Source organism: Urocampus carinirostris, chromosome 12, assembly GCF_059441175.1.
Source record: "Urocampus carinirostris isolate Australia breed hairy pipefish chromosome 12, RoL_Ucar_1.0, whole genome shotgun sequence".
NCBI lineage: Eukaryota > Metazoa > Chordata > Actinopteri > Syngnathiformes > Syngnathidae > Urocampus > Urocampus carinirostris.
Genome location: NC_142360.1, coordinates 17,901,566 through 17,963,616, shown reverse-complemented (window position 1 = coordinate 17,963,616; position 62,051 = coordinate 17,901,566). Strand labels below are relative to the sequence as shown.

General features: G+C 37.9%; 1 protein-coding gene and 1 non-coding gene across 5 annotated transcripts; one reads left to right on the top strand and one right to left on the bottom strand.

The window, feature by feature from the left end:
• Positions 1 to 4,337: 4,337 nt before the first annotated feature.
• trnad-auc (transfer RNA aspartic acid (anticodon AUC)) lies at positions 4,338 to 4,410 on the bottom strand. Its single transcript has one exon. It is a non-coding gene; the product is annotated as a tRNA-Asp (tRNA).
• An 18,951-nt stretch (positions 4,411 to 23,361) lies between these two features.
• lepr (leptin receptor) lies at positions 23,362 to 61,850 on the top strand. Of its 4 annotated transcripts, none has more exons than XM_088348770.1 (21): positions 23,362 to 23,389; positions 29,931 to 29,985; positions 31,028 to 31,080; positions 33,827 to 34,048; positions 36,950 to 37,079; positions 42,039 to 42,217; positions 42,428 to 42,573; positions 43,279 to 43,420; positions 45,272 to 45,432; positions 45,511 to 45,616; positions 46,832 to 46,931; positions 47,490 to 47,704; positions 49,440 to 49,594; positions 51,352 to 51,505; positions 51,596 to 51,678; positions 51,752 to 51,965; positions 54,608 to 54,805; positions 56,700 to 56,783; positions 56,859 to 56,952; positions 57,076 to 57,151; positions 59,716 to 61,850. In XM_088348770.1, coding segments are annotated over exons 2-21 (3,270 nt in total). In that variant the 5' UTR covers positions 23,362 to 23,389; positions 29,931 to 29,983; the 3' UTR covers positions 60,472 to 61,850. The 4 variants fall into 4 exon arrangements, with proteins under 4 accessions (XP_088204896.1, XP_088204895.1, XP_088204894.1 ...); XM_088348769.1 differs by having other exon boundaries at positions 23,368 to 23,504; XM_088348768.1 differs by lacking the exons at positions 23,362 to 23,389; positions 29,931 to 29,985 and having other exon boundaries at positions 30,984 to 31,080.
• Positions 61,851 to 62,051: the final 201 nt, after the last annotated feature.

Genomic DNA, 62,051 nt, shown 5'->3' with positions numbered 1-62,051 from the left:
CTCGTGTATCTGGTATCGATACAGTCTGTCTCGTCCTGTCTAATATCTGACTCTATTCTCGTGTATCTGGTATCGGTCCCGTCTATCTCGTCCTGTCTGATATCTTGCTCCGGTATCGATCCCGCCTGTCTCATCCTGTCGGATATCTTGCCCCATTCTTCAGTATCTGGTATTGTTCCCGCCTGCCCCGTCCTGTCCGGTATCGACCCCGTCCTGTCCGGTATCTGCTCTTGGATCTGGTATCGATTTCGTTGGCCTCTGACTTCCTGTTTTTCCACGCCGGACTTCTGTCTTACTTCTTCCGCCCAGCGATCGCCGAATCACGTTTGTGTGCACGCGCATGACTGCCCCATTCCCGTAAAATAAAGCTTGTGTGAAAACGTTACGCATCTGGGTCCTCCTCCTATTCTGGCTCTGACAGTAACAAATAAGAAGAACATTTTCAGGTAGAAAGTTGTTCTTTGACAATGTTACCACAAAAAATGTTGTGATGAGGGGCCTATGAATTAAAATTTCAAATATTTGTAACAATCAATATATTTGTAACATTCAACATGTTCAATACAAAATGGTACATGGCTTGATTTTATTTCCACGTTTTCGTAGTTTTCATAGAATATGCTTAAATCGTTGTAAACTGACATAGTACCTGCTAGCTTTGACTATTATTCAAAGTTTCAAAAATGTATGCCACATCATACAATTTTCATTTCGATATTTTTATGATTTTAATAAAAAAATGTGTTTCTTTTTACAATTAAAGTAACTCTTAAAATGAGTGAAATTGTCTTCCACCTGAAATATCACATACATTTGCAAACGTATGCTTATGCTGATCAAAAAAGAAAAATAATACTTGAAATGACCAAAATAATCTCCCGCATCATGCTTCTCTGCTAAATGTAAGAATCCTTTTTAACATTAATGATTTTGGTTTGTTGTTTGTTGTTAGAAATAAGCTAAATTGCCACTTGCCAACAGACGATCGTTTAAAAAATATTCAAATCAAAGAAATGAATGTAGCAAGCACATCTTGTGACTTGTTTTATTTTCTTTTGCTTTTGTTGTTACTAAATGAAACTGTGAAGAACTATATACTATTGTTTTAGGACCATAACGGAAACAGGGCCCAATTGCGTAGCATTTAACTACAAGTTTTATTTAAGGAAAGAGGAAGGGCTGCGCTCACGATCCGGTGTTTGTTGAACGCGGGAAGTAAGTCGCTCTCGTACTCGGATTGTAACCCGTACCGAGCGTTGGCGGTGTCAGGGACGGAAAAACTGGTCGGTAGCCGGTACTGGCAGAGCAAGGCGTGGTCGGAAACGAGTCATCAGCCAGAACGGGAGAGTAGACGTAGTCAGGGACAAAATAGGTCGTAAGCCGGGACGGGAGAGTGGACGTGGTCAGGATCAAAACAGGTCATAGCCGGAGAAAGACGGGGGTAAAAACGGGACAGGTGGGAGTCTGGGTCGAAAAAGGCTTGCCTCGTATACACGGAGATTGGCAGACGCACTGACAACAGGCCATTGAAAGGACTCGGTTCAAATAGTGACCGGGAGCCAATCAGAACCCGCGTCGGTTGGCGCCAAATGAGCGAACACAGGTGAATCACATCAGTAATTCTGACAATATTGCACGAAAGTATGAATGTATGCCTTGTGAATTTCTATTTTTTAATTATTTTTAATGTGGTTCCACTTGTTTTCAATAAACAATTTTTACAGAACACTATTCTCTTTCATTGCATTAATATTATAATTTGAGCCAGTTTCTATGCACATCAGATAGATCCCTTAACCAATACGTCATGAGGGCACTATTTTTTGGTGTGTGTCTTGGGCAAGTACATTGTAATAATGATAATAATGATAATAATGCTAATAGTTATTATATATTATTATTTTTATTATTATTAATGTTTCTATCATTATTACTATTGATAGTATTTTGCCCTTTTATCTTTTTTCTCTTCCAAGCATTTATTACATGTTTTACCCTGGAGTGCCAGGTTTAATCTCTTCGCATACAATGTTGCACAACCTTCATATAAATGACAATAAGGATGATTCTATTCTATTCTTGTCTAGTCTATTAATTTATATTCTATTCTACTAATTTGCTATTTTTTCCCATGTTAACAAGTTTTTTCAAGGAACATCTTTAACAAATTAAAGAAAATAAAAAACACTAGTCAAGTCATGTTTATGGGAAAAAAACTAACCGCCAGTGTGGATTTTTTTTTTTTTTTTTTCAAAAGCAGAAAATGCTGTGACTGCCCAAGAATACAGCAATGGTTTATTATAAGTGAATAAAATAAATAATTCATACTGAAATTGTTACTAAAATGTGATGCATTGGGAAAAAAGACCAAACAATGTGATGGTGTAAAGATGCGGATAAAAGTCCAGAGCCCTGTCTTATGGCTATATTAATAAAACCGATTCAAAGAAATGCAATCAAATTGACATCCCTGTAATGTTATTCCTAGAGGGTCATGAAATGTGTAATTTGTTTTCCAAAGAGGAGTGTTGTGGTGACGGCAGGTCTGCACATAAACACTAGGTCAATGAGCTAGTGTATGTCAGTCCAATCACAAGTCAGGTTAAGTCTCAATCCAAACATTTGCAAGGAGCCTGAGGCAACAACTGTGCAAGTTCTCTCAAAGTAGGCTCCTGATTTTTTAATCTATGTCACAGCGAATGGCAAATTCACCCAATTGACCATTTTGGGTTATTTCAGCGGCTGTTGTGCAACGCGTCACAAACATATCCATGGTAACCAAGGGCTCCTGCACTTTGCCGTTGGCTCCGGCAAGACCTTTAAGGTTGAAGACAAACATGAGCTTAAGGCGAAGCATCAATTTATTCTAACACGATGAACTCCCTGCCATTGTTACTTATTAGCTGTTAAGTCAACTACAAAATCACGGTACAGATGGACAAAAAACATGCATAAAGTGAAGGACACACTCTCAGACACAGGTAGGTTGGGCCTGTGTCGGAAAATTCAAATGTCAAGAGGACATTTGAAACTGGATGGAAGCAAGATGAATAAAAAAAAAACTGTGAAAGGGATGTTCTGTACAACCATTTTCGTCATCATCCGTATTTGTTTTTGAATTTTGTGTTAAGTTCAGTTTAAGATTTTGTATCCCATTAACTTGATAACATGAAAATAAAAAGAAAACTACTTCAGTAAGAGTAGCTTTACTTCTAGAAAGGACAAGATAAGTTAAAAGTAGGGGATACATTTATAGTAGCCACATTACTTCTAATACTCTTTAACTTGCAGGGAGAGCAAGAGAGAACAGTCTGAAATCCCTGAATAAGCAAAAATTCCAATCTAAACGTCCACCCTTCAGCCATTAATTTGTATAAAATCTCCTATGTTAAAAAAATCTAAATATAAAATAAAGGGACAATGATAAACAGTGCATAATAGTCAAAATAATAAACATCTTCAAAAATATGTTAACCTTTTGTATACACAACACATTTAAATTCAACAACAGAGAGTCCATAGCGTATAGAAAACGGCTTTAAATTATACTTTATTGATACAGAATCTAACCAGTTCAGCTGAAATGGGCTCCCGCAGCCCAGCGACCCTACTGAGGATAAGCAGTGCAGATAACGGATGGATGGTTAAGAACCTAATTCTGTGGTTACAGATTCAGCCACCACTCGAATTAGTTCCCAAAGTGCCCCTTTTCTGTCCCTGTAGTATTCATCGTGAACGAAACAATACTATAAACATATTGGACTTTCAGCTTTAATTTATCTAATTTTCAGTTCATTTGTGTGGATAAGGGTTGATCAATCCAAAAGAATAATATAAGGACACACAAGTAAATAATGCACATAGTTTAATTCTAACAAAACATGATTTATTTACATGGCAAGGAAAATTGAAACAAATGAAATAATATAGTTGACACATAATTTACGGTGTTGGCGAGAAGGAGGGGGAAAAAATTCTCCGGCAGGATTGAAAGTACTGATCGATAAACTCAGGTTTAAGATAATCCTCAGGAATTATTTAATAGCGTGTCAGAGTGATATTTTTATCCAGCACCGAGGAGAAAGCTGGATCTTTCTAACCTCTTTTAGGAGACTGATCTTGCGGACTTCAGGACAGCTCTACAGGATAAGACCAATCCACAGCCTTGTAAATTGTAGTGTGGAAGGCTTCCTAACCAAGGGGCATCCTCTGAAACTGGGCCTTCTTTGTCCCCATGGTCCCAGAGGGCAAAGACTGTTTCATAGGGGTACCATTTCCCGTAGTGTGTCTTGATCAAGTACAGCCTGGTGGCACCCATCCCTCTTCAGACCAACAAATGTTTCCACCCAGTCTCGAAACAGGGACCTTTTGCATGATAGGCAAATGTGCTAACCACTGCACTACGAAAACAAGTATTCGTGCTTATTATTTATATTAATATTGTTTTTTTTAATCATACAATCTGTCATTTTACAAGTCAGACTTTTTAATGTAAAAATTCTAAAAAAAAATAAAAAATAAAAAAGGAATGAGACTTTCAAACAGGGATAGACAGATTAGGGGTCGTATTGGTTCTCATTTAAACTTCCTTTTTGACACATGATGTCATCACCATCAACCCCAATCCATTTCTGTTGTTGTGCCTTTGATACCATCGTCTAGAAGTTTCTAAAACTATTTGTAGATGGATGTATTTCACTGAAATTGCTAATCGATTTGTGGTTTTGGTTTATAGTTTGTGGTGTTGTGTCACACTCTGTGTATTTGCATTATATACTGTACATCAGTTTTACTCTGTTTTGGGATAAAGCGTTTGGACGCCAGTCTTGACTCAACACTTTTTTTCTAAAAGGAGTTTAATTGTTTTAAAAATTGTGTCTCACACACACAAGAAGAGAAAAACACAATGCGTACTGCATTTTTTGTACAGTAGTAGTATTACGATTGTTCTTAATAGTAAGGTTTTGCAGGCCAAGACACCTTGTTTTTTACCTTCAACTCAAGTAAACCTGAATAGGGTTGCTGTGGGTCGGAAAAGGGGGTGGTCATCTTTCTACCTAAGTGTTTTCGCCTCAGTTTCTGCAACCCTTTGTTAGGTCCAAGTATCCCGGGCAACATACTGAGTGCCCTGTCACTTCAAGCCCTCTATTCAGTTTAAGGATGAGCTCCTACTTGCCTTCCATTAATCATTGTGTGTTTAAGTGAAAAAGGGGATTGCGTAAAAGCACTTTGGTTGAAACGGATCTCTAAGCAGTTGTCACTTTGAAACTTTTGCATGGGGATTCCTCAAAATAAGTAAAATGATTACTCAAGCAAGTTTACTTCTTGTATGTTTCTGTACACATTTGCCCAACACGCGAAAGGACCCCAGCTCGAAACCGGGCGGAATATGTTGGCCTGGAGAGGGATGGGCACAACCAGGTCGTACTTTCCCAAGACACACCACAGGGAATGGTGCCCTTACAACCCTAGTGGTTAAGGGATCCAACCAACCAACCATGTATGTTATGTAAGAAATTTTGAAAATACAAGCATAACAGCCTGGCATTAACCATCTTGGGGTTCCGGGCTTGGCGTTGCCGGGCAATCTACTTTGGCAAGGTTGTTGGGGCCATGGTTTGTTGAAAAAAGCGCCAGGGAGCCACTAGGGAGTGCCAAAGAGTTGTATGACCATATGCCGCACCAGAGCCGCCTAAACACGAAAGAAGATGCTTATCAAATTTATTTTTAGCTTCAGACAATCCCAGATACCTAAAGTACTACTCTGTAAATGTTCACAAAAATCACTTCAGCCCATGCCGTATTGATTGACGTATTATGCTAAGTACTTATATTTTAATTCATTTATATACCATATATCTCTGGTTATTTTTTGTATGTATTTACCGCTATTACATATCAATAATGTATTGTTTTTTGGCAATGTTTTTATGCTTTTTGCAAATCTTTATCTTTTAAAAAAAAATTAAAAGTAGTATACTTACACTGAAAAAAGAATCCCTCAAATTTCATTGTACTTTTATAATAACATGAAAAGGCATTCATCCATTTATTTCTAAATAGAGCAGGATCAGCCCTCTGTCACACTTCTTTACTGTTACTTGACTGTCCCTTCGATTGGGAAGGGGGGCTTTAGACAATAAAATTGGATGACACACAAGTTTGGCATGGAATACCTCAGCACTTTCCCTCCATTAAGCCTTTGCTTTTTCCCATGTTTGTTTCCTCCGGGGAACTAATTATATGCAGAGGTTGGTGTGGATGTGGAGACATTACTTAAGACTGAGACAGACTGTCTGGAAGGCAGTCTGTTTTATTTTGATAAGCTAATAGTCACACTTTGTTGTACTCATCTGGTTCAGGGATCGCAAATACATTTTCGTGAGAGTGTTACTGATCAAGTAAATGGACAAAAAAAAAGACACGGAATGATCAGTGATGTTCTTTACTTTGCCAGGTGATTCTCAGAAGAAACGCGATCTTAGCCCCAGCTTTGCTGATTACGGGATGTTTCCGAGTCACATCTGGCGCTAATGTGTGATGCAAACAGACAAAAAGCGCACTATTTGGGACCTTGTTTTTGTGCTGCAGCATTATCGCTAATAAGACTCATTACAGCTATTATCTTTTCATGTATCTGTGCTATTAGGATTTTACGTTTGTGCCATGTGGCATTATTTGACCACGCTCTCATGGTGCTCTTAGGAATTATTATTTGCTCTACAGCATAATGGTTACAACTGCAAAAACAAAACAAGAAGTCATAACTTTGGTTGGGCTAGTGCAGGGGTCGGCAACCCAAAATGTTGAAAGAGCTATTTTGAACCAAAAAACTAATCTGACTGAAGCCGCTAAAAATTTAAAAAACTTTATCAATGCAACATATGCGGTGTGCATCTAAATTAGTTATAGATAGAATAAAATAGAATAGAATATACCTTTATTGTCACTGTTACAAAATGGGTTAACATATTGTGACAACGAAATTGGGCATGACACTCCAGTTTTACACATTCACAGTGAGGTATGAGCCAAGAAGATAAAGGAACAGAGAAAATAAGGTTATAAAACAAGGAGGATAAGGCTATAGCTATAATTTACATGGTATTTACACAAGAAATTTCGGCATGCGGGATGTTACATACGGTTGTTATCGTGATACCGTTGGTATCGTAAGGGTTGTGCAATATTGCATTTAGTGCAAAGTCATCATAGTGCAAAAAAATAGTCAGCATATGCATTGGTGCAAACATAGACATCATAGTGCAGAAAAAAGAAATGGTCAGACATTGTGCAAGGTGAGCAGTAAACGTAGTGCAGTCGACATGTGCAAGATTATTCAGTCATTGTGACGCTGCCACTTTCAAAGCGGTGGAGTTTGGGCTCCCTGGTCCCTAACAGGAAAGACCGAAGAGAGTAAATCAAGCGAAGGAGCTGATTTCCCTCTCGTCTCATTGTTACGTAGTACCACCTGGAGTTGAAATGTAATATTCATTCCACGCATTTTTACAGCATTGGAAAATGTTAGTTTGTGTCTTGTATGTCTTCCTACGGAAACCATATTTAAAGAAAATGAGTGTCAGGGAGCCACTCCGCAACGCTAAAGAGCGCCATGCGACTCCTGAGCCGCAGCTGCCGACCCCAGAACTAGTGCATCTCATAAAAGTGTGTGGAAAGAGGGAATGTTGTTTCGTCCCGTCTGGTCAGTGTACTGGGAAAAATCGAATTTGTTTGACCACGCTTCAGAGCTGCCTCACAGGCTACATTGACTCACTCGTTTTTTCCTTCATTTTTTTAGGCAACTTCTCTCTTGAGAATTAATGTCTGTCAGGTGCTGCTTTTATAAGAAGGACTGCAGTGGAGCAGTGTGTCTGTTAATTCTCTAGAATGTAGAAAATCGTGCTTTGGATTTAATTTTTGAGCTGTATATTATATACAGCAGGGCACTTTCCAACAGTAAATCACGACGATTACAGGAGGGAAAGTTTTGGGTATAGTCGGGGATTTAGTTTTTGTAGACATCCAAGCATGTCCGTCACATAAAACATGCACATTTTTTTGATGCCGGGGTAGAGATGGTTTTACCATGTTTGGAAATTTAAAAGATGGGGTTGAATTTTGCAGGCATTTCCTATTGTATGCCCTTAGATAAACATGTGACAGACATTAAGATATACTGGACATAAAAATGAATGAAATGCAGGTCTGATCTGAGTTGTGGTACAGATTTTCAGTGTGTGTGATAAATAGTTCAGACAGACAGATTCCGCTTCTATTTATACACGATTACGCCACAGAAAGTACAGTTAGAAATTAGAAATACTATTGTACCATTGATAACGGAGTAAACATCCTTAACCATGGCCCTCCAGAATAAACATGTTACAAATACTGCTATGCCAAGCAAAATGTGGTGTAAGCCCTATATTTCTGGATGACAGCATCAGGGCAGTTTCATATTGTGGAGGATAGAGCCAGATTGCAACACAGATGTGAGAAGTCGTCTTTTTATGTAGTTATCAGTGGTGGGTGCCATGATAACGAATCAAATTGCATACGTTTGTCATTGTTCCCTGAGGATTAATGAGAACTCCAATGACTGGCGAATGTCTGTGATGATACCAAATGGGAACTGCTAACTTTTCCTGCTGTTCGATTAGGATGTATACTGCTAGGTATTAAATATTAAAATGTATCGTTTACCAAATTGTTCGAATTAGTTATCTGACTCTATTAACCAAACACAACCTACACTTACCCAACAATGTGTGCTCGTTTCTTGACGGAAAAGATGAAGAAGAAAAGCCGACATTTTCACACGGGGACAGATTTAATTTCTTTAACAATTTAACTAAGCAAACTCCATCAAATATGGCCGAATTAGTCGAATTAGTGTCGTTGGAGTCTCTGGGAAACCCTCTCTTCAAGTTCTCCAGCGTTCTCCTCTCGGCCCGCGTCTTTTTGCAAGATGGTGTCCCGGCTCCTTCCATGGGCGTGCCAGGGAAGCCCCACGTGGGCTCCACCACCTCGCCTCGGTGTCTGTAAAACTCAAAACAGCAGAGCGTTTCTCATAACAATGCCTGCCGTCCTCCGTCATCAGGGCCCCTCTGCGTCTGGATGCGCTGATTATCTTATCAGCCTCACGTCCCGTTCCCGCCATTCCTGTAAACATTATTCTCCACTAGGTTGCCCTGAACTTTCACTGCTCATTGAAGTTAAGCTTACTCGGTGAAAATCTTAATTGCACTCAATGAATGTAACTTGTATTCAATCTTAAAAAATCCTTTATAGTCAAATGTATAAAATCCTTCAATACATTGATGACTCCTATTTATTTGCTATTATAAAGTTAGATGAATGTTGGCAAAATCATCAACAAATTTAACCTTAATGAGCGTCTAAAATGTTTTCAGACTTCACCGCAGTGTTTTGTATATTGAGCGCATGTGTTGTGGAAAAGAGAAAGATGCCGTTTTTCCCTGTGCCCTACACACATGAATTTTGTCACCGAGTGCCAAAATGATCAAACCTGTTTAATACTCAATGTCTTTGGCACCGCACCATTTACCTCCAAAATGTGTCTCTGCACACCTGCCATCAAAAGCAAAATGCCAATGGCCGATAGCAATGCTCAGGCAGTGAAACAGTTGTGCTCGGGGGCTTATGTGAAAAGTTGACACAGCAACATACACAGTAGACCTTTAGTTGCACTATACCAGTGCTTCTCCATTATTTTCTTTCATGCCCCAACTCAGAAAAAGTAGTTTTTAAAGTTGCTTAGTATAAAAAGTTAAACGTTTAAATTAGTTACACAACACTGTAATGTCTTGTGCTGGAGTGACAAGAGAAATGCTACTATAATTAAGTAGAATCATAGTTTTGTTGTTTATAATTGATTCATTTTGTGCATAATGTTACATTATTATTGTTAATATACCGTCCAAAGGAGTTCTGCCCTGTGCAGAACTACTGAGGCAACTGTACGCCGGGTTTGACTGACGCGCTTGAGTGGTGTTATTTTATCTGAAGTGACTGGGGAGATAATTATTCTTGTCATTGAGTGATCTCAAGTAAGGACGCTTGGAGCGATCTTCTGATTAACTGTCTTTATTCTTCTTAATGCCCTTCACATGGAAAATACAACAGAAATAGAAGTACGAGAAATAATAGCTTAATAGTGCAGCATAGCGGTCACAGAGGTCAGATACCTAACTGACAACAGATACGTTCCTACCTTTATACCCATACGAATTAATGTGCGCCAACCCAGGGACAAAACAAAATAACAAAGAATAATGCAAATATATGCATTATGGCTCCTGCAATAATAGTTAAGGGTGTGAATGAATGAGTGAGTTGTCTGTCTCTGTGTGCCCTGTGACTGGCTGGCAACCAGTTCAGGGTGTCCCCTGTCCACTGCCCGAAGACAGCTGGGATGGGCTCCAGCACCCCCGCGACCCTACTGAGGATAAGCGGTTCAGATAATGGATGGATGAAGCAAATCAGAGATTATTTCATTGGATGTGGATCAAGTTGGATCTATTAGTACTTTTTAGGCTGAAAATGTACTCCAATTGTCATAACCAGAGCGGAGACAGGACCCACTTGCGTGCGTTTCTCTTAGTTTTATTGGGAAGAAGGGAAAGGATAGTACACACTATCCGCAGATCGCTTGTCGCGGGGAGCAGGTTGCTCAGACGCTAAAGTGTTATTCCCGTGGCGAGCGATGGCTGTGCCGAGAGCGGAAAAAACAGGTCAGGGACGGGGGAGCAAAAATCGTGGTCAAGATCAGAAAAAAGGGACGGAGCCGGGAAATAGACAGGAGAGAGACAGAGTCACACCACAGTGCATGTCTAGCGTAAACTGAGATTAGCAGACGGACTGACAACCGGTGACAAGAAGACGGGGGTATAAAAAGTGACAGGTAGCCAATCAGCATCTGAGGCAGTTGGCGCCAAAGGAAGCAGGCTCAGGTGCCTCACATCAGTAATCATAACACCAATGCTGTAATACTCAAGTGAATATTTTTTCTTATTTTTCTAAACCAAAACAAAAATACAAGTAAAGAAGTCTCTATGAAATAAAAATGATGTCACTTTAGTGATTTAACTTTCACTTAAGACAGACAGTGGTCTGCTATGAGTTTATAACTTTGACAGTAAATCAACTTTTGTATGTACATATATTTGAAACTTGCGTTTTATTGTGCTGTTTTTGTATTTTGCACACACTACAAACAAAAGACAACAAAGGCTACAAATAATTGCAGTGTTGCGGAATATCAATCATGCTAAAGTCCTTTTCAAAATGCAGTCGTCATTGTTCGGATCTGCTGTGCTTTGTTTTTCCATAGTCCATCTATTTTTCCCATGTGTCTTTGAATTCTGCTGTATTCTTATTTAAAATGTAAATTTTCTCTGTTAGAAATAATTCCTCCACCGTGCACAGCGTGGGCCTAACCAGCCCGTGCCCAAGGACCCCCAATAACTGTAGCCTTTTTATTACACTACCCACTTTAAACTGGACCATACTTGGACTATTCTTGCACTACAGCCCCTTCAACTGTGTTTTATCTCATTTTTATCTTATTAACAGTTGGTGCAAAAAAGGAGTGAAGTAAACTGTGGAAATGTGTCTGAAGACAACTCCCTTTTCCACTTCCCGGTGACTGTCTGACCAATTTTCCTTTCAACCCCACTCTTATTTAATGCCTGAATGTTTTTCATTTAGAATCCCTATAAATGTGTTTTTTCCTTAGACCAGCTAGGAAGCTTCTTTTGGAAGGCCTGTTGCATTTTCTGTCTTAGGTAAAAATCTAGACAGAAAAGAACCAAAGACAACCTTGAAACATTGCACATATTATTTTAAAAGAAAGGGACTTACTCTTTAGTTTTTTGAGACTCTTTGTGATTAAGGGTGTCACAAATAAGCATGACTTGACTTGACTATTGCCTTAACTCATCCTGAGTTAATCCTGTATTTTTATCTTTTTAATATTTGTAATATTCTTAGATGTATATAGTTTCTTAGTTTCTACTTTTACGCTGGCAAGTGTGTGGACAGAAAAGTAAGAATTTGATTGTGCAAGAAACGTGGTCCTTTCCTGTGCATATGACAATAAACACTTTGAATTTGAATTTAAAAACTCTTTATCTCTCAGTAGAGGACAGGATAGGCTGAAATACAATAAAAAAACCTAAGCTAAAATATTTAAAAAAACAAAAACAAAATTTTTAACCATGCAACTACCTTGAAATGGTCTCGTTTATTTGATTCCTAGCACCGATCTCTTCCCTAACTTTGGGGAGGATAAAAAAAATCTGACCATGTTAAACCAGTTAAATAGTCTCCAATTCCTCGACCGAGTGGATGTCCATTTTTATATTTATACTGAATTATTCTAGTAATAATATACGAATTTGTGAAGTGATACAAAATAACTGCTGTGATGTGATTCTCATTTGTTTTGCATTTTTTAGCCTGTGTAATTTGACACAACGGCTGATGTCAGCAGTGATGCTCTTCTGTTTGTAACGTCTGCTTTCTCAATTAGAAACACTCCTGTTGTGTTAAGAGGATCTGGTGACGAGTGCAACATCATCCTATGTTTCAGCAAAAGGTGCTTTTGAGTGGCCATGATTCAGCTGCGCCCTGGAAAAGACATCATGCTACATCGCTGTCAGCATTACATCATGATGACTGTTTGGCAAAAACAAGTGCATGGCTTGCATTGAATTTACTGACCTTTACAGTTTGCCAAGTAACATTGCTTAGCAAGAGCCGGATTAAAATGGTCGAAATAGCAGTTCATTTACCATCCCCAAACGCACAACTCAATCTTATAGGGGTGGGCAATAGTGGGATTGTATGTATCAATCCGATCCAAGTAAATACAGAGTAGTATCAATCTGCACCAATCCGATACCTATACTTTTTGATGGAAATTTCATAATCATTGAATGATTAAATTCTCTACCCTTTAGTTAGTTGATAATCATGATGAAAACTGTCAAAAATTGTCTAACTTTTTAATAAATGACTCTATTGTAAACCAACAGTATAAAAAAACATTTCCCAGTTTCAGAGCAAAAGTGAAGAGAGACAGACCGAACAAAGCAGCAATGTAACAAAAACAGTAATATAACAATATGACAAATATACCTTCCATTGCACAATATTTTGAAAAGGAAGTCAAAGTGCTAGTAGTGTAGACAATACCATTTAAAAATATTAACAATATAAAATTAAAATACTTCAACAACAGCAATCGTTTCAGGACAAAAGTCGAGAAAGTCAAACCAAGAAAGCAGCATAAACGTAAAAGTATTACTTTTAAATCCTCCTACAATAAAATTGTATACTCGAACTTTTTGAATGGGATTTTTACTAAAAAAAAACGTGTTATTTTTCTTGTGTGCCCCCAAAGGTATTTCTTGTGTAACAAAAATATTAATAATCAATCAATGAATCAATCAAAACACCCACCCACAGGCATACAATACCCCAATTTCGACCGTAAAGTGATGAAGTGCTGAAGTCCATCCAAGAACTAAGACTAAATAAAATGTTTAAAAGTGAATAAAATGTATGAAAAAATACCAATATAAATGAGTTAGTGCACTGTCGTGAATGATGCAGGGGCAGAACACTACTGAACACTAGGGGGCGGGGGGCTGAGAGTTCAGGTGCTGAACAACCCTGGGGATGAAGCCTGTCATCCTCCTTTGAGTCCTCCTGCCGGGGCAGCGAAGTCTGCGTCTTGACGGTAGCCAAACAAACTCCGGGAACAGGATTCTGCGGGTCTAATTTGGTGGCTTATTGCTCACACAGGGTTGTAAGAGCTCTTAGAGGCTGGCCTATTATTTTGGAGCAGACTTTTACAGCGTTCAACTGGCGGTTTCTATTTCATATACTGATGGAGTGGAACCAGGAAATGAAGGAGAAGATGATAACACTCTCAATGAAGGAGTAGTCGAAAGTGGTGAGGATGTTACTACTGACCCCGAAAGATTTTAGTTTCCTGAGCAGATATAGTCTTTTTTTTAAAATTTCTTTAGGATCTCTTCAACATTCAAAGAGTACTGTAGCACGCTGTCAATGGCCAGGTATTTGTACGTATCCACAATTTCTACTACTTTCCCTTTTATAATTATGTCAACAAAACGACTAAAATACGGAATTTTCCAGACTATAGGGCGCACCGTAAAACCTCGAAGTAGACAGAGATTCGAAAGTGCGCCTTATAATCCAGTGCGCCTGTATAGAGCTGGAAATACGTCGAGTAAACGTGGCAATGCAGAACAATAGCAAAATTGATTTATTTGTGAAAGCATATTCTCTAATATTTATGTTCTATGAAAAACAAATGCGCCTTATAGTTTGATGCACGTTATATGTATGAAAAATTGTTCACAAGGGGGTATTTTTGAAGTGGCTTATAATCATGTGGGCCTTATGGTCCGTTAAATATGTCTCCTTTTATTGCACAATAAAAAAAGTACAACAATTGGATCAAATTTGAAAGTTATAATGTATGTAAAATCTTACAACCCACTAAAAACCTTATTATATTGATAGTTAAAATGGGAAGACAATGATATCGATCTGATACAAATACTCGCTCATTATGGATAATATCAATATTTGCATCGATTCTCACGCCCTTACAATCTTAGGTTATATTTCCGTTATCCTCAGTTTTGGAAAACGCAAGTTGTGCAGAAGGAACCTGAAATGGGAAAAAAATCCCCGAAACTTTTGAATATCTCAAATAATTTAACAGCTGCATGATATGTTTTTTGAGAGTTGTCAAAAAAGAAGTTTTCTTGCATAGATGTAAGAGAAAGCATTTTTTTCGCGATTCCAGGTGCCAGATGAACCGTTGAAGTCAGAGGTTGGCAAACTATGGCCCATGGGCCACAGGTGGCCCATCAGGCTCTTTAATCTGGCCCGCCACCAAAAATTGTGTCATTTGTTTATGGCATAATAATAATGTTTATAAAATGCATAGATAGGCAGAAGTAAATGGAAGGAGATCGATAGGAGGGCCGCTATTGACGTGGATGGATGGTCTTATGAGTACACTGGAGGAAAGAGGTCTAAATGTAGTGGAAGCTAGAGCTCTTGTTGGTGATAGGAATGAGTGGAAAGGTGTTGTAAAAGGATAGTGGGATATTTAGACGTGTTCTAAGGGATGGGCAGGGCACCCGTATGATGCGGCAGGGGTAAACCAGTGAAAGCTGTCGGGCCCTGCTGTTGAACAAAAGAGTGTGTTGTGTCACCCTGACCCGAGTGACATGGCCGCTTTCTTGTGTCCCGTTTCATCTGGAGGGACGAAAGCATGACCAACTTGGGTGCCGAGGTGCTTAACTTGTTTGGGTGTTTGGGCATTTGGGTTGGCCATGGTCAATTTTTTGTGTCTTCTGGTACTTTTTCCTTTTTTCTTTTATTTGTTTTTGTGTATGTGTTTGTCTTGCTGACGGTCACCCCTCTTGAAAGATATGACCAAGGTAGATAGTTTATTAAATGGCAAATAAATTACTTTGAAGAAGAAAAAAAAAATTGTTTGGGTGCTGTTTTTTACCCTATCCCTTTAGGAATTGGCATTTATTATAAACAATATGACATAATCGTCCGCCACGTTGCTGCTACTGGTACTGAAAAAAAAAACAAATTTATTTTGCGAAAGGCTGGGCAAAAATAATTCTAAAAAACTGACTTTGGTCACTTCCTTACGCTTTTTAGCATTCTTTTCACTTGCACTCCACAGTATACCAACATCTAGTGGTCAAATAATACACACTGTCCCTTTTAAAATAAGCAAAACATTCTGCTCAAAGGATAAGCTTACGACTTTTTGCAACATATGATCCTAGCTAAACTCTGAAAAAAAACAAAAAACAAAAACAAACTTACCCCAGTGGAAGAACATTTTGTCATTTTAAAAGTATTGTAATTGTCACGACCAGAACAGAACTAGGACCCAGATGCGTAACGTTAACCACAAGTTTATTGAGATGAAGAGGAAGGGCAGCGCCCGTGACCCGGTGCTCGCTGGACGCGGGAAGCAAGCCGCTCACAGAATCGGAACGTGTTCCGAATGCGGAAGTGGATCTTCCAGAGAGGGAGAGCATGGCGTTGAAGACGGAAAAAACAGGTCAATAGCCGGGACAGGAGAGCAAAACGCGGTCGGGATAAAAAAACAGGTCATAGCCGGAGACAAACGGGGAAATCAGGAACGAACGGGTGGAAAACGGGTGCAAAAAGTGGGACAGACAGGATTCAGAGTCAAAGTGCTTGCCTTGTAGAAAGAGAGGTTCGCTGACGGACTGACAACAGGCGAGTGAAAGGACTGTGCTTCAGTAGGGCGGGGAACCAATCAGGAAGACCGCAGCGGCCGGTGCCAAACGAGCGGGTACAGGTGATACTAATCAGTCAACAAAAGAAAACCCCCTTTATCGATGGAGTATGTTCACCCTAATTTAGAATAAATATTTAAAATGAGCAAAACAACCTACTGTCTGCCAAAATAAAGCTTGCTTATTTGTAGTATCAATGTTATTTCCCTTGAAAACAAGTTGAAGTATCTTACATTTGAAAAACTGCACTTCAATGTTTACACACAGTCCCTTTAACTAAATGTACAGTGCTGTTGCCTACATATTTTGAAGTATTTTATTTCCAATATTTTCACATAATCTATACATTTTAATGCAAATTTTGTGTGTAAAACAAATTCTGTCCTTTTACTTTTGGTTTATGGCCACTTTATGTGGATTTCTTAACTAAACATTAATATGACACATTTTAAAAGTCCCCATTTTGATTTAAGATTGAATTTGTCATAAATAGTTACGCCTTCATAGTCCCAAGAAATACTTGGATGCTACAGTGTATTGTAACAGACCCTCCGATGACATCATCCCCACCAATTTGAAAGTATGACATCATCTCCTTGGTATGTTCTTCACCTGGTGTAATACCATGCACCGCCACCAACAGCGTATTTCTCTCATGTTTTATTCACGTTGACTTTTCAGCTACTTGAATTGTACATTTTCTGTAATGAATTTACTTTAAGGCATTGTTTTGTGATGTCGCATTGCACGTGCTTGACTCAGCAAAGCATGATCCCAAGTTCTGACATCACCTTGCTATAAAGCGTCACATGGGAACATGAATCAGCTGAAGTAGATTTTTAGACACACAAACGTTTTTTAACTATAATCAGATTGAGATCAGTGTTTGAGTTTTGTGTCATCAACTCAAAGAAAAGTGGCTCAAAGTAAATCTAATTGGCAAAAAAATATATAATTTTTTTTGGTTTACTATTTTAACCTTAAATTAATCTCCAAAGTCCGGCCCGTGGGCAAGTTGCAGCCTGTGATCACATTTTCCTGGCCCTCAGACTCTCATGAAATTAATAGTATGTGGCCCATCAGTAATGTTGACCGTAGCATAAAATACATTTGAAAAAATGAAAAAAAAATAAAATCCCTATTTCACCAAATAGTTGCAGAAACCCTTTGGCCACGTTGCCTTAAGCTTTCTGTAAGACTTTTAGCCCACCCAATTTGGGATATAGCGTTTGTGAATTGAATAAAAAAAGAGGAAAGTTGACTGTGAGGCTTTCAGGGCAAGGGGAAATTTGAGTATTTTTTCACCAAAATCCAAAACAACCGCGTCTACCTAATTTTGCTAAGTGACCGTGGCTGTTTTTAAAGAATATAATATCAAAAGGCACTGCCAGACAATCATAATAAGCTGTAAAAAGTTTTAGACACCCCCTGCCTTAAAGGGACATAGTGTAAAATATGAGTACTTGATGTTTCTGTATTAAGTAGCGCAACTGAAAATGGGTGCTTCAAAGCATAAGGAAGAATACAAACGGCGGAGACTCGAAGTGACCGAACCGCACCATTTTTCTTTTTTTTTCGGTCCAGCTTTTCAGAAGGTTGTGGGTCTTTGGGGGTACCTCTACCAGCAAGATGACAGCCAATAATGTCAGCACCCTCTAGGTGATGATGTATAAAATAAATACAAATTTATGAGTATTTTAAAAGATGCACTTTTATATAATGTAGTTTTAAAATCAAAAAGATTTCCTTCAATGAACGACATGTTTTTTACCACTAGCAGCAATATATGATACACAATGTGCCTTTAAAATAGATGTATATGTTCATAACCTACGTAATGAGTAGCCGTATCTGTAGATCCTTTCAAGCAAAATAGGAGAACTTTAAATCACCTGTGTCTAGTAAGTCTACTGTACACATAGAGAAAACCCAGATTAAGATCCAAATATTGCCATTTTTCAGGTTTTGTCAGGCCTTGTAAACAATAACAGAAACCCCAAAATGCTCTATATGCACTATTTTTCCTTTCATTTATTGGCCAGGCCTTTCAAAAGTGTTTTAGTCTTTGGGGGCACCCATAGCAGCAAGATGGTGGACAATCAAATCAGCTCCTTCTAAGTGAGCCTCATGTATGTAAAATAAATACAAATTTCTTGACCTAGGAATATTTTTTTAAAAATAAATGTTTGTATGATCGTTCATAGATTTTTTCCTCTTATTCAAATAAATCTTGTTTTAAATCTTGTTTTTTTTTTGTTCATGAATGAAGTTTTTTTTTTACCACTAGGAGGTGCTAAATATTACACAATGCCCCTTTAAATCATACACACTGGAAACTAAATTCAGCATACACATTGCTTATGCCACCAACGACGTCATACCAAGATTGTTGTGGATGATATCACTCCACTAGATGATGTCATGCCCTTGACAGAGTTGCTACTCAAGGGTGTTTCTGTTCCTGTTTTTGCCTTTCACTTTTCCTACTGTCAATGAACACCACATGTTCAAGTACCGGTACTTTAAAGGGACAGTGTGTATTAGGTTGTGCTTCCTAGTATTAAAGAAACCTTAGTCATAATAAAATGCAATATTGATTTAAATAATGAGCAAAAAAAACATGAACTAACATATATTCATCCATTTTTTAATACTCATGGGTCGAGGAATTTGTTTTTATTTTACATATAATGAGGATTACCCGGAGGAAGCTGACATAATTGTCTGCCATCTTGCCGCTACCCCTCAAAAAATCAAAAACCTTGCGAAAGGCTGGGCCAAAATATTATAAGAAAATGTTTACAGTTTGGTTACTTTGAGTCTCCATAGTTTGTATTCTTTCTTGTGCTCTTTAGCATTCATTTTCAGTTGCAATACAGCGATATCTAGTGGTCAAATAGTGCTTACTGTCCCTTGAAAGTAAAATTATTGTCTAGCTTTTTTAAACAATAAGAAGTGTTGTCTAGTGCAATTGCTTCAAACTAGATTATTATGTTACAATAAAATCATTTTTGTTACATTTTGATCTTATCTCATCTCATCAGCTGTACCGCTTATCCTCATTAGGGTCGCGGGGGGGCTGGAGCCCATCCCAGCCATCTCCGGGCAGTGGGCAGGGGACACCCTGAACTGGTTGCCAGCCTTAATCTTAACTTTCACTTAAAGGTGTGAGCAATGACATTTGCTGAGAGACGAATTAGTTCAGGGTTGCTAAAGTCAATTACAAGGAGGGTCAAAACTCAAACCACACCTTTTGTCGCGGGCCAAACAGGATAAACATTTATTCAATACACCAAAACTTTTTTTTTGACAAATATGAATTTAAAACAAACAGAAATATTATTTCTGAATAAACAAACTTAAACATAAATAATTTAAAAAAAAACACCACTCCCCATGAAAATACTATATCTCCTGTCAAAAACTATACCAATTCAAGATATATTAAAAACGGAAATATAAATAAAATGTTTACTTTTCATTTTGGGATTTTACTTTGGTGAAAGACATATGCTGGATCCTTAAATTCGTCTTTAACTCTTCATCTTTCTGTGTCTTCTGCTCTGCCTTCACATTTTTCAGCCTACTCTGATGACTATTATAGTAGATGTATATAGAATGATATCATTGTGCACCGGGACGGATGTGGCCCGTAGGCCGTGAGTTTGACACCTGTGAATTCGCTTGTTAAATCATCCAGCTTTGAGACCGTATGCTTTTGGCTAACTCAGATGCAGACAATAATCTATAAAAATAATCTTTTTAGCACTCATTGGAGTGTGAAATGAATGGGAGTTAGGGGGCATAATGATGTAGATTAATGAAATAGATTTGTGTGATTCATATTCTTATTTACATAGATGTCAGGGACGGAAAAACTGGTCGGTAACCGGGACTGGGAGAGCAGAGCGTGGTCGGGGTCAGAAACAAGTCGTATGACAGGACAGGAGAGTAGACATAGTCAGGATCAAAAATGCGCCGTAAGCCGGGACGGGAGAGGAGACGTGGTCGGGATCAAAACAGGTTGTAACCGGAGACAAACGGGAGCAAAAACGGGACAAGCGGGAGTCAGGGTCGAAAAAGGCTTGCCTTTTTTAAACAGATGTTCACAGACGGACTGACAACAGGGGATTGACAGAACTGGGTTAAATAGGGACAGAGAGCCAATCAGAGCCCACAGCGATTGGCGCCAACTGAGTCGGCACAGGTGATTCACATCAGTAATCATGACAGATACAAAGTATCAGTATAGGTGCAGATATCAGCCTTATTTTAGGTATCAATACCATTGATGGTAGCTGATATCAATATCGGTTTCTTTCTTGTGGGACTAGCAATCAGGAACCTGGAATAAAAAAGAATGTCACATTTTCATTAAATAAATGCCATGTTTAGGAACATATTTCCTAAAAATGTAAGTCAATTTAAGATTGAAGGAATTAAAAATTACCAATGATATACTGTATGTAATAGGTATTAGTGTAAATTATTACTCAAGTATCAATATCGATCCGAAAATTACATCGTCAAATTCATTGGGGTCCTGAATCAGATAATAAACTTGATCTAACAAGCATTTATGACCCCTGATAAAACTTTTATTGACTTGAATTTTTATGTAGTGCACCATGTTCCAACCCTTGGCAAAATCATTCAAATTCTTATTTTTATTCCTCACCGGTGGATTCTACGTACTATTATTAGTAACATGGGCATTCCTTCCTTCCAGACAGCGTATTATTGAGCAGACATTATTTTGGAAAGCAAAACTAACTTCTGTGTGGCTTTCACATCTGGATGGACTTTTTCAGTCATGCGGATGATCGCTCTGAAGAATTTGAGTATAGGGAAAACCTTCATGGCATTTAAATCACAATTGACTGTGTCAGTGGCTTAGCTTGTACCTTTTAAGATATTGAGGTTTTGGGAAACATTTAATATTTTACCAGTGTCTGAAACCCGTGACAAAAAGTTACCGGACACCAGGGCAGACAACTCTGAAAAGTTGCCTGCCCAGCAATAAAGTTGCCTTTCCCATTTTTCACAACTTGAAACACAATAAGACGACTAATCGCAAAAAAAACATTGTTACAAAGAATTAAGGATTGATCATCAGAATATAAAACAGAACAACGCTTTAAAATTAAGTATATTTTAAATCTACTTATAACATTCATTGCATGTATATGACATCGCTGTTTTCCATCTGCCATCAGTATGTACTTGTATTAACTCATCTTTATTCATGCAATGTTTGCGTTGTGTCGTCTGCCACAAGCCACGTGAACTCCTCTTTCCACGATGCTTTTAATGAACGTTTACGTTTTGTAGCGTCATAAATTTTGTTAGCTTCTTTTGAATCTTTCTTCTGGGGCTGAGGTTTTGGCTTGGTCCTAACCACTTCTCCATTTTTTTGTGTTCTCTGTGCATCTACGTTTGAAAATTATATGCAAATGCACGACCTTATAATGCTCGGGAGAGTCCGGAAGTTATTCGATATCTTAAACCAGTTTTTTTAATCAAACTGTTTATTTTGTTTTACTACAAAAAAAAAGATTTGATCTTTAAATTTCATTCATTTTTTCATCTTTTATTTTCTTTTTCCCAATATTTTTTCTAGCATTTTCCCTATTTTTCTTAGTTTTTCCTGCCTTTATCCTTTCTTTTTTTACTTCCCTTGTATTTTTTGATTCTTTCAGCCTTTTCCTCTTTTTCTGTCATTTATCATTGTTTCTTCTTTTTTTTTCTCTTTTTGCCATTATTTTTTTATTCTTATGTTTTTTTCATTTTTGTCCTTTTCAGCTTTAATTCTCCCCCAAAAGTCATTTCGTGCATCATGCAACAAAATAATTGGTCATTTATAGACTAAGTAACAAAAACAATCTGAAGAGCTGGGTCTTTTTAGTAAGTCGAGCTGAGGGAGCTGCTTCTCGAAAAAGACACAGAATTCGAATGACTATGAGCTTATTTGATTGTGAGGAGCTCTACCTAGTGAAAGCAGTTAACTGCTAAATTCTGCAAACACGTTGAACAACACACACAGATGACAGGCAAAAAATGCAAGATGAGTGAAATGAGTGATAAAAGTCCTTCTTTAAACTGATTTATTTTTCTTGTCCTGGCTTTTACTGGTCCAATGAACACATCTCTTTGTCCATTGTACCTGAATCAAATCATTTGCGCTTTTTTGTGTTTTTTTTTCCCGCTACAGAAAAGAAGAATGGTGGTGGGCCAAACCAACTTGAAGAATTCCCCCAGATGGTAAATCTCACCTCATCTGTTACGCTGAATGTTTCCAAATAGCTGACGAGAGAATAAATACACGGGTAAGGTTGGATAGTGCAAGGGACGGATACATGTTAAGATAATTTTTCTCACCTCGCCAACCCAACATCGACCTTGACATGAGCGGGTACTTCAGAAAATCTCCTGTTTTTCCCAATTAGCCATTTCGGCATCATATGTCGTTACTATGGTATTACCAGGACAATTATTCGTTAGATGCACTCAGTCAACCACTAAAAAATTGGCTCTGCTAGAAAATCATTGACCCCAGCACCAGTGAGCTAATTTCAGAACAAGTCCACGAGCACCTCAGGTGTCCTTAGGGGCCACCCTGGTGCCCGCGGGCACTACGGTGGGGACCCCTGATCTAATGACTCAATTCACTTTCTTTAGAATACTTCCACTAAATTTTAGTGACTAAAACAAGGGGCAAGGTGGAATGCCGTAAGGGTGTGACCCGCAATTCAGACATCAAAGGCATATTTAGAGCAAATGTCCACTTATCGAGCTATAAACTGTTCAAACGTCATGCTTATATAGTAAACATTTTCGAATAATCAAGTTCTAACACAAAAAAAGTGAATCGTGAATCATAAAAAGGGCTGAAAAAAAATCCGAGGTTAGCTGAATGCATCTCCGTAAACTCCACCCATATTCTCTACGTCATCGGTGCCCTTCTTTTCAGCTGAGCGCCTTCACTCTCAGGTTTTTGAGTGCCAGTCGAACGGTGGACAAGGGATGAGGAGGTAATGGCGAATTAGCAACTGCGACACTGGACTTCAAATGTTTTCACGCTTTTAATTGGGATATAAAACTTGAGGTGAACTCAAATAACAAGACCACAAAGAGCCACAGGGGCATGTAAGAACATTTTTGTTGTTGTCATGACAGCGTTTTTACTTTGGTTATTACTCACTGTTGTTTTTTTTGCTTTCTGTAACATTGGCATATAAATTGGTTTACACTTCTGAGAGATTTATATAAGTTTTGTAACTTGTCTGACTTAATAATTGGCTTGAGTAAGCATTTAAGTAAATTCAATTAAAAAATACTTCTGCTTGAAAGGTATTTTTGAATGGGTTTGACATTTTTTCTTGCGACCCAACATTTGCTTGCTTAATGTAACAATAATCTTGCCGGGCATATGTGGACATAGCACAGGTTGATGATCATCATTATGCAGGGTTGGTTGGTTGGGCAAGTACAGCCTGGTGGCGCCCATCCCTCCCCAGGCCAACATATGTTTACACCCGCTCTCGAACTGGGGACCTTTTACGTGTTAGGCAAATGTGCTACTGATGATAATAATACGAGGCAATTACTTCAGGAGGTGAGTCACGCCAAGAAAGATAGATGGAGAAAGACTCTAAGCTTTCTTTGCATGTGTAAAATAGTAGGCAAAAGTGGTAAATGCTAAAATGTATTTCTTTCAAAGAATAATCATTTTAAAGGAGATGTCCTCGTTTTATATGAGAACTCAGCAGAAGCAAGTTAAGCAGTTCAGTCATGCAGCTCGCTGCATGTGACAGTCACAGTGAATGGTTGCCTGTTTCTATGTTATCTACTCTTTTAATAACTGGCCCAACTGCTACTGTTCGTTTGGGGTTGAAAAAACAAAACACCCAAAAATTCAAATTTTGCCCAAGACGGTCTCCTTCACTTCTTTAATAAATGGAAGCTTACTTTCAGTTTTGGATTTCTTTGGACGTGGGTGGAAGTGCCATGTAAAAAATATTTCCTTTATCACCATCTGGGTCTCTGGGAGGTTGGAGCCATCACTGCCTACTTTGGGCATCAGGCAGGGTTGGTTGCCAGCCAGTCACAGGGGACGTGGAAACAACCATTCACACATACCAAGGAACAATTTTAACCTGCAAATGAACCCATCATGCATGTTTTGGGGATGTGGGGAGAAATGAGCCACCTTGGTGTGTTTAGTTGCATAAAACCTTATATTTTTTTGGATTAATTATCAAAATAAAAGGGTCAAATAGGTATCTTTTTTTTAAACTGTTCTTTTAGTGTAGCATTCTGATATTAAACATATTTTAGGTGCAATTTTACTTAAATTATGGCATCAATTATTAATTACATTTACTGATTTTACTATGAAGTCACTTAGGATGCTTCTTGTCGGTGATGTGCGGTAAAGTTCGTGTCTAGTGAGGCACAGGCAGATTTACAAATAAATAATCTTACAGTACATCTTATTCATCTTTTGGTTGTCAGGGCAAGAAAGTACTATATCAACTGTAGCATGGAACAAAACAATTTACAGTAATCCCTCGGTTATCGCGGTTAACGGGGACCAAAACCACCTGCGAAAAGTGAAAATCCGCAAAGTAGCGACGCCCCTTCAAAAATGCTTAAAAAAAAAAAAAAATATATATATTTTTTTTTAAATTATTTTATTTTATTGTTAGTATTTTTTAGACCTGCGAAGCTCTGAACCCGCGAACGTGGAACCGCGAAGTAGCGAGGTCCCACTGTATTGTCTTTAGGGCTGCATGAACTAATCGATAAAATCAATTAAAATCAATTATTAAAAGTGTTGGCTACTAATTAGATCATCAAATTCTTTGTATCACTTGATTTGTGAATCACTAAATACGTTAAAATTCAGATGAGAGTCCACACAATTCCCAGGTGACGCTGAGAGTTGTAGTACCACTTTTGTGCCGCAGAGGGCACCGAGACCCTTTCATTTTTTCAAATCCCTTTTTTTTTAATTAAACTTTGCAACGTTATGAACAAAATTGGCTGAACATTTCAACTTTTTTGTGTTTGACTGTTTCATCATGAAACAAAGTCAACAATTTTCAAAGTAACAGAAATTGCTGCAGAAATACAGAGAAGAAATTCTAAAAAAAAGTAAATAAAATAAAGTAAAAAGAATAGTAAATGGTAAATGGTCTGTATTTATATAGCGCTTTTCAAGTCAATGAAGACCTCCCAGAGCGCTTTACAATGAGCTTCACACTTACCCATTCACACACACACACACACACACTCACACACCAATAAGGAGTCTGCCATGCAAGGCGCCTACCTGCTTATTGGGTTCATTAGGCATTCAGTGTCTTGCATGTGTAACACAATGGCCAGATTCTTTAAGCATATGATATATAATTTTCATATTGGGGATGTTTATCATATTTAAAGATTTAACCAAAAAACTAATTTTTTGACAACATTTGGAAAAGTTGTTTTGTGAATGTTTTTTCCGGCCACACATAAAATGAAATGTATTGCTATTCCTCTTTTGTTTTGTATGATAAGTCCAAAAATGATATGATCTTTGAATAAGGTGGTAGCAAAAGAATATCTTACATATTAGCATGTGTATAGTATGTATTTTTGTTTGTTGTCAAGTTAAATGACAAACACTTGGATTTTCAAAATTGTTTGTTATTATAGAATTTTTTTTTTGTTGTGCACCATTTTGATATTTGACTAAAAAGGAGAACATTAAAAATGTCTTTAAGAAATTCGATTAATGGAAAAAATGACCAATTCATTGATTATGAAAATAATCGTTAGTTGCAGCCCTAGATCTACAGGTATTCTCTGCTCATTTTGAATAAAAGCATCCGTACATAGGTAATCTTCCATGCAACGAGAAATAAATTATTGGATGGCTTGACATAATTTAGCTTTCTCATACTATCACTAATTCTATTGTTTGGGGCTGGATTGTGTGCCAAATCATAATCATTGGTCTCACATTTTCCCTATTCCTTGTGTCTCACTCTGCATCTGCAGACACTGAGCTCAGTAATACATTATTTACTGTTTTTTTAAAGAGAAACATTAATAGATAAGTATTTTACTGTTATGAAAAAAGTCTTTATGTTATCCTACACATCATTTGATTTGCAGAGAAAGAAGGCAATATATAAAAGTAGCATTAAAAAAAGTTTTGTTTTCTAAACTTATAGATAAGTCTATGTGCTGGTCCTTTTGAATAAATGCAATAATAGATAGGTATTCCTCTGTTTTTACAGAAGCCCATGCATGGAGGGGAAAAAATACTGAATGGCTTCACTTGCTAATAGTATTACTAATTCTATTGTGTGCGCCAAATCAGTCTTTGGTATCACTTTCACCCTCTGCCATGGAAAAAGAGAATTACGTGCCTCATTCTGCATGTGCAGATGTTTAGCACAGTAATGCGTTACATACTAATTGGATTTATAATTTTCATAATTGAATGTGAAAATTCAGCTATTTTGAAAAAGAGAGTCCAAAATTTTGAATTTAACCCCTTAACGTTCTTGTACAAATAGCCTAAAATCCATGATGTACCCAAAGTAAATTGAATGCTTTTCTTGAACTATTTGGAGAATATGGAGGGCTTTAGTCTCTTTTGAAAAGTAAGACTCTGAAGTTTTGTCCCAAACTGAAATAATCACTACAAGTTCGACTAACATTGAGTAATCTGACTTGGAACACACAGAAAAAGATGTTTTTTATTCTCACCTGAATTTTTTGGGGCAATTCAATTTCTGCAGATGAGTGTAGCATTGGCAACTTAGCTGAAAATTAATCTGAAAAACTAAACATTGTATTTCACACATTTTTCCAAGAGTAGGTTTAGGCAGTTGCAAAAGTGGCCTTTTGGAAACAACTACTTCTCTACGTAAAAAATGTGCAAATTTGTATTTTACTTTGGCCAATTTTCTAGTCACTGTGAAAGATTGGTGAAAGTTTGACTTCTCTGTCCAGAAGTCAAATCAATGATTTCGGCTCTGTTTTGAATACACTGCCAGAAAATGGCATAAAATTATGTTTGAAATTTCATTGGCTAACCAATGTGTCAATCATCACTCAAATTGGTTACTACTGGCTGAAGATATGCCGACCTTTTGGAGCCAATATCTGTTTTATCAAACAGGCCCGTAAAGGCTAACGTGGGCTGTGGAACGTGAAAAAAAGCCTTCTATTGGCCGAGAAATGTGTCAATCTAAAGGGGATGCTAACTACCATATTCAGAATAATTTTACAAGTCTGTTTATTTTAAACGAGAGTTTTGAAACCCAACTAACTGATTTCAAAAAGCAACGACCAACAAAGCACACATTTTTCAGGCTGATTTCTTTTTATTTGTTGGTATCATTGTGTGTTTTGGAGTAAATATATTATACGGTTGGATTCTATGGATTGTCCTAAATGTAATCAAGCTGTTTTTGCGGACGTTCAAATAAATCGTAGACTGCCAGAGAAGGTAATAGTGAGTTACCTTGGCTTTACAGTTTTAAAGTATCCTGTTTCAGATTGATTGTGATGTTGCTGTGATGAGTATATTTTGTAATAGTCATCATATCTTCAACCCCACGACTTTAAGCCTTTCAATGATATGTGGCATGACATATTTCAGTGACTAGTAACCTCATACAGACACGTATTTGTTTATCAAAAGTCGACGGCCCGGCGGCAGAAGGTTAAAGGGTTAAATGAGAAAAACGTTAACGCTAAAAACATTTAACCATTCTTCTGTAATGACAGGTGATGGCAGGGCATTCCCAACTTCCCCTGATTGCGCGTCACTGTCTCTTGTAATGTTTATTTTAACTCACCAAAGTGCCTTCACGTTCCCTGTTTGAGAACCACTCATATATAATGAATAAATAAATTAATTAATGAATGACTAAAACATGTCCCAAAATATAGATATTTCAGTGTGTAACATTGGCATATAAATTGGCTTACACTTCTGAGAGATTTATACATGTTTTCTAACTTGTCTGACTTAATAAATGCAGTGCCCTACTACTCCTGTAGTAGGGCACTGCATTTTTAACATTGCATTACCAACATATGAATCAAATGCTGCAGTATTTAATTATTAAATGTCAGCAGCCCTCCTATGCCCTTTTACCACATAGAGTCCCTTCTAATTGCACACAATTGGCACTGCTTGGCTGTTATTATGCCTTACAGTCAGGCAACATTGTTTTTCAGAGAACTGAAAAAAATTGGAAACTGATGCTTTTGTCTTCTGGTCATTTGTGGTTGATTTGGCTGCCACTTTCAAATCGGCCTCTGCTCTGTGTGAGCACACTGCTAAAACAGTCCTCAACACAATCATAAACTCTCACATGAACTGATCAGAGGCCATATGTCTGGCTGGAGATGTTTTCCATTTTTGTTCAAGGATTGTGTTTCATTAATTAATACGGTGCATGTGTTTGCCAGCTGGTCGGTCTCAAGTTGTATGATATCACTTGCCCGTAACCAACTCATTTTCTAGGTCAAAACAATCAAATAATTTTCAATATACCAGTGACGTACAGTGACGTTCTTGTCTGGTAAGGCACAGTCAGATTTAAAAATAAATGAACCTACATCTTTTTCATCATTCGACTGGCAGAGCAAAAAATGCGATATACAAACTGTAGCACAGAAACTGCTTTTCGTCTAACCTCAACATAAAAATGAAGTCTATGTGCTGCTCCTTTCGAATAAAAGTATCAATGGATAGGTGATCCTCCATTATGAAAAACGTTCATGCAACAGGAAAATAATTTTGTTGTCTGGATCTCAGGTGTGTACCAATTCAGGATCCCTGGTCTAAATATCGCTCTCTGGCATTAGGCAAGATAATTGTGTGCCTCACTCTGCATCTGCAGACACTCAGGAGAGTGATATGTTCCATATTCATTGTCTTACTAACATTCATAATATTATGTGAAAAATCAGTAATTTTGAAAATCTAAAAAAATGTAAGTTAGTAAGAATTATAACACGGAATACGTATGACTAATTTTTAATATATTTCAATTTTATATATTCCATGATGACAGATAAGCGCAGCCACGCCTGCTTTTCCTGACTGCACATCACTGCAATGTTTCCCTCTAAAAACGTTGAATTATTCATATGGTCTGATTGTTACTCATCATTAAAATATTATTAGGTTGACATTTGAATGACATTAATGCAGGGGTCTCGAAAGTGGTGCCTGCTGGGACCAGGGTGCCCCCTAAGGTCAGCTGAGGTGCCCCCAGACCTGTTCTAAAGATAGTTCACCTGTGCTGGGTGATGGTGATTTTCTATTAAAATGATTTTTTAGTGGTTGCCTGTGTCCAACATCCAATAATTAAACGTGTAATAACATAGTAACAACACAGTTATAGTATTAGTTGTTATTTAAGAAATACCAATCAAATTGTGTGCCCCTGCGCTAATTATGAACAAAAAGTAGCTCTTAGCATGAAAAAGATTGGACACCCCTGCATTAATGTATGCAATGGAATTCGAAATCACAAATCATTGTGTTTTTTACAGAAAAAAAATCAGGGAAAACTCCAGCAAACCATGTCCTTGCTCTGAATGCAACAATGTAAGTAGCCACATGTAGTCCTCAACAACAGTGATATTTCTACCCATCAAGTGTAACTGTGTTTTGTCTGAAAAGGTTGGCTTTAAAACATACTTAGTGTCCCTATGGATAGGATGAAGTGAAAATTAGCACTGATTACATTCTGATATCAGCCCATCGAACGATGACGAAACCAAATGACAAATGAATTATAAGTTGAGCAATCATTCTATGCTCTGCCCTGCATAAATGACTACACCCGAACACGTTTGAAGGAAATCTTACTTTAGTTTTAGGAGAAGGATTTTCCTTTGGGATACTCCTACAAACGTGGGCCAATGATTGAGAGTTATTAATTTGAATACATCTATATAATTGGTTTTCATTTAATACAGTACATTTGTCACAAATATGTCGTCTTCATTACTGGCCAAGCAGCGATGCTGTTTCTAAAAATCATAGAAAATACTAAATGTATTTTTTGAGTAGTGGGATGCATTATTTGCTATTTATTAGTTATTTTGACTTAACTGATTACCGGTATTTAGTAATCTATTCATTCTATTATCAACCTTTTATCTTGAAAACATCATAGTTCATAAATATGGCTGGAGCTTGGGATGTCTGAGCTTCCCTGCTGGGTGAGGGTGCTGCTCCACCACACAACCTTGGACAAGCAGAAGAAAATTGATAGATGGATGGCTGACATAATGCAGCTTTTACTGTTATTTTTGGAAATTATTTTTACTTTTATTGAGATTACATAAAAACTTTAGATATTTAAAGGGCATATCCTAATTTATGCTGAACACTGTACATAACAGGAGCATTGGCAGGTATATTAATTCTGTAACAGCGTTTTCAAAAATGGAGTAGAAGGATGTAAACTGTAAACATGTTGAGATGAAATACGTTATTTTTGTAATTTCAAGTGTGGTGTCTCATTTAAACTGGCTTGCGTTATCCATGTGTTTATCATATGCTAAATTTCTGTTAAGCTGATGAGATTTATTTTCAATATGAGTGCTTCTTTTCTCACATATTCATTCTTTTCTCTCCACAGGGGTCAATTTGCAATGTTGTCCATCCTCGTCCATGTTTTGCTGATACTCATTGGTAAGCTTGGCCTCCAACCGTGCAACTGTGCAGTACATGATGATGATGAATCTTCTTGAATGTAGCTTCACTGACCCGAACTCCCCAGAATCTTCGAACAAAGCAAAAACCCTACATTTTTTAATGTTCACCGTGTGAATATGATTAAATAACATACATGCAAAGAAATAATGAAATTGTATTTGATTTTTCGATGTCACTTGATTTGAGCTGTTCAAATAGCATTTAGTGCAGAGTTGGAAGGAGATGGCGGATTAAAAATGAAACTTATTTTTAAACTTCCACTGGCGAGGATAGTCATTCCTCTTGATGATCTTATTGCATTAATCACCCATTTTTAATCATAGTCCCGATCGTTGTTTGGTTTGGCCAGCTTAGCGATTTGTGTGCCCTCTTCATTATTTCTTGACAATCTCAAGCTTTGTTTCCGTGGTTATCATGTTTTTGCTTTTTCCTTGAGCATCTGAAATACTTTCAAGAAGGACACACTACTCTGAACAGAATGTAGAAAGATAAAAGTATTGTGGAAGATAGATTATATCCGTATTTTCCTGATGTCGTGACGTTCACCATTAGCTGACCAGCCTTTTATACGTCGACCAGTAGCAGAAAGGCAGCAAATTTTATGTTTAATAGATTTTTGGGTGAAATCATTCATTGTTATTGTCGTATGGAGGGGAAAATGCCGCAAAGAGAGCCCGAAAAAACATCTATTTCAACTCTGTAAAGTTAGAAATGTGTGTACAAAATGATTTATCTATTTGTAAGGAATACCCAAAAATAAGGGCGTTTCACTTCATATTTTTAGTTTTCAATACAGTTATTAATGTTGCTAAAGATGGGCAAGAAGTTATTTAGCAGCCATAATGGATTGGGTTTTTTTATTGTTCATTCCTAATTCTGAAAACTAAACAATGATTGTCTTCAGTTCCCATTTTGGTGTTGTGTTATGAATTCCAAGATTGGGAGCGCCCGCAGTTTCTTTTGACATTTGTTTTAACGCTAGCACGTATCCAAATGGAATTTGAGAAGAGCCGCAGGGTTGGGTCATGTAATTTCGCATCATTTTGCTTGCTACCCAACAGTCTTGTGTGATGATGTCCTCAAAATCTATGTAAATCCCCTCCTTCCTAAGAAAAGCTGACTATTCTTTAATATTATGTTCACATTTATAGTTTTTAAAATATTATTCACAATGACCACTAAGTATCCAAACATAATTCGAGAGAAGTCACAGGGTTGGGTTATAGCTCCATTTCTCATGGAATCTCGAATCCTTTTGCCTGCTCCCAAACAGTCTTGTGTGATAATGTCCTCAAAAGCTGCCAATCTCCTCTATCCAGGTAAGAGCTGACAATTCTGTTATGAGGAGGAAAAATAATTGTGGTATCATATGAACCAAACCTTTGATTTGTAATTATTCCACTTGAAGTGATAAAACTTTATTTCAAAGAGCAGCATACAAATAAAATCCAAAGTTAAATCAATCATTTACATTCAATTATTGTATTGTGACGTATCTATTTTTTTTTTTTTTTTTTTTAAACACTATAGATTTTTACATTGGCTATGTCACTAAAAGAGGATGACAACCACTGGTCTATGTAGTGTTCAGTTCATTTGGATTTGAAATCAATAGATTAAAATATATTTACCAAAATATCAGCCTGGATTTTCAGCTTGCCTTGCTTATTCAGATATCAAACGCTGTAACTTGAGCAAGAAGACACAAGGTATAATTCTCAACCTTCACTCTTTTTGTCACTTAGCTGACAGTTTATGCGATACTGTGATGCATTTTTCAAGAAGGAAGGTTTTCCTTGGGTAGGCTAAAGAAATTAGTTTACAAAGGAAACCACTTGTTGCAAACAAGTTAGATCAACAGACCAGACTCATTTACTGCACCCCTATTCAATGCTTATCATTTTTTAATTTTTTAATTTCATGATTCAAGGGTTTGTATGGGTGCTTGAAATCCTTGGAAGTGCTTGCATTTTAATGTTGTGTTTTTATGGATTGAAAAGTGCTTGAAATGTGGTTGAAGTGCTTGTAAATGCTCGGGAAGTCTGCTCTCTGGTGGCTTTGCTTTGCCATTGCATTTCTTCTTCCCTTCTGATAAACTGCAACTGATATTAGTTTGTACAGCATTATCCTATGAAGCGGCATAGCACCCAAGAGAACAGGTAAATGCTACACCTAAACAGGGCACTATGGAATGTGTATTAGAGCAAGGCCTATGTGTAAATTATGGAAATATATTATGGGCCATGCAACAAATTAAGGGACAGCTTGCCAGTGGTTAATTGTAATGAAAATAACGCCATGCAACTGAAAATGTAGCATGCATACTTTTTTACATACATTTATTTTTACCCAACATCAATTTGGGGAGAGATTTGTCTGAAAACAAATCTATTCGCCAAGATCTAAAAATCGTATGTCTTGATAAACGCACATGCAAGATTAAATCGCAGATGTATTTGTGGGCCTGCAAAATACATGATGCACACTGGAAGATAGCTGGGACGGGCTCCTGCAACCCCCGTAACCCTACCGAGGATAAGCAGTGCAGAAAATGGATGGATGGAAGATTGGCTTTGAAAGTCCTTAAAAAGTACTTGAATTAGGCCATGAAAAAGGTGTACAAACCCTGATGACTGCACAAACAAAAAAACCCTAAATCTCTCAAACACTCGCAAAATGTACGCGAAGTACAACTGTTAACCCGACTGTCTGACCTCCACAGGAACTCAGAGCTCGAAGTCTGAGGAAGGTGCACAGCTCCTTTCAGGTGCGCTGGACTTGCCGTGGCAGGACAAGTTGTGCTATGAGTCAACTTCCACGCATGAGGGGGATGATGGCGGCATGCCCACACTCGAAACAAAGCGTTCTGAATCGATGCTTCAACAACAATCTCATTGCTATCTAAGGAGCATATCAACTGGATCACATAATCATTCCTCTAGCGGTAAATACTTTTTGGTTTTTAACCTGCGTTTATAATATTCAGTCACATTTTCCATTATTTTGATTATTTTTGGCTTGTTACTAAATAACATATTTTAGCACTATTACTTATTGTTATTTGAAAAAATATTTTAAGAAATATTCGGATGCACAAAAGTCAGTCTGTACAAATCAAGCCTTGTAGCGGTTAGCACAACTGGCCTGGATCATGCCCGACTGTGATCAACTCGTGTACCAGGACTTGACAATTGGTCCACACTGGGGACAGATTAACTTATTTTCTTTCATATTTTACTGGCACCAGGTTAAATAATTTTACTTTCCAAATAGACCCCCAAATAAGGCATGTTTTGCTACTGTCATTAAGATATTGCTTAAAGAATCATTTTGCTTAATGGGTACTGTTACCTACTTAATTATATTTTTCTCCTTTTTGATTGACTTTGTTTTAAAATTTGAAAGTTTACTTGGCTTGCCCAGGAGACTCTTATAAATACTTGTAGCTGAACTAATTTCTTCACTTCCATTATAAGATGTAGATGATTCATTCTTGTTGATTGATTTAGTCAAGGCCAAACAGGAGTCGTTGAATGAGAGAACATAACTATGAGTGTTGAGAAGAAAAAGCTTAAGGGCTTGTTGATGTAACTCCAGCTCATCATGGCACAACGCAGACTTGATGAGTTGCAGCATCACGACTGATCCTGCCGCACGCGTCCTCGTCACTGGCAAGGATCACATCCAAAGGCTCATTACACTTTATTGCCTTTTTACCTGGCATTCCCTGCAGTATGCAGATACGCCGGGTGACCGGACTCGACAGGAGCAGTGCAAAATCTGCTTGTCCTTTACCTGTTTGATTTGGAGAAATGATAAAGAAATATTGTCATGATTGTTTCCTAAAGATCATGGGTTTTATATTTATGTTAAATATTGTATAGTATATCAAATGCATTCTAGAAGAGAGGATTGTGCATAGGTTTAAGATGTAGTGCTGCTCATCTTGTATCTACGAATACTGTATTGATGGCACTCTGGCCCTCCTACCTTCCATCTTCCATATAGCTACAATCATATAAATAAATGATCATGCAATTCAGAATCAATAAAAAAAAATCTTCTGTAATGCCCACAATATGTTTTGTAACAGTACTGTATTATTCTGTCACAATTATCAACTGTTTTTTTTTTGTCCCATACATTTATGTGGCTCTAGAACAGGCATGTCAAGCATACATAGGTATGTCAGATGAAAGCCTGCAGGCCGGATCCACCTTGTTGGATGAATTATTTAGGCACGTCGTACATTTCTGAGTGGCAAGTCTCTAGCTAATTTCTACCAAAAGTTTTATATATATATATATATATATATATATATATATATATATATATATATATATATATATATATATGTATATATATGTATATATATGTATATATATGTATACATATATATATGTATATATATGTATATATATGTATATATATATGTATATATATATATGTATATGTATATTTAATACAGACAAACCAAATGCTCTTTATTGCCACTAAAGGGCAGTTAAGTTGTAAAATAACTGATGTCCATTTTGGTTTCAGACATCCATTATCTGCACAGCTTATCCTCAGTAGGGTCGCGGGAGGGCAGGGGCCCATCCTAGCCATCTTTGGGCAGTGGGCAGGGAACACCCTGGACTGGTTGCCAGCCAGTAGCCGGTCGCAGGGCAAACCGAGGCAGACAAGTCACTCGCTCATTCATACCTAGGGACAGTTTGGACCGGCCAATTTACCTGATATGCATGTTTTTTCGAATGTGGGAAAAAAACGGAGTGCCCGGAGACAACCCACGCAAGCATGGGGAGTACATGCAAACTCCGCACAGGAAGGCTGGTAGCTGGATTTGAACCCATGACCTCAGAACTGTGCTGCGGACGTGCTAACCACTCATCTGCCGTGCTGCCGTAGTCTGGTTTCATGTTAAAGACAATATTGTGGAGTATTTTCTCAGCTTTCTGAGGCGCAGCCCAGTAGTTTGATCTTGACCTATGTTTTTGCCTGTTCTTGGTTGCAGTGTTACCATTAAGGCAAGCATACTTTTATCCAGAGCTCCCATTAAAGTTGGTTTATGTTTGTGGTCAGTTGGTTTAGATGTAAAGCTTCACTCAAACAGTTAAAATGAACAAATACAAATATAATAATTTTCTCCATTGTTTATAAATAAATGACTTGTGCTTAAAAAAGATCCCTTATCATCCATGATCGTAATTTGTATGGTCGGCTACAAATGTAGGCTAACTGATCTGGCCCACCTGAGAACATAGTCTGGATCCGGCCCCTGGAGTTTGACATGCCTGCTCTACAATATTTCCCTAAGAAAATATCAACTTGTCTCAATGCGCTCTCAAAAATAAACATGCAAAAGCTTTGATTGATGCATTAAATACTTTTAAACACTTTTAGGCAGCAAAAGATCGGAAAGGGTTTTTGTTTTGGTTCTTTTGATTCCATTTTCTATCTACTGTATACAACACAACGGTGGCCACATTGCCCAATTGTTCATATGTTTTAAAAAAACTTGATATGAAATGTATTTAAACGTTTTTATTCCTTCTATCTTTTGCATTAAAATGGGCATATCTGTAAAAAAAAAACAGGGTGCAAAATTTCTGAAACGTTTTTGTTTCTCAAAAAGCTTCAATAGGAAGTAAAACTTTTCTAGTAATGCTTGGTAAGCTTTAATCCCGTGTGAATATTGTTAATGTCTTGAGAGGAACCAGAATAGTTCCAAAAAATTCTGATTTGCCTTCTTTACGAAATCTTTTCTTAGAAAGTTTTACTGGGAACTCTGAAACACATAGTTTCACTTCAATCTCATGAGAATGTTATGCCACTGTCATTACAGGCACCTGTTTCAACATGCTGTGCAGAATTGATGAGAATTGGGAAACTTTGACTTGTGATTTGGGGGATCCCACGCTTCCTTCAGACGGGATGAACTCTGCTCTTGTTTCATTTCACCTGCAGCGCTTGATGTGAGTACATTTTTTTTGGTTTTTGTTTCATGACTTCTTTTTATTTCCCTGTCAATGTCCCTAAATTGTTGGTTGCTAATTTAATATTTGTTGACCTTTTGACCTTTGATGTTCTAGAAACATAGGTCACATAAATTAATTCAGGGTCTCTAGCTATTTCTGTTGACATAATAGGTGTTTTTACATGCAAAGAATATTTTTAAGGGCCCCAACTAGTCTCCGCATTTTGAGTATCTACCTTGGTCATATACCTCAAGAGGGGTGACCGACAGCAAGACAAACACATACAATAACAGAGAAAATAAAAAAGGGGAAAAAAATAACAAAAAAACACACACAAACATTTTTGGACCATGGCCAACCCAAATGCCCAAACACCCAAACAAGTTAGGCACCTCCGCACCCAAGTTCGTCATGCTTTCGTCCCTCCAGATGAAACGGGACACAAGAAAGCGGCCATGTCTTTCGGGTCAGAGTGACACTCTTTGTTCAACAGCAGGGCCTGACAACTTTCACTGGTTTACCCCTGCCGGAGATCATACAGGTGCCCTGCCCATCCCTTAGAACGCGTCCAAACATCCCACTATCCTTTTACGACACCTCTCCACTCATTCCTATCACCAACAAAACGTTTCAAAGCTAAATCCACCTTTTTACTTCCATCCCTTTGTGTGACCATTTTCAGAGTTGCTCTTAAGCAGGGGTGTTTGAAGCAAACGATGGAAGGCTTAAGCTACAAGCTTGACTGATCGAATGTAGAAAAAATTTAAACTGACTTAAGTGGTAAATTGATGTATACAGTATAGTCTAATAAACCCAATTAAATCTGCTCAAAACTATTAAATATATTGGATGTAAATAAAGCAATATTTTCTTATCGCTTTGTTTTTAGTTTTCAACAGGCACAAAAGACAAATATCCATGATATAAAGATCCCCATTACACGAACGTTCAATGAAAGAAGCTTATATTATTATTACACCATCAGTAGCCTATGTTTTATATTTTAGTAAAAGTGTGCTAAAATCACTTCAATATTCCACAGAAATATACAAAGTGATCATCTCAGTGACCAAAGAAGACCTTCTTGGGGGCCGAATGTGGCCTGCGGCCCTTGAGTTTTACATAGGTGGTCTTAAGGGATGATGGTATGGATGTTGCCCAGGGCTCAGCTAACAACCAAATAAGGTTCTTATGCTTTCTGAAGCAGAACCCTGATTGTTTTTAATTGAAGCCTCAGCAGTCGTGACTTAATCTTCACTTGACTACATTCTCAAAATGTAAAATATTTTACTTTGTTTTTCAGTACTATGGTTTATCATTCAGCCTACATTTGTAGCCTACCATGCAAAGTATAATCATAAAGGATAAGGGATATTTTTTCACAAACATTTGAAGAGAAATGATTTTCATGTTTGCCATTAAATTAGATTACTTTTTTAACTTTAAAAGTTGAGTAAATGCAGCTTCACAGCTGAACCAACTCACCACAATCATCACAAATAAAAACAAACTCAAGTGGAGTCATACTGCTTTGAAATAAATGAAAAAGAAATACAAAATACGAGTTTTGGCAGTAAATGCGCATTAGACTGCATGTCAGCTATTTAACACCTTTAATGCCCTCTAGCGGTAGGAAGTTTGATTTGTATTTATTAAAAAAATCATAACTGTTGATAAAAAAAATGAGCTTGCTCTTTTCGTGACATACTCAGAAATTAATAACGGCCTGGATCAAATCATTCAATGGGCCGGCTCCGGCCCGCAGGCTGTAATCTGACATACCGGGTTTAGAATTGTATAGGTCCATACACCATAATATTAGAAAACCTTTGGGTTGACTTCTACTTCAAAGGGCCCAGCGTAGATGGACCATTTTCCCTCAATACTATTTATTTTCTATTGGAAAAATACCATGACTTTTATTTAGAATTGAATAAAATTAGCTTTACTAACTAATTCAGTCAGAAACGGACTGTAAAAATTGCCAGTATACTCACACCCCCAAATATCTCAATCTGTCTTGTTTAACCTTACAGTAGGGAATGGACATGATTTCTACTTTCACAATCATTGTAGCGTACATGTAAATTACTAATTTCCAAAAATAATACTAAATCTTCACCAATATGTATGTTAAAATGTTTACTTAAGCCTCAAAGACAAGCATTTTGAAGGTTTATGGAAGTAGAATTGCTCACAGATCATTTCATTTTCACTTCATCACATATGATTTTGAAGTGGACCCAAACGCAGGAAGCAGGAAAAGGCAAGGTACTCAAAAACTAATGGCATTTACTAAGAAAAATCATCAACAAAATGACAGTCAAAAACAACACTAAAACTGTCAGGACCCAGAAACAAAAACCCAAACCTCAAAAATGAGGATGAAACAGGAAAATGGTTATATGAACTTGACAGTGGAAAATGAATGTGGAAATCGGGGATCACTGAGTGCGCCCTCTGTTGGATTGAGGAAGGCCAGACCCTTTAACATAGCCTCTTCTGGACGACATAGACTTGACAAAATAAGGTCAGAAAGGAGTATTGACTGAAAAAAGGTGATGGAGAACTTGATGGTGGAAAATCATTTTGTGGAAATTGAAAATCATGCGACACCGAGTGCTGTCCTGAATGTCCTTATGAAGAGTCAAGTTAATTAGGGACAGGTGTGTGGTGATTGGACACACCGGTCCCAATTACAATCTGATTAGGCGCCCTCTGGTGGGCGGAGGCAAACATATTATTTTGTTCACTTGATATTTGTCAGTTTGGATTGGGCAATTTAGCAGTATATTTACTATGTATTTTATGTTTTTTAAAGGGACAGTCTCCATGATTAAGCTTCTCCTAGTGGTGAGGAAAAAACGTTGTTGAAAAAAACCCCAATATTGATTGGAAAATACATGAACTATCATATAACATTTATATTTATAATACTCGTAGGTTGATTAATTTAGCATTCATTTTACATAACATGAGCCCCACCTAAGGTAGGATGACAACATTTTCTGCCATTTTGCTGCATTTTTGGTTGCACCATTCCATACAGCGGCATCTAGTGGTCAAATACACACATACACGATAAAATAACAATCACAATTTTACCATATTTAAGATATCTATTTTTACACTGATTTGCATATTTCTGACTATTTTCTCGTACTATGCATAAACATTGAAGTTTTTTGTCCTCGTCTACATTTGCAATATAAACATGCGATCAATGCATTAAAAAATACAAACACAGACCTTTATTTTATGACAGCGATGAAATGAAATGCTAATAAACAAAAACAATTAAAATTTTTAAAGCCAACCCAGCTTTCTCGGTAGGTTTTAGATCATTTTAGATTATGTTATCAAAATCTATAATACCAGCATAAAGACTACACTTGGCACTCTAGCAAACAGAAATTATAATACTGCAAATAGTTTACGGGTATTCAAAATGATAAAAAAAAACAGTCTAACTTGAATGACTGGTTATCTATTTAATTGTATTTAGAGCAATCATTATGTAACTGCGGTGTCTTATTATTAGCAAAGTTATGCAATTACTGTGGTGGGTAAAAGATGTTATGATATTTATTTTATTGTCAACCAGGAAGGGACGGGTGGCTATTGAGTGTCGGAGTAGATAGATTATGGCACTACAAACAGTGTAAATATGCGACAACTGTATATGCTCAATTAAGTAACAACAGGAAACTCTGAACTCCATAGGATGTACCCTATTACTGTCTTAACTGGCCATCGGGATTTTGACATTGCAAGCACTTGAAAACATCAATGATGTAATATTGTCATTTCAACTTGCTCTACCTTAGGGCCCGGGAATCTTTTTGACCCAAAGAGCCATCAAAGCAAAATTTTCAAAAATGGTTTCCTTCCGTGAGAGCTACACCATATATTTTAAGAAAAAAATCAACAAAACCACCATAATTCTCCAGACAAAAGCAGATTCTTCAGCACATTTTAATTAACTGTGTGTCATTTGATCATTTGATTTGTACCATATCAATATAAATATACCTCTTAAAATGTCTCTCCGTCTTTTTTTAAAGGGTTGAGGCTCATTTTGACTATTATTTTTGTCCTAAATAATGGTTACAGAGCAAGGTGCAAGCAAAGTTCTTTTGTAAAAATGTCAAATAATACTGCAAACGGTAAGGCTATCGTTGTATTTACCATTGGCGCAGACCCCACTGAGCAGGAAAGTGAAGGGAATGCTGTGTGCAGAGATGTGCACAAATTTAGCGCTCACCCAATCAAAATGCTCTGAGTGGTTAGCTGGAGTTTTGTGGTGTTTACAGTTTCTTCTGGGGATTTTTATCATAGGGTATCTCATCAATGAACATTCATTGTTTAATTAGCTTTTATTTAAAGGATATCTTGATGACCTATTGCCAAAACGGGTTATGTTGGTGTGACACCGTAACTGTAAATTTATATATACTGGGACGCATGTACCAAAATTAAGATATAATCAAGCAAACTTTATATCCAAGCCAGCTTTACTCATGAAAAGAGGCATATATGGCTTGTGAGCCGTAGGTTCCCAACCTCTGCTCTACTATGGAAATGAGGAAATGGTAACAGCCACACACAGTTCGGCCACCTTGGAGCTCCGACGGTAGCCAGCTGAATTGAATTTGATTGATGCATAAATCCGTTCCTTTTTAGCCCCACAAGTTAAATTAGTAAGGGAAGTAAGCAGGCGACGCCCTCAAAATAGGCAGCATTTGTAAATGTCAGGCACCCCAGGGGTTGACTTTTAGTGATTATGATAGAAACAAGGTCTGTATGCAAAACTATCAATATCCACAAATTTTAAGTGGCCCTTTGATTTAACTGATTTAACTGTCAAACCAAACTGTTTCTTATTTGCTTCATAATTGTAATATTTTTGGTAAATATGGGTCACAAAAATAAATGGTCCCTTTTCTCTGTTTCTAGTTCCCACGAAAATGACACCAACACGGATGGAGAAACGAATGAACCTGCTGTCTGCGAAACCAAAGACTCCTTGTTATGTTCCATTTCTATTGGTTCTTCAAGTTTTGTCTGTGTTGTAACTGTCAACATATCTGGTTGTGAAGTTGGACCAATTCTACTCAATGTACCAGCACGTCCTGGTAAGAAATGTTTTGATGCTTTTGTGTATGTTTGAATTTTAGAACCCTCAACATTTTATAGGTTTAAACAACTGCCTTCTCTCATAGTATTTTAAAAATATTAGGATAGTATTATGACTGATACTATCCATATCTGATCTGAATTTTTATGTCATGCATTGAAGGTTACGGAAATCGAATATTTATTTTGTTATGTATCTTTCTTTACAGTGAAACCCTCACCTCCTTTAAACCTCTCACATTTCCAGACCATCAAACCGGAACTGATTTTACAGTGGGATGAGCCAAAAGATTATGGTTCGGGTCCATTAGGATATGAGGTTCGATACTTCAGTGTCCCTCATCGTCCTTGGAAGGTGATTTGTTAGAACATGTTTTGTCTGTTAGTATGTATTGTATATGAATAACCATTTTCAATTGTATGACACATATTTGAACCTATTTGATAACCAAGGCTTTCCCTCAGAACACTTGCTAACCCGGGTATTCTGGGTTGGGTTGGAAAATGTTTTTGGTCAGGATAATATTCATCATCGGTGGGGTGTGAAGGTAGGGTTTAAAAAGATTGGTCAGCAATTCTGTTAAAGAAGCTTTGCTGTGAAAAGTCCACCTCAGAGTTTGGGATTGGTCTAATTTTAGTTTAGCAGGTGAATTTCACATTCGCCTCTATTTATGTTTTTTTTTTGTCAAGAGTCTGTCTGGGGGCGTTTTAGATCAAGCATGCTTCTCGTGTACTGATCTGCCTCTATTTTGGAGTCTAGCCCAAATTAACTTAATACATTTTATTATATAATTGGATGAACTTTAGTGACCTATTTGAGGCTCAAGTGAGTTGATATTTTTGGCTTTGTTGATTGAAAGATCAAAAACGAGTGACATTTATGTTTTGAACTTTTCAAGAATTAACCCATTTACTTTGAAACACTTCCTCATACAGTGTGAAAGTTAAGATTGTGGTTTCTGCCAATACTTGGAAGTCATAAGGAAGAAAACAAAAAATATTTTTTTAGCAGCATGTATTGCATAATGCTGTTTTTTTCCCTTCTCCCTGCTGCTCGCAGGTGGTGTCCACGGGGCTGGAGCGCAAAATGATTCTGGATCTGTTGCCTCGAGTCAACTACACTATTCAAGTTCGCTGCTCTCACCTGCACAAACCGTCAGTGTGGAGTAATTGGAGTAAACCATATTACATCTACCTTGACCGTAAGGAACACTTTGTTTTGTCTATGTTCGCATTAAACTTGACTTTCCCGAAGTGGTTTCCAGAGTAAATGAAATGCTTGGAAATGTCTTTCAGGGATTTTTAAGTATGATACAGATCCCAACTAGTTATTTTATATTATGAGTTTATTATCAATAATGTTGTAAATTTCTTTAGACCTACCGTCTTAAAACCTTACCTCACTAACATCTGCAAAATTGTATAGCTTCTATCTATCTATCTATCTATCTATCTATCTATCTATCTATCTATCTATCTATCTATCTATCTATCTATCTATCTATCTATCTATCTATCTATCTATCTATCTATCTATGTCTTTACCCGGGTCATATCCCTCGAGAGGGGTGACCTACAGCAAGACAAACACATACAAAAAAAAGAAAAAAAAAAGGGAGAAAGTAGCAAAAAGCACAAAAACAATTTTGGACCATGCCCAACCCAAATGCCCAAACACCCAAACAAGTTAAGCACCTCGGCACCCAAGTTGGTCATGTTTTCGTCCCTCCAGAAGAAAAGGGACACGAGAAAGCGGCCGTGTCACTTGGGTCTGGGTGACACAACACACTCTTCTGTTCAACACCATGGCCCGACAGCTTTCACTGGTTTACCCCTGCCACATCATAAAGGTGCACTGCCCATCCCTTAGAATGCGTCCAAACATCCCACTATCCTTTTACAACACCTCTCCACTCATTCCTATCACCAACAAGAGCTCTAGCTTCCACTAGATCTAGACCTCTTTCCTGCAGTGCACTCATAACACCATCCACGTCAATCGCGGCCTTCTTCTTCGTCTCCTTCCATTTACTTCTGCTCTGTAGATCCTCTTCAATATTCGCTCCTCATCCATCCTCTCCATGTGTCCAAACCAACCGAGTACTCTCTTATCCACACGCTTGCTCAGTTCCACTAGTACTCCAGTTCTGAATCTCACAATTTCATTTCTCAATCTATCCAATCTTGTCACTCCTAACATATTCCTCAAACACTTCATCTCAAAAACATTTAATTTGCTTCACAGCTTCACTTCCTGTAAACATGATTAATTTATTTTTCACATTAATTCAACGACCTCAATTATTTGCAAGGGGAATTTGCGTCAGCGCTCAAACAGTATGAACGTCCGTTGCTCATTAGCATTAGCCTTTAATAAAACACTCTTCATATTACGGTCAATGTAAACAGACTGTGAAGGTGAGCTTACCATAATAGACCTGCTGCAAATGACACCTCTTGGACTAATCGGGGAAGCAAGTCCATCTGGTTTAATTGATCACCCTTTTTAGCTGTGAATTAAAAACCCTATTTTATTGAGACACAGCCATTTTGCTTTTTGTCTTTTTCTTTCTATAAGTGTATTTTTTAGCTAAGTCCATGTCACCTAAGACTTTCATAAAATAAATCCAAACTGTGACATAAAAACATTGTTTTTAAATGTCAGTCTCTGTTTAAATCTGAATGACATGTTACTGGCAAATACATATTTTATTTCAAAATGAGATGTAATGAGTTAAGATGTGTTTTTTTGTTTATGTAATTACTGTAGTAGATTTCATTTTGCAACTTTACTGTAAGATTGTGATCAAACAAAATCTTTCAAAATATTAACAAAAAAATCTGCTTTTCAAAAATCCCAGCCACATTTGACAGAATAGGACAAACAGAACGAAAGATGAATGAACTAGGCAATATGTTGATTTTCCTCCAAAATTTGCTGCACAAATATCGTCTGTAATAGTGACGTACCTACATCTATTTATCAATATACTATGGAAAACAACAACAACGGCAAACGTAAACTAAACTATTTTTAATTTGTTTTTGTTCAGTGGTGAGCTACATTCCTGGAAAGTTTTTGGCCCACCCAGGAGAAAACACAAGTGTTTATTGTGTGTTCAACGACCACAGCACTAATGCCAGCTCTGCCATGTGGATGCTGAACCTCAAAAAGCCAATCCCCTCCAGCCAGTATCACTCCGTCAATCAACAAGTAGGAGTGCAGGCATGAATGAGTTCTTGTTCCATGTATTTCCAAACGATCGTCTTCAACAACTCTTGTCCAAACCAGGTGAGTCGTGTCACAATACAGCCATCGGACTCTCGGATGTATGAGCTGCTGCAATGTAGGGCGTCAACAGAGTGGACAATTCCTTACAGCATCATCTATGTAGAAGGTGAGCTTAAGGCTTAGAGCTGCAACATTGGATAAGCAATATGAACTCTTTTAATGTTATATTATATGGTGGATAAGTGCTCACTTCATCTGCTGCATAGTTCTGCGGATGGAAGTTAAAAAAAAAATATTAGAATCAATATTGACTTTATGGTCATTGATGACTTAGTAATCTTAGACATGGTGCTCCAAGATAAACAATAACACTTAAAAAGGAAAGATAAAAGAATGTCGGGATAATTAGGGAAACATATTTCCAATGTATTGCCTGTAGACAGCAACAACACTTCTAAATGGCTCAATAAATAAGATATGAGTACCCATTTTTCAATGCAACTCTATAATTTTTACAGTCTTGCGCTCTTGTTTAGGGTGATGATGGCCATTGGAAAGAAGCTGTCTTTGAGAATGTAAGTCCTTGTTTCAAGGGACCTGTAGCGCCTACCAGAGGGCAACAGGTCAAAGTGATGGTGTCTGGGGTGGGGAAAGCCCTTTATGATGTCCTTTAATCTTTTTATAATGTGAGTTTAACATGAGTCAACACTACAACAATTGTAGCTCTCCCTCATCATGTTCATAAAAAACTTTGCACCAAACCAAAGTAATTTGGAAATGGCAGTATGGTGCTATTTTGAACATTAGCACTCTTTACAAAAGACTGGCAAATTTTGGCTATCTACTGTTTTTCCCCCATTTCTGTTGGCAATACTTTCCCTAAAATGTACGTAGCGTATGGTTAACGTAGCGACTTCTCTTAAAGATACTGTCTCAATATTGACAAAGGGCAGAGACACAGGAGCTCTAACTCTACTTCGTGTCTATCTTTGTACACTTTGACTTTGCAAGTCAACCAGGACTTTTTGTTGTTGGATTTGTATTGAACATAATAATGAACATGGAACATTTTTTTAAAGAGGGTAACCTTATAAGTAGTCCTCATTTAAAATAGTTTGCAAGTTCAACATCTCATAGAAAGAAGTAAAAACCCATTAAGTCCCCCTCTCAGATTAAGAGAAATGGATATTATGTAATATCAATCCAAATACTCTTCTTCTGCTTTCATCAGTGGAGTTTTGTTACTATTTGTTCCCACTTCCTGCTGTTGACAAAGGCAGGAAAGAGAGTGTAGACATGTGACGATGTGAACTCGAGTACGACAATGAGGCACGGACTTATTTTTTTCCATAACCAAAGGAAAATGTTTCTGTTTCTGCAGGAGCCTCTATCGAGATTGAATGTGAAACCAGTGGCGATGTTGATGCAATGGACTGTAGCTGGAAAAACACGTCGTGGATCAAACAGAAATTCCAATACTCGTAGGTCATCATTTTTATCCTTCAGCTTTTGACTCTGGTGTGCCCTCACATGTCCTCGTGGTAACGAATCCTCAAATCAGTTGTTATTATTATGTGCAACTTCAATGGACACAGTGTACTGAATAAGACAATGGTCTTTGGGGGCACACCCTACAAATACATGTGTCCGCTCCTGCACAGTGAGAAGACGCCAGGATGTTGCTCAATCTCCTTTTTATTTTTTATTTTTTTCTAACCTCAGAGCAATATATTAATCAGAACACAAATCATAAAGAGCAAAACTTAATAGTTTACATTCCTGTTGAGACATGTTTTATTGCTGTTGTGCCAGACTTTTTCTTCTAGTCTTTCTTACAAGTTCTTGTTCTAATATATTCAAGGAACATTTTCTTTTTAATTTGCAAATGTTTCTGTACAGAATGGAGTACACTGGGGACATGTAAAAAAAATGATTCACAAAGTTTTAAAATATTGCAATTTCACGCATATTGCAGCGCATACTTGGAAATGTAATTAAAAGAAGGAGATAGTAAAACATCTCAAATGTGTTCTCATTAGATGGACTGATCTACCCTGTGATGTGATGGAAGAGAAAGAGAGAAACGGTGAAAAAGTTGGAGAGATGGGGCCTGACTGTCTGCCGGTCCGATCCAAGCAATATATCTGCACCATTCAAGATGTACGGAGGAACTGCTACAAACTTTGGCTGGAGATGCTCTCCCATCAGGGTCCCATCAGATCCAAACCCATCTACTTGTCACCTCTTGATCATGGTAAGCAACCAATATGTCAATTTCCTTCAAAGTACACGTAGATGGTTGCTAAGTCTTTTAAAACGTTGGTCCCCAACCACCAGGGTTCGAATCAATACCAGGCCGTGGGTTGTAGGGTTCACATTGGCTGCACATACAGTTTTATTATTGTTTTCTGTGGTTCTATGGACACCGCTAGAGTTATACCAAACGAGGCATTTGAGGTAGTGTGTTTACATTAAAGTCAGTTTGGTTTGCCCGGGGAATGCAGTTACCTGTCAGGCGGTGCAACTGTCATGGGAAGTTGAAGGTTCGCTTCTGCGGAAGATACACAAAAGAATCAGCCAAAGCAAATTCCTGCGCTTGCAGTGAATGGTCAACTGCAGCCATGTTGCAAAGATTATGCGTCTTGAGGAAACAAACAAGTGACCATGGAAAAAGTTTTCGCCATGGACGAAGGATGGATCACTGCAGTTTGAGGATATATAAGACGACAACATACCTTTTGTGAGGGTCTGTGTACTTCAGCAGTTTGTATTTTGTAGTACTTTGCACACGGCTCGATGCAACATTTTGCTTTATCAGCGATATTTTGTAGCGATAGTTTGCAGTGAGTTGGAACGGAGTCATTTGATGTTGGTGCGATGTTACATTGACACCCAAATATTGCACATGATTACGAAGTAGATTTACACTTTATTATGATTAAAATTCCTGTTGCTATTAATAATGTGTTATATTTATCATTAAGGTTGTTGTTGATAGTATTGCTGTTGTTATTATTATTATTAATATTCTCCCAAAAAAATAAATAAAAATTTAATGCCAATAATGGGCCAGGCCGTGAAAATATTGTCAAACATTAAACCGGTCCGTGGTCCAGAAAAGGTTGGGGACCACTTATCAAAGACAACAATAACCAAAGAAGCTTTGTCCAATGTCTTCATTGTTTGTCGGTAACCTCAATAATCTTTTCATAATTGCTCTATGGCAGTGGTTCCCAAAGTGGGCGGTGGAAAGATCTGGGGGGGGCGGTGAGGAAGAAGAAGACGGTAGGGGGGCGTTAGCGGGGTGGCAGTCCGAAGTCGAAGTTTGAACGTAGTGCGATTGTGAAACCGCAAAGCACTGCAGTTTTTTTCAAGGTTTTGTAGTGAGTGATGGAGTTTTGGCCAACCACAATTGTTACTGTTCGAGTTTTAAAAGCACCGACCAATCAGGGGCAAGGTTTACTAATAGCACAAGCCAATAAACGCGATTCAAAGTTTGCAAGCACCACACTATGCCACACTCATTGTGTGAGCTCATTGAGTGTCATGGCGGACTCCGTAAACTTAGTCCCAGAGTCAACGAACGAGAAGGAAACGAAGCTTGAACCGTTTTTTAATTTTATTACAATTATATTACATTAATTTGTATTGCTAAAATTAACTGTTCATCAAAGAGTTTGAATTTGGAACATTATTTCCAAATGTCACTCATATCACTCCTGAATATTAAAAATAACAAACATTAAAGCAGGGATAGGCTAACTTTTGTATTTGCATTTGTATTTGTACAAAAAGATTGACCAAAAAATGTGGGATTATGTTAAAAAGTATTTGTGACCTTTGTATGTAAAGCAATGTCATTAAATTGGTGTTGTTGTATTGATTTAACCACAATTGATGAATCCTGATCTGTTGAGTGGAACCGGTGTATTCCGATTCCTATCAATTAACACCAAAAAAAGCTACTTTCGTCTGTGTCTGATTTGCAGTAAAGCCTCACAAACCATCAAATGTGAAGGCAGTAACTCTGAGAAGTGGCGTGCTGAAGATTTCGTGGGAGCCGCCATCTTTGCCTGTGCAGGGCGTGCAGTGTGTTTTCCGTTCTCACTCTCCTTCTAGCGTCAGAGCTCGGCCCGAGTGGCAGGTAAGTTGTTGTTGTAGGGCAGTTTAAAATGCAAAACAAGTTGGACCACTGGGAGTTCTTTGAAATGGTATTCTTTTGAAAATCTATGTAAAGTTGTTAGTAGAAACACAGTTGCACAATACAAAAGTTAAGCTAGTTTCTCTAACAGGAGGGGCTCCTTCCAAGGAAGCGGGACAAGATTGTTTTTCTTTGTAAATTTTGATTTCTTTTTTTATATTTTTAATATTTTCTATTGAACAACTTATAAAATGGATTGTGACATACTGCTGTAAAATTTTCAAACCTGTTTAACACAGTATCGTGCCTCTGTTTTTTGGAACAAGAACACTGATATTGTTCTTTTGTGAGACAATAGCTCCCTTGCATTCCTTGCAAATTGTCTGATTTAGTAAAACAGAAATTGTAGTTTCCTACGGTGGTTAGTTGTGTGGAATTTATTTTTTCCGTATTTTTGATTTTTCACGGTTTTCCAAGGAAAAAAAACATGTTGAATATTTTTAAGATTTTTTGTTTTAATCTTTATCTAAAATACCAAGGCTAGGGTCTGGGTGAGGTTTGGCGAAATCGGGCTTTTCCACAAGAAAAGCTCTGGTCAAAACATTCTACTGTTCTCAAGTATCTTTAAAAAATAAATTTTAGTCAAACTCAGACTTAACAAATAAATTAATTAATGTGGTATTTTGTCTTATTGTATATGATTTTGTCATTCAGGATGACACTGTTTAATTTCATTTTACATCATAGATGTTTAAATGACAATGTATGTACTTATTTGTATGATAATAAACTAATCAATCAATCCATAATTTAGGTGGGCTACACCCATATTAAACTTTCATATTAAGACGGAGATCACAAACTATCATCCCGGGGGTTGCAAATGGCTCCCAGACCACTACTTGGAGAGCCTTGCCCTATAGTAATGCTGAATGTCTACTTCAGAGGTGTCCACACATTTTTAGATTTTTTTTCTTGTTATTTACAGAGTACACTAAAATCCGTGTTGTTGTTTTTTAAGCACAATCCCAAATAGTTTTCTAATGTTAGTTCAGAATATAACATTTTTCAATTCAATTAATAAAACAAATTTTTGCCAATATTTCTAATGTTAGGGATTTTCGAAACCATGTTTTTTTCCAGGCAGATAAAATAATTCAGTCTTCAATACCAATACCAAATAATATAATATAGCTATTGTATAAAATTCCCTTCCAACTGTAAGACACAAGGAGGATATTTTTAAAGATTATCTTTCAATCACAATATAACATTTGCCTTAATATTGCATAAAATGAATGATTCTTTATTAATTCCTGAATTCCAAGATTCCTGATTGTTAAATGACCATGATGGTGCAACCAATCCTGGGAATCATCCACCACCAAGTATCAATAGTTTAAAAAGAGTTGGCATTGGCACAGATTACTGGTATCGGTCCTCGACCATTCCTTGTACCTGGTATGTGCTGTGGACAGCTGAAACATGGTCAGGAGACCACATATATGGCCCGCATACTTTATTTTGTACACACCTGGTCTCTCAATATGACATTGCTTTCGTACCACTCATGTTAAAACGAGGTTAGCCCAAACATACAAATACAATAGACCCCATTTTCATAATCCTCGTCAAAATTATGATTTACTTTTAAAACTGTTGCCTTCATTTCACCCCTTCATTCATTCTATAATGATGATGAGCTCAAGTTAATGCTTAACCCTTTCATGAGGTTTGACCATTTATTTTACTCCATGCAGCTCAGCAATCCAGTTTGGGGATCGTCTGCAAAGATTCCAATTCTGGATATGTGCCAAGTTTATGCCGTACAGGTGAGGTGCAGACCTGTCAACAACGCTGGCTACTGGAGCGACTGGAGCGATATTGTCTACTCTGAACCCGAAAACAGCAAAGGTGCCACACTGAAGTCAATTTCTTTGCAAGATTTTACTCTTTAAAAGATAGATTTAAAAAAAAAATGTATTGATGATTTTTGTCCCACAGCTCCAGAACACGGGCCAGATTTTTGGAGAATAATTAAGGATGATCCACTCACAAACTCCACAAATGTTACTCTGCTGATTAAGGTAGATAAAGCACAATAAGTACTTTACGTTTGTGGTTGAGGCATGAAAAAATATCTTCATATTCTGTTTTTAGTATTTTCCAGCAGTAAGCCACCCATACTGCATCAACGGATATATAGTCCGGCACCAGACTTCTGCTGGTATTGTAACAAAAGAGAAGGTTGAGCTTGGTTCCTCGTACAGCTTTAAGTGGAACGGAGATTTCCAAAGTGTGACAGTTGAAGCCTACAACAATCTGGGGAGTTCCAAGAGAAATTTCAACATGACACTGGAGAAGGGACCTAAACGTAAGTGATTAACACTGAACCACCACATTGCTACCCGCTTGCGACGTCTCTGGCTACATTTGATTATTTTGGTGCTTGGTTGCCAAATTCCTCAAGCGTGCGGGTGTACAGAGAATAACTGCGAGCAGCCCTTTTCCTTAACACATGTGCTCTAAATACAAAACACCACAATAATGTCTGAATTTCAGACGGCCTCTCAGAGGATAAATCAATTGATGTATTTGCCTACATTATTCACATTGAACTGAACAGGAGTAAAACGGGTTTGACGATAATTCAATATTATGATATGATATTTCAACGTTTTCGCCTACCAATCAAGTCAACATTATACTTAAGAATTGAACAGCAGTGGAAGTCAAGTCAAGTCATGTTTATTTGTATAGGAGGAGTCTCAAATAAATGCACAGACCAGATTATTGCAAACAACAGACTATTAGATAGATAGATAGATAGATAGATAGATAGATAGATAGATAGATAGATAGATAGATAGATACTTTATTCATCCCCGTAGGGAAATTCACACTTCCAGCAGTCTACCCCGTTGTTTATTAACAGATGAACATGATGCCCTAGGGGTGCTTTTAGCAGAGTGGATGACGTCACGCCAGTCCAAAAGTTCGACATTCCTACGGCAGATGGAAAACTTTTCTTTGTGAAAATCCAGGGATACACCACCTCGTGTTAGCAAGTCCGCCTCCTCTCCGATTCCCCCCGGCTTTCGTATTATTACACCATCCCCTGATCTAAAACCCACATGAGGGCAAGGAAACAGTTAAACTGAGGTTGCAGATTGAACACTATAGATTTTCTCCAAACTGCAAATTAACTTTATTTTTCTTCCAGTTTCTTAAAAAAAATTGACTTTTAAGTAACCTTATACAATGCTTTTTTTGTTTGTGCTTACGAACTAAAAACAACAAAACAATGGAATTTGTGGGATTTTTAAAGGAACCGTGTGTGTTATTGAGCACCCCCATTAGTTAAAAAAAAAAAACAACGGATTTTATTAAAAATGTAAACCATGTGCAAAAATTCATGAACTTTCATACATAAATGAATATTTCAATATACTTGTAGATCGAGAAATTGGCACTAATTTTACAAAACATGACCCACACCTACAGGGACTGACATAATTGTCAGCTGTCTTGCTACTATAGGTATCCAAAAACCTCAAAAAGGCTGGGCAAAAAAAATAAAAACAGGGTTGCTTGATATCCTTGAAAATGTTTGAATTTTAATGTTGTGTTTTCAAAAAATGAAAGGTGCTTTGATTTTGGGTAAAGAGCTTCAAAATGCTTGAAATGGTTACCACGTTTCTCAACAATTTTGCTTACAAATGATGCCAACAATGGTGGATTTGCTTTGCCATTGCCTTTCTTCTTCCCTTGTGATAAACGGCAGCTGGCATTAGTTTGTACGGCATTGTCCTATGAAGTTGGTCGTGGTTAAGAGGACAGATTCATGCTACAGCTAAACGGTCTACCATGAAATTGCACTCTGAGTGCAAAGATGATCAATTAGGCTAATTTATTATAGGCTATGCAAAAAGTGAAGGTAGTGTTTCCCAGTGGTAATTTAATGGGAAAGACTTCCTGCATCTGCGAATAAGCCACATTTTACTGTCATGATTCCCCAACACCCATATGGGGAGTGAGGAGGGATTTCTGTAAAAATATTTACACACAGATTGTTTTGGATTTACTCAAGATCTAAAAAATGTATGTCTTGATAATTGCACACACAAGATTAAAATTGCATATGTAATTGGCAGATATATTTGTGGCTCTGCAAAACACGGTTTTAATGATACTGGAGAAATTGAAAAGTTGGCTTTGAAAGTGCTTGAATTTGGCCATTTAAAAAGGTGTACAAACCCTATAAAAAGTAAAATGATGCTTTTTGGTCACATTGAGTCTTTGTTGTTTGTACTCTTCCTTGTGCTTTTGAGCACTCGCTTTTGGTTTCATGGCACTATACAGTAACAAATGGTACACTCTGTGGGGTCCACCATCAGACCTTTGCTGGTATGTGGGGTCCTCCCCCAAAACTTACCACACTGTCCCTTTAAATATCAGTGTCCTTCTATTTTCTTCTGAAATCGATTGAAGTGGTAGGCAAGTCTGCATGCTTTAACAATCATTAAAAATGCTGCTGTTGTGGCAGCATCAATTGAAAATAAAACGTTTTTTATTGAATTGATCAAAGGGACACTGTGAATCAGCTCTTACATGAATTAGTGTTGCTGCTCGCCAATGTTCTTCTTCTTTTACAATGTTCGAGAATCTGCCTCAAGCATTGAGTTGAAAGCTTTCATCAGTTTTGTTTAAAAGGAGTAGCTGAATAGCTGGCATTTAGGTGAAATGATTTGAGCAGGGTTTCTTGTCACAGCATAAAAATCATACTCGTGTTCCAAGTCTGGAAGGGGCAGTTAACACATCTTGACTAGCCGACCGCGCTACAATAAAGGACTCTGATTTTGACCTCGTAAGAGTGCTTTTCAATTGCGAGCGTTAATGCGAAGCCGTCCTCTCTTAAACTCGTACCGTCTGTGCCTATTGGACTTTACTGGAAAGAAAACCGATGGGACTTTTTTATAGTCGTGATGAAACCGCTGCGTGTTGTGTGCTCGTCAGGCCGCAGCGTGCGTTCTTTCCACGCGCTGCTCATCAACGGCACGTTTGCGTCACTGCACTGGAGCCTGGCGGACAACGGTTCAATTCCGCTTTTCCTGGTGGTCCAATGGGCGCCGCAGCGGCATGGCGGTTCTGAAGCCGGGCGAGTTCACACGTGGGCAAGGCTACCCTTCACCGACCGTTCAGTCCACTTGAAAGGTAAATCTGTGCGCCGTATTTATGCTGTGGATGAGCGTTTCTCAACAGCTGGGTCGGGACCCAAAAGTGGGTCGCCAACTTGTTTTCAGTAGGTCTTGGTTAAATAATGGTAAGAAAGAAAGGAAATGTCGGAGGGTCAACTAAATGCCTTAACAGTACATAGCAATAATGTTAAAAAAAAAGCATACTTATTTCCCCTATTTATTCCTCCAAACTCAGGTTAGCGTTACAGCTAATATGGAAATAATAACTGTTTAAATTTCTTCAAAACACACAATATTTCAGTATTTACTGGTTGATAAGTTAATTTTCTTAACTTAAATCATATTCAATTGAGTTTTTTTCTGTTTTTTTTGTGTCATTTATTTTAGTTTGTGGATAATAACTCCGACAAAGGAAATAGATTTTTCCACCCATAGTGCAGTGAATTTTCTCTGCTTAAAGCACATCATTTGATTTGTTTTGATTATATTATATATATATATATATATATATATATATATATACAATTTCAGTATTTGCACTTTTTTGTTTTATGTCGGTGGATGTTAAAAATGGCTGAAGCCACTGAATTGAAGTGTTTTGGATTTAGTTAAAAAATGCATTCAATTGAGCATTTAAGTCACTGTTATTACTCAAAAGGATTTGTGGTCATTTTATTAAAAAATGTAAATATATTCTGCCATATCTGCTTTTAAACTGCACATTTTTTTTATTCATTTATCTAACTAAAGGAAAGTTTTTCTTGATTTGGGTCGCAGCTTGCATTATGTGATGGGATGGTGGGTACTAAATGCTCAATCGAACAAACCACCGTACTGTAAGGCGCACACAAAAAGCCCAAATAATCCAGGAATTCCAAAGTGCCACTTCTATGTATGCTACCATATCAGTGCAATTATCGATGAGTTGATATTTTATTGCAGCATTGGGGGCGGCAGTAGCTCAGGAGGTAGAGCGATCGTTTTAGGATTAAGGGATCCCAGTTCGAATCCCGGCTTGTCCGTGTTACATGTCGAAGTGTCCTTGGGTAAGACATTGAACCCCCAATTACCCCCAATAAGCAGGTTAGCGCCTTACATGGCTGCACAGATCACGGCCGCTATTGGGAAATGTGAAGCACACTGTAAAGCGCTTTGGGAAGTCATTGACTTGAAAAGCGCTATATAAATGCCGATCATTTCATTTCATTGCAGCAGCGATCGAACCAGATGAGCACGGAATCCTAACCACCAGGCCGCTGGGGACATGGATGGTTGTTCACAATTGCATAACTTTGGAGACAACGAAAATCTAAACCAGATCGCAACGAGAAGTGCGCTGGATCCTATCCACTAGACCACCAGGGATTCAGACAGCACATTAAATTAGGTCTTATTTCACTATATTTAGTCATGGTACTAGATTTGTCCGACGAATGAGAAAATAGAAAGTGATTACAAATAGGTATTAAATTACTTCCCACAACGCTTTTTCTTTTCATTCAGTTTAAAATATTGTGCGCTTTGTAAAGACTCTGCAAATTGGCGATACAATGCTGTATTCCAGTGGTCCCCAACATTTTCTGTACTACGGTTTGATGTCTTACAAAATTCTCATGGCTCAATAATAGCATCAACAATTTGCCTTGGGGACTAAAAATAGTGTGATCATGATATAAAAACCGGACTCTGGATTTGATTTACATTGCATTTAACGTTATACAATTATGATCAGTAAAAAGTAAGCATAAATTAATTCACAAATATACTTTTTCAGTACATTTTTCAGTCCCTTTTGCCTTATAGTCCAGTATGTCTTTTATATGAAACGAATATCATAAGCGACAATTTATGGAGGGTGTGCCTTGCCTTATTATGCGGAAAATACAGTAATACATAATCTGTTATGTCAGGTGATTTTTTCGCATCTGAGGAATATGGCTTCTACTTGTATCCCGTGTTTTCGGATGGAGAAGGCGAGCCCGCATTTGCAAGAGGTATGCATATTGTAAAAATCTCTTTGCATTTTTACCCCAAAACTGACAATGGTGCTTTTGTCACATACAATGTAGCAAGCAGAGGAGACCCCGCAGCCTACACGACTTTGCTGATCATCGCTCTCCTCTCCATTGTCCTCTTCATCACACTGGTCCTCTCCCAAAATCAGTAAGTCACTTCATGGATGACTATTTTTTCATTTTTTTTTTTTTAATCAAATAAAATCTAATATCGATAACAGGAGTGCTTGAGATGTATCCTTATCCTTAAATCGGCTGTACTTGTTGTCAGGATGAAAAGGCTTGTTTGGAAGGATGTTCCCAATCCAAAGAAATGCTCCTGGGCAAAAGGAGTCAACTTCAAAAAGGTGAGAGTAGCGTACAACAATTATGCTATTTTAAATCTTAAACTACCATATATATTCAAGCCTACCGCACTTTTTTTTTAAACGTAAAACCAAAATGGTTGTTGGGACACTTTAACTGTTAACTGTATTGGGAAGTATGCTTTTGTATACTGGACCAAACCGTTCTTACTATTAGCGCTTTGTGCTGCGCTAATCAAAATTGTAAATCCATAGATGAAATATACGTGAAGATTATTTGATCTCCAAGCTATACTGTATGACTCATAAATAGAGCCATATCTGGCTTGCGAGCCACAGGTTTCCGACCACCTGGTCTACTCCTTGTACACAAATGACTTCCTCACCACCTATACAGCCAACCTCATCATCAAGTTCGCCGATGACACCACAGTGCTCAAGTTAATCTCCAACTACGTTGAGAGGAACTACAGGAGTGAGGTGCAACATCTGGAGTCATAGTGTCAAAACAACTTTGTTCTGAACAACCAAAAGACCATGGAGAATCTGCTGGATTTTTAGGAAGAAACACCTCAAACATCAGGCTCTCACTACTGGCAAAGAGGAAGTGAATAGGGTGAATAGTTTTTATTTTTGGGGGTAACGCTGACCTGTCCTGGGGGCGTCATATTGCTCCGACTGTAGGAAAAGCACAACAGCTCCTCTAACTGTCTGAGGAAGCTGAGGAACACTCACATCCCCAGACCTCTGATGGTAATCCTTTACAACTGTGACATTAGCAGTGTATTGACGTAGGGTTGCTTAGTGTGGTTCTTCTGCGGAACTAAGTCTAAAAAGCAGTCGCTCCAGCGGGTGGTGCAAGCTGCTAGGAGAATCATGGTCCCAACAGGATCAGCACCACCTACACCACTCTCTGTCTGAGAAGAGTCCACAGCATCCTGTGGAACAAGCACCCTCCTGCTTACCACCTTTTCCGCCTGCTGCCTTTAGGGAGGACATATCAGTCAATACAGGCCTGAACATCTAGACCAGGGGTGTCAAAGTCAAATGGACGGAGGGCCAAATAAAACATTTGGCTACAAGCCGAGGGCCGGACTGTCCAATCTTTACTGAAACCAAGATTTAACCTACTGAAAACACAACAAATATATTACAATATGATTGGATAAATAAAGCAATATTTTCTTATGACTCTGTCAGTCATTTTTAATTTCAGCAGGCACAAAATACAAATGTCCTTTATATAAAAAACTCATAACATAAACTCATAACCATTTTCTATCATTCAATCATCTGAAATTATTAAAAAGAAATATTGCCTCGAAATACAATAAAATAAAGTGCAAAAATCTCTTGTTACTTAAAACCAATAGCAATCAACACACTGGACCTCATCTGTCCTGCTCAAATGTACATTGACTTTCCTTTCTGTGCTTTCTCTGGGTTAGTGTGAAAAAAAGGAATTACTGATTAACAAATAATAACAATCAAAAGTCTGCTAAATAGGAGACAATTTTGTCAAAAGACTGTTGTCCACATCAAGATCTATTTTCCATGAAAAGCCGAAAAACAAGAAACACTCCCAGGACAGAGTCGGCAAACAAAAACAACATAGTCAACATAGACAATAAAGCTTTAAAATTCCCGAGGGGAACAACAAAAAAACAAGACCTTCTTTATGTGCATATTTAACTTTTAAACTTGAACGGAGTAAAAACTTCAAATGTGTAATTGCACGGGAAACATTACTGTATTATTACTGTATTTACATACATTTATATACAGTACTGTATTACTACAACTCTACATTACTTGTTTGAGGCTGACGCTGATACTTTTCCAGCTACCTCCGTGAACATGTACTCCAACTCCCACCTTGTTTGCAAGTGTCCACCTTCCGTTTAGCCATTGTTGATGGGTATCTGTGGGCTAATTTTTGCTGTTATGCTAATGACTGCTGCTGATCGACTGCTGAATAATCAAACCGCCTCCCGCTTCGCTCCCGCTCGGCGCGTCCCCGTTGCATTGTGGGAAATGTAGTATTCATGCGTACTGCGGGCTGCTGGCTTGCAGCGGCCTGCGGGCCGGATCTAATAATATATTGATATCGTCACGCGGGCCAGGTAAAACCCTCTCGCGGGCCTAATGTGGCCCGCGGGCCTTGACTCTGACATATGTGATCTAGACTGTCAGACCTTGTTTTTCACCATTTTCATGTTACACTAACATACGGAAAAAAGAAAAACCTGCGGGGAGGAACATGACGTTACTCTGCAGTACTACCCCCACCCTGTATTCATCTACACAATATGATAAGTCCCAGTTTTTGAAAAAGAAAATGAAGCAAAATGGCTTTTTAAACTCTGTTGGGCATTGTTAACGCACACTTAATAGAGACAATATCTTTAAGGATACCTCAAACGATGCACCCTCCTTTAAATATGTGAGTTAAAAAGAAAACGTTTTTTGCTATAAGAAAAACAAAAATATTGAAGGACACACACACAAACACTGTGACATGTTTGTTGGGAGTGAGCCAAGAAAATGATTAAGGGTAGATTAATGGCTGACTCTGTTGATTCAAGTGTTTTCTCTTATTTGTGCAGGCGGATACCTTCCACGACCTATTCCAGGTCTCCGATGTGATGCCAGCCTGGCCCCTACTGCTTCCCTCCGAGAACATTTCCAAAGTGGTCATTGTCGAAAAGGCCAGCATGTCTGTTCTCAGCCCAGCTCTGGCCCGGAGCCCGCTTACGTCCCCTACATCTGACGTGTTGCCCTGTCCTTCGTTTCTTCTTGAGGAAAACCAATTTCCCCCCGCAGTCCTACGTTTAGATATTTTAACTTCTCCTGGCCCGCGGCTTGACGAACTCCAGCTCCTTGATTCCTCACCAAACGTCATGGAGAATTCAGGCCAGTCTTCGGTGACTTATTCAACAGTGCTGCTCAGCAACCCCAAACGAGAACAACAGTCCGTTAAACTCTCCGATCGGGACGGCAGCGGCAGCAGCTCCAGCGACGAAGGCAATTTCTCCGCCAACAATTCAGACATTTCTGGCTCTTTCCCCGGCGGCTTGTGGGAGCTGGACAGCTGCCACGGCGGGGACATGGACAATGCGCGTCGATCCTGTTCCTACAACTCTGTGGAGGAACTTTCCGAGACGTCAGATCCAGAAGATGCCACCGAGGAGAAAAACTTGTTCTATCTGGGTGAGGACTGTCAGGCTGAGGGTGGTGGTGAGACTGAGCAAAAAGGCGAGTTGATAAAAAGTGTCATTTTGACTAGTGCACCCTCTGAGGTGCTTCCTACGGACGACTTCTCGCTACTCTACATGCCCCAATTCAGGACTGCTCCGGATTGAAAGACCTCACGTGTAGCGCAAATTAGTTTCATTGTAATGTGAACCGCATCATCACTAAAGACTTTCACCAGGGAAATCCGTTCCTGCAGTCGAAAAGTGACATTGAATGTTAACCAGCCTCAAAAAGCTTCAAATGGTGTGTGGTGTTCAGCATCCATCCATCTATCCGTCATCTGCACCGCTTATCCTCAGGTTGCGGGGATGATGTCCATCAATGCTGCTATTTTGTGGTTCAGCGTGAGGTGATGCCCCATGCAGGAGGCATGTTTAAAATTGTGATTGGGCCAAACTGTTCATGAATGGGCCCAATCAAACTGCCGCCGTGACGATTTGTTACTGATGAGGGTTAGTGTGCTCAGGCCGTGTTCTGAATAAAGCGTAATGAGGAAGATAAGTTCACAAATGAAGAAAAATGTCACCGTTTTTAAAGATTATTCTGTTACAACTACTGTCAGATAGCCTTTTGTTGACCAATCTGATTGTACAGTATTCGTTCGTTGAGCTGACCCAACAAGCCATAATAGTAAAATATTTGATTTTATTTCTTGTGAGAGCCACACCATATACATTAAGACATCCCATTTTATTTCACTGTGTGACGTTAGACACTTTGATAACATTTATAAAACATGATGCCAGAAACTGCTCCATATTTACAAACACCATTTTAACTTGTCTCTGTCGCGCAAGTTTGTTGAGGCTCATTTTGACCTTCATTTTCCCCCTGGAAATAATAATTTCAGAACAGGTGCAAGCAGTTATCTGGTAAAAAATGTCACAAAAATACTGCAAACATACTTTCCGACTGAATTTACATTCAGAGCAGAGGATGCGTGCGAGAGCGAAGAAGGTGTATTGTGTTTGCAGAGATTTGCTCACTCAATCAAATTGTTCTGTGTGCTTGGCTGGTGTTTTGGGGTTTTTGCAGTTTGTTCTGTGCCTTTTTGTCATAAAATGTCTTCACAGTGAACATACATTATTTAATGAGCTTCCATATACAGTATTCCTTAGCAAACGCACAGCCAAAAAGAAGTCTATTGGTATGACACATTGACTGTAGGTCAGGGGTCAGAATCCTATGGCTCTTTCCATGAGTAAATATAGCTCGGGAGTTAAAACAGAACAGGCTCAGCTTACAATAGAGTTGATACATGTAGAGCCAGTAGTCAAACATGCAAAGCCAAAATACTATTGATTCACCTAAGGTGTAGTCCAGTGTATGTATATATATATATATATATATATATATATATATATATATATATATATATATATATATATATCGGAGATAATTTTAACTACAGTTCACAGCCAAGGTGTCATGCCAACAGACCCTGTTTGGGATGTAAATCGCTAAACAATCCTCTATTTGGAAGCTCATTCAAGTCAAGTCAAGTCAAATTTATTTATATAGCCCTTAATCACAAAAATGTCTCAAAGGACTGCACAGGATTACAGTTACAAAATTACACAATTACCTGATCTTAAACTAGCAAACCAGCTAGCAAACCATTAAACAATATTTATATTGTTGAGATACTTTATGATGAAAAGGCACATGACAAACTTTAACCCAAAAC

Coding starts and splice junctions, on each gene's coding strand:
- lepr (XM_088348768.1), top strand. CDS start 30,984: ATGAGTGCTTCTTTTCTCACATATTCATTCTTTTCTCTCCACAGGGGT. Junction 42,574..43,278: donor TCCCTCATCGTCCTTGGAAG/GTGATTTGTTAG, acceptor TGCTGCTCGCAG/GTGGTGTCCACGGGGCTGGA. Junction 56,784..56,858: donor CGAGCCCGCATTTGCAAGAG/GTATGCATATTG, acceptor CATACAATGTAG/CAAGCAGAGGAGACCCCGCA.